A 55,528-nucleotide genomic window follows, 5' to 3' on the forward strand; every position below is an offset into this window, starting at 1 on the left:
CACAGTCTGAGACGGACCCTGGGGGCCTCCTTGCCGCCTGCTCTGCCCACCCCTCCCAGGGGTTCCAGTAAGAACCTGAGGGGCGGGATTCGGGGACAGCCCTGCCCCCGGACGGTGGGGAGAGCCCAGGGACACAGTTGGCGAGAAGAGACACCAGGACTAGGAAGTGTATGTGATGCTCGGCATTTATTTGCAAGACTGGGGCTGTGTGAGCGCAGAGGGTGCTGTGGGGGCCAACCCCTCCCTGGCCTGCCCTTTGGCCCTCGTAGCCTCAGATCAGGGTCCAGACACCGGCAGGCACCCAGCCTGCCTGCCTGATGCAGCTCCCTGGAGGCAGCTGGCCTTGCCTGGGCCGGCCTCAGTCTGCGGTTCGCTGCAGGAGGTAGCCAGTGGGGGTCTGTGCCCCAGGGGCTTCGAGGGGTACAGAGGCCACGGTGGGACCCCGAACACAGTGGGGGGTGTGCAGTTTTCTCCACAGAGTCCTTCTGACACCGGCTGGGGTCAACGCCTGGATGTGCTCGTGTTCCAGATGAGCGTCATCTGACCGTGATGGCCAAACAGGCGCGAGGGGCTCTGAGGGCAGGCTCCCGCCTGGGGTCCTCCTCAAGCCGACCCCCACTGCGCTGTCACCCTGCAGGGCCCAGCTTCATTGGGCAAGTGCAAAGAGGGCGGGGGCAGTGGTACCCATGGAAGGTGTGCGTGGGCGCCCGTGGTTTCCACTGTGGTGGGGGCGTCTGGGGGGGCCCAGAACGTCAGACAGTGGTGGACCCCAAGAGCGGGAAGGTGGATGCGCTATCCTCAAGAACCTGGGGCGAGGACGCGCAGGCCGGGACGCAGCTGCACTCGTCCACGTGGGTGTAGGTGTGCTGGAAGGCCGTCCCGTCGGGGCATTGCATGGTCACCACCTCCTGGTGGGTCCTGGTCTCCTGGCAGCAGGTGCAGCGGCACTGCCCGGCCTGCGCCTCCATGGAGTACCTGCAGACGCACGGCCCTCAGGACCTCCCCATCCACCCAGACTGCCCGCTCCTGGTCTCTCGGGGGTCCGGAGACAGTGGCCAGTTCCCTGAGTGCTCAGGGCTGCTCGCACTGGCCCGGACAGCGCTCTGGGCCGCTGAGAACCCCCGCCTTCCCCAGCCAGGCCCCTCTCTTTCCCAAACCAGCTCCTCAAACTTGCGGACCATGGCAGACCCCTCGTCTGGAAACCTGCCCTGGGCCATCCAGCCAGGTCCGGACCCTTCCTCCTGCCTTTTCTGCCTGGGCTCACAGCTGGCCGTGGCCTGGGTTTCTGTGGGGTGGACTCTGCCAGCAGCTCTGCCCTGACAGTCCGGCTGAGGGAAGGCGCTGCTTCTGCCCAGCCCCGAACGCGGGCAGACCTTCCAGTGGTCGCCCTGGTGCTCTGACCCCCGTGGCCCCCCAGCTGTCCCAGGCCTGGCTCTGGGGGACGGGGAGATTCAGGACTTGTGCAGGCCTGCTGGACGGCCCTTCCCTCTCCCCTGTCGCAAGCTGGGCCCTCCGGCCTCGGCCCCGGCGCAGGGTGTCCCTCCAAGCACAGGGTCACGTGGGGCACGGGGTGGTGACCGCGCGTCGGGGGCGGGGGTGGAGGGCACGGGCGGCTCACCGGGACACTTCCGGGCAGGAGCCCTCGCAGAAAGAGACCCTGACGGCGGCCTGGGTGGCGCAGCCCCGGTGCCGAAGGACCGTCATGTCGGCGTGGACCTGGCAGGTGTCTGCGCAGAGGAAGGGCAGTGGGGGCAGGGCTCCGAGGACCCACATAACCTCCCGCTCAGGGTGGGGTTCTAGCGGGGTCAGGCGACTTCGGGAGGAGTCAGTGGGCAGAGCTGAGGGCGCTGAGAGGCAGGAAGGTCAGCCTCGACTTACCCGTTTGCACACAAGAGTAGCAGCAGCCAATTTTCTTCAGGATGCCCTGTGGGGGGAGGGTGCAGAGGTGGGGCTGGAGTGGGCGGGGCTTCTTGGAGAGTGGGCGGGGCTCCTTGGAGAGTGGGTGGGGCTGGAGTGGGCGAGGCTCCTTGGAGAATGGGCGGGGATCCTTGGAGAGTGGGCGGGGCTCCTTGATGGGTGGGTGGGGCTCCTTGGTGGGTGGGTGGGGCTGGAGTGGGCGGGGCTCCTTGGAGGGTGGGCAGGGCTCCTTGGAGAATGGGCGGGGATCCTTGGAGAGTGGGCGGGGCTCCTTGGTGGGTGAGTGGGGTGTGAGTGGGCGGGGCTCAGTGGTGGGAGGTCGGGACCTTCTGGGAATGAACTCTGGTAATGGATGGGTGTGGGCTGTGGTGTGGGCGGGGCTTCTGTGCCAGGAGGCCAGCCTGGCTAGCCTGAGTCCAAGACACACACCTTGCAGGTGGACACGTCGGGGCAGACCACAGGCGTTGGGGTCAGCATAGGGGGTCCATCCCTGGCCTGGCAGTGGTACTCCGTGCAGTTGTCCACGAGGCTGTTGACCCAGGTCTCGTTGAGCTGGAATGAAAGCGGGAGAATGGGTGGGGGCCGGGCTGGGGATTACCTGGTGGGCAGAGAGGAGCTGGCCAGGAGGGTCTCTGCAAGGCAGGGGCTGAGACTGAGTGCCCCCTTACCTGGACTAGCTGGCCGTCCGGTGCGAGGCAGGCAGTCTGCACGCACTCCCCACAGCACTGCCCGGCCACCGTGGAGTACTCAAAGCCCTGGGGCAGAGGGGTGGTCACGTCCCACACCCAGCCCCCCTGCTCTCCGCCCACCCCGGGGCCCAGGGCTAGCCTCCTTGGCATCCCCTTTCCTCTGTGAAGCATGCCCCTGCCCAGCCGCAGGGTCCCCTCTTAGCCTTAGCCCTGCTCCCAGCACCTTCTCCAGTTCGGCCCTCCAGGAACGGATCCCAGCAGCCTACAGGTCCGCTCCCCACCCAAGGCCCCGTGCCCCACCCTCCTGCTTCACTCCCTCCTTTTGGGAAGAAAAAGCCTCTGCAAAGGCTGAGCTGGAGGCCCTCCCAGGGGGCCCAGGATCCGGTGACAGGGCTCCCCAGGGCCCCAGCCCAGCCTCACCTGGAGGCAGGTGGTGTTGCAGGCCTTCTCCTCACACCACACGGTCGGGTCCTCGCCATCCATGGACAGACAGGTGCACGTGTGGCACTGAGTGACCCCTTGGAAGGTCGCACCGACCTGCAGTGGACAGGGTGAGGGGAGGTGACCCTGAGGGGGCACCAGGGCCAGGCCACCTCCTTGTGCCCGTGAGACCCACAGAGTGGTCTCCTTCCTCTTCACACAGGATCACAGACGTGACCCTGGCTGAGCGCAGACTGGGGCATTGGGGACCCCGGGTGGGTGGGAGGGGCGGTCCTGCCCCAAAGCTCTTGGTGGGAGATCCTGAAGCTAAGCTCCTAGTGGCTCTCAAAAGCAGCTGCCTCCAAAAGGCTCAGGGCCTCGACCCACTCGCTGTCGTGGTGAGGGGCACAGGGGTCCTCGGAGGACGTGCCGAGCCCGGAGCCCACCCTCCGCCTGCCCCGAATGCCTGGCTGCGGAGCCCTTACCCCGTAGAACGTGCCGTTGAAGGTGCACAGCAGAGGGCCTGGAAGGAGAAGGGATGCTGAACGCCTGCCGGGCGGCCCAGCCCCAGCCCCACCCCCGCCCCCGCCCAGAGACTCACTGCAGCTGAAGGTGGGGCAGCAGTCATCCTTCACCTGGGCGCGGACCAGCTTCTCTCCCGGCCCACACGCAGGTGGGCTCTGGGGGCACGCGCTTGCGTTGCAGACTGCGGGAGAGTCAGGGGGCTGCCTGGGGTGTCCCTGCCCCCTCCTCCCACTCTGTGGTTCCCAGGGTAACATCCCCCCACGCTGGGCCAGAGAGGTCCTTTCCACAGGAGTTGATGGCTCTCTGTGGCCCTTCTGGGCCACACTTTGTCACCTCCCTGGTCTTCCCCAAGACCCTGCCTGGTACCAGGGACACCAGAGGCCACCAGCCTCATTTTTAGGTGGAAAAGTGCAGGACCGAGGGGCCCCCACCTGGGGATCCAGCCTCAGCCCAGCCCAGGACCCCGAGGCACTCCTGTCCTGCCGGCCGGGTGGCCTGTGCCAGGCACCGGGCCGCCCACCGCCCTCCGGGGTGCAGGTCTCACCGCACACAGTCTCCATGCAGCACGGTGTGCCCGCCAGAGGCCTGCTCACGGCCACGAAGCCGGCCCGGCCGCACTCCTGCGGCTGCGCTGGGGCCGGGCACTCCACGGGTGTGCACTGCACTGACACGGCGCCCTTGTCACACACGCATTCCTGGCAGTTGCTGACCCACCGCTCGCCAGGCTGCAACAGACCAGGTCAGGGTCCCCCAGGGCTCCCGGCTGCTGCCCTGGCCTCTGGGTCAGGTCCAGCAGCAGGTCGGGCCCCGGCCTCCCTGTCCCGGGAGCAGCCGTGAGGCTGACGCGGCTCACACCTGGGGGTGCCAAGCCGCACCCACCCTGCCGCCCGACCCCGGGCAGAGCCGGGGCCCTGGGAGGGGAACGCCCGCCCTCCTCCCGCTCAAGCGAGGAGTCGGGCCGCTGAGGGCAGAGCACTCACGAATTTGGGAAGCCCGTCCGGTCCCACACAGGCTGCGAGGCAAGAATGGGGAGAAAGGGGGTCAGTGGGGGCGGTGGGGCCCAGCCGGCCTGGCCACCCCTTCCCCAGTGAAGGCCTTGTCTCCCTGCTTGGGGAGAAGCCCCTGGAGAGCTCAAGGGGGGTCACTCGGGGGGGGTCAGGAAGGCTCCAGGCCACGCTGTGCCGCTGCAGGACTGCCCCCCGGGGTCCCTCCCGCTCTCCAGGGCTGGGCAGGCCCGGCGCGGGGTGCTTACGGCACTCGGACACGCAGATGTCCCTGTGGGAGTTGAAGAGGATGTGGCCGTCGGGACAGAAGCAGCCCTCTGCCAGCCCCACGCTCAGCGGGCTCTGGCTCCTGCAAGGCGACAAACGCAGGTTGAGGGGGAGGACAGTGGGCACGGTGCAGGCCTGAGTCAACCTCGGGTCCGGGGTGGGAGGTCGGGTGGGGGAAGGGCACCCCCAAGATCTGGAGCTGGGGTCCTGGAGCCTCGTGGGTCTCCTCCTGGCTCCCCACCAGGTCCTCCGGGCCGGCCTGGGAGGCCCGCTGTCCCCACTGCTCTCTCCCTGTCAGCTGGGCTCACCTGGAGTCGCAGGACTCCGGCTGCACGGAGCCACACGACTTGTACACCTTGGTGGGCGGGCAGGCGAGGTCTGGGGGCACACAGATAGGTGTCAAGCGGGCCGAGGAGGCCAGGGCCCCCGGCGGCCATGCCCAACTCACCGCACAGCCCGTGGGTGGCGTTGCGCCAGTCGGGGCAGACGCCCCGGGAGCGGCAGAGCTCTGCGTAGGCCTCCAGGCTCTGGCAGAGCACCGCACGGCCGCGGCCGGGCCAGCAGCTGTCACTGACACAGGCGTTGAAGTACGGGCCAGGTGGGATGAGGCTGTGGCACCCGGCAAACACCCTGCAGGCAGGGCCCATCAGAGGCTGGAGCAGAGGCCCCTCAGGGTGATGGCACCTCCCACCACCACCGCCCAGCCCAGGCGGAGGACTCACGGGCTCAGCAACAGCTCGCAGAGGGGCTCTGGGGGGCACGATGGCTGGATGGCAGGCGTGCTGGTTCCCGGCAAGAGGGGGCTGGTGGTTGCGGGCAGGCCGGTGGGCACCCCACAGCCCTCCCCGCTGCTCTCAGAGACCAGCCAGGACCGGGCCATGTCCTGGCAGGTGCGGGCCATGGTGCCGTCGGGCTGGCGACATTCGTCCCTGCGGTTGTTGGTGCAGGTGCCTGGGGAGGGTGGGGTTCGAGGAGGGGGACACACTGGACCATCCTCGCCTTCTCCCTTCATCCCGCAACCTTCCCAGCAACTGCTCAGCTATCAAATGGCTTCCCGCCGGGGCAGGTGCGGGGGCCGGGTGTGTGTGTGGGGGCCCCCCGGGAGCGGGCGGTGCACCCACAGCGGTGGTGCCAGCCCCTCGCCACCCCTGCAGGCGTCCTGCAGTTCCCGCTCACCGCACTGGCCCTCGGTGTTGTGATTGAAGCGGCTGTACGAGAGCCGGGCCTGGAAGACCCGCCCGTTGAAGGTGATGCTGACACCGACGGCGGGAATATCAACACGCATTCCGGTGGCCCCGGTCAGGGTCACGGTCACGCCGTTCTTGCTGAAGCTCTGCCTCACTCGCGTTTGGTTCAACAGGATCTGGGGGCATGACCGGGGGACCCGTGACGGAGGCCGCACCTGCCTTTGGGGCTTTCCTCCCAGTGCTGGGCCCCCCTCCTTGGTACCCACGCCCCGAAGAGCAGATGCCCGCCTCGGGCCGGAGTCAGGGTCGGTGTGTTTGAGTCCTGGGTGCTCTCGGCCTCAGGCACCCCTCATGCCCCTTCCCTGACCTCTCTGGAGTCACCACGCCCAGGACCCCAGGTCCCAGTGTGCCCTCTGCCTTCCCCGAGGCCACCAGGAGCTGCTCTCTGAGGGGAGGGGGACGTGATCTCTGTGCACCAGTGCCCCCCCAACCAGGTCAGGACCGGCCAGTGCCGCTCTGCCACCCGCGCTCACCAGGCTTTCCTCTTGCCCACCAGCGCCAGTGGCGGTGGAGAGGACGATGTCCATGGGCTGGTAGTGGATGCTCAGAGCGCGGGGGCAGTGGGCAGCAGCCTCACAGAAGCGGTTGTGCAGCAAGATGCGGAGGTTGCCGTAGCGCGGCTGGATCTCGCGCACGAGGACGTGGGTGCAGTTGTCCAGGAAGGAGTAGGAGGTGCCGTCAAAGGTCTCATAGTGGGTGCCCCCCCAGGCAGTGCAGACGCCTGTAGGCATGGATGGGCCTTACCCAGTGCCACCAGGAGCTACCACTTTGGGGGTCGCTCAACCCCAGGTGCCTCCATCCCTCCTTCAGGACACGAGTGGACCCGGTTGGATGGGGGAGGCCCCCCAGACGTGTCCACTCAGAGCCTGTGAGCGTGACCTCCTTTTGGGGGACGGAGGGTCTCTGCAGCTGTGATTAAGTGAAGGCTTGTGGGGGGAGTCATCCTGGATGACGGGGAAGCCCTCAATCCAATGACAAGGGTCCTTCTAAGAGACAGGGAAGAAGCTGCGTGGTGACTGGGTGGAGACGGGCCACAGCCCAGGTGCACCCGGGGCCCCGAGTCTGGAGGGCCAGGCAGCACCCCCACCTTTAAAGCTTTGTGGACAGCACGGTCCCTCTGACTCCTTGATCTCAGACTTCTGGCCTCCAGGACCACAAGAGAATCAACTCCTGCTGTTTTAAGATGCCTGGCTGGGGGGGTCATTTGTTTCGGCCACCCCAGGACCCTCAGGACTGTAAGACCACCCACCTCCTCCCGTGTGCCATTCTGCCATGAAAGCTGCTCAGGACCCTCAGGATGCGACCCCCTCAGAGCTCCTCACCTTCACCCCTACTCTCCCTGCTCTTAGAAACCCCTGGGTTCCCTTCAAACTGTCAAGCCTGATGGGGATGGGCCCAGGAGCCCCAGGCCTAGGGCATGGGGGGTGTGTGCATGTCTCAAATGCCACCAGCCTCCCCCCACCCGGAACCCAGGGCAGGCACTCACACTCGCACTCGTAGTGGTAGTCACAGGGGCGGCTCCGATTCTGCACCTTCACGGGCAGGTGCCCGTTCACACAGGTGATGCTCTTCATCGGCCGTGGTCCAAGCAGGATGATACGGTTGTCGCCTTCACAACGGGCCACTGTGCAGTCCTCCAGGAACCAGGACTCATTCACCTGCGGGACAGCGCAGCACCCACGGGGTGGGCTGGCAGGGCCCCTTCTCACTGCCCCCGCCTCAGCCTCGGGAACCCTCCCCTCTGGCCTGGGGCAGAGCAGCCGCTGCCTCCTGGCTGGACTCGGACCACATGCTTTCCTCCAGCCAGAGCAACCCGTGCAGCGGCCACTGAGGGCTGGGGGTGTGCCATCACCCTTGATGGGTGCCCCGGGCCCCGTGCACACAGAAAGGTCTGGCAGGTCACGGTGGAGGCGGGAGGCACACCTTTCGAGGAGGGATTGTGCGATCACAGCCAACAACTGGGGTGGTTGGGGGCACAGAGGCTGAGGTTCCCGGGGGTGAGGAGGTAGGGCAGGTGCCCTGGAAGCGGTCAAGGTCACAGTGCTGGTTGCAGATGGCTAAGAAGGGGCAGCCTGCCCCATCTGTCTTGTTGTAGACAATGTCCCCTACAAGGTCAGAGACCACAGGTCAGCCAATGTGGGGCCAAAGGGTATGATACAGTCAAGGTAACCAGACCAGGGAGGAGGTCTGCAGGAGGGGGTGCCACCTCACGTACCTGGTAGGAAGAACTTCCCAAAGGCGTGACAGAGGCAGGGTGTGGTTGGCCCAGACGAGGTTGGGGAGACAACGGAGGGCATCAGGCTGCCAGAGGTCTCTGAGGACCAGGAGGGGGTAGTGGGTGGAGACCCAGGAGTAGTCGATAAGGGGGAGGTCAACGGGTGTCCTGTGGGTGAGATACTGGACAAGCCTGGCTTGGTTGTCATGGGTGAGGACCTGGGAAAGGCAGAGGCACTAGAGATGGACAACCTCTCGGTGGTCCCCATGGAGGAAGGAGCTGTTACACTGGTGGGAGTAGAGACCCTTTCTGAGGTCACTGTGGAGGAGGGTCCTGTCACACTGGTGGGGGTGGAGGTCCTCTCAGTGATTCCTGTGAAGAAGGGAGCTGTCACACTGGTGGGGGTGGAGACCCTCTCAGTGGTCGCTGTGGAGGAGGGTCCTGTCACACTGGTGGGCGTGGAGACCCTCTTGGTGGTCGCTGTGGAGGGGGGTCCTGTCACACTGGTGGGGGTGGAGACCCTCTCAGTGGTCCCTGTGGAGGGGGGTCCTGTCACACTGGTGGGCGTGGAGACCTTCTCAGTGGTCGCTGTGGAGGAGGGTCCTGTCACACTGGTGGGCGTGGAGACCCTCTCAGTGGTCGCTGTGGAGGAGGGTCCTGTCACACTGGTGGGCGTGGAGACCCTCTTGGTGGTCGCTGTGGAGGAGGGTCCTGTCACACTGGTGGGCGTGGAGACCCTCTTGGTGGTCGCTGTGGAGGAGGGTCCTGTCACACTGGTGGGCGTGGAGACCCTCTCAGTGGTCGCTTTGGAAGAGGGTCCTGTCACACTGGTGGGGGTGGAGGTCCTCTCAGTGGTCACTGTGGAGGAAGGTCCTGTCACACTGGTGGGCGTGGAGACCCTCCTGCTGGTCGCTGTGGAGGAGAGTCCTGTCACACTGGTGGGCGTGGAGACCCTCTTGGTGGTCGCTGTGGAGGAGGGTCCTGTCACACTGGTGGGGGTGGAGGTTCTCTCAGTGATCCCAGTGAAGAAGGGAGCTGTCACACTGGAGGGGGTGGAGGTCCCCTCAGTGGTCCCTGTGGAGGGAGCTGTCACACTGGTGGGGGTGGAGACCCTCTCAGTGGTCGCTGTGGAGGAGGGTCCTGTCACAATGGTGGGGGTGGAGACCCTCTCTGTGGTCCCTGTGGAGGGAGCTGTCACACTAGTGGGGGTGGAGACCCTCTCAGTGGTCGCTGTGGAGGAGGGTCCTGTCACACTGGTGGGGGTGGAGGTCCTCTCTGTGACCCCCGTGAAGAAGGGAGCTGTCACACTGATGGGGGTGGAGGTCCTCTCAGTGGTCGCTCTGGAGGGGGGTCTTGTCACACTGGTGGGCGTGGAGACCCTCCTGCTGGTCGCTGTGGAGGAGGGTCCTGTCACACTGGTGGGCGTGGAGGTCCTCTCAGTGGTCGCTGTGGAGGAGGGTCCTGTCACACTGGTGGGCGTGGAGACCCTCTCTGAGGTCACTCTGGAGGAGGGTCCTGTCACACTGGTGGGGGTGGAGACCCTCTCAGTGGTCCCTGTGGAGGAGGGTCCTGTCACACTGGTGGGCGTGGAGACCCTCTCAGTGGTCGCTGTGGAGGAGGGTCCTGTCACACTGGTGGGGGTGGAGACCCTCTCAGTGGTTGCTCTGGAGGAGGGTCCTGTCACACTGGTGGGCGTGGAGACCCTCTTGGTGGTCGCTGTGGAGGAGGGTCCTGTCACACTGGTGGGGGTGGAAGTCCTCTCGGTGGTCGCTGTGGAGGAGGGTCCTGTCACACTGGTGGGGGTGGAGACGCTTTCTGAGGTCGCTGTGGAGGAGGGTCCTGTCACACTGGTGGGCCTGGAGGTCCTCTCGGTGGTCGCTGTGGAGGGGGGTCCTGTCACACTGGTGGGCATGGAGACCCTCCTGCTGGTCGCTGTGGAGGAGGGTCCTGTCACACTGGTGGGCGTGGAGACCCTCTCAGTGGTCGCTCTGGAGGAGGGTCCTGTCACACTGGTGGGGGTGGAGACCCTCCTGCTGGTCGCTGTGGAGGAGGGTCCTGTCACACTGGAGGGGGTGGAGGTCCTCTCGGTGGTCGCTCTGGAGGGAGGTCCTGTCACACTGGTGGGGGTGGAGACCCTCCTGCTGGTCGCTGTGGAGGAGGGTCCTGTCACACTGGTGGGGGTGGAAGTCCTCTCAGTGGTCCCTGTGGAGGAGGGTCCTGTCACACTGGTGGGGGTGGAGACCCTCTCAGTGGTTGCTCTGGAGGAGGGTCCTGTCACACTGGTGGGCGTGGAGACCCTCTTGGTGGTCGCTGTGGAGGGGGTTCCTGTCACACTGGTGGGCGTGGAGACCCTCTCTGAGGTCGCTGTGGAGGGGGGTCCTGTCACACTGGTGAGGGTGAAAGTCCTCTCGGTGGTTGCTGTGGAGGGGGTTCCTGTCACACTGGTGGGCGTGGAGGTCCTCTCTGTGGTCGCTCTCGAGGAGGGTCCTGTCACACTGGTGGGCGTGGAGACCCTCTTGGTGGTCGCTGTGGAGGAGGGTCCTGTCACACTGGTGGGCGTGGAGACGCTCTCAGTGGTCGCTGTGGAGGGGGGTCCTGTCACACTGGTGGGGGTGGAGACCCTCTCAGTGGTCGCTGTGGAGGGGGGTCCTGTCACACTGGTGGGGGTGGAAGTCCTCTCAGTGGTCCCTGTGGAGGAGGGTCCTGTCACACTGGTGGGAGTGGAGACCCTCTCTGAGGTCGCTGTGGAGGGGGTTCCTGTCACACTGGTGGACGTGGAGACCCTCTCTGTGGTCGCTCTCGAGGAGGGTCCTGTCACACTGGTGGGCGTGGAGACCCTCTTGGTGGTCGCTGTGGAGGGGGTTCCTGTCACACTGGTGGGCGTGGAGACCCTCTTGGTGGTCGCTGTGGAGGGGGGTCCTATCACACTGGTGGGCGTGGAGACCCTCTTGGTGGTCGCTGTGGAGGGGGTTCCTGTCACACTGGTGGGGGTGGAGACCCTCTCGGTGGTCGCTCTGGAGGAGGGTCCTGTCACACTGGTGGGCGTGGAGACCCTCTCTGAGGTCGCTGTGGAGGGGGTTCCTGTCACACTGGTGGGCGTGGAGACCCCCTCTGAGATCACAGTGGAGGGGGTTCCTGTCACACTGGTGGGGGTGGAGACCCTCTCTGAGGTCGCTGTGAAGGGGGTTCCTGTCACACTGGTGGGCGTGGAGACCCTCTCGATGGTCGCTGTGGAGGGGCGTCCTGTCACACTGGTGGGCGTGGAGACCCTCTCGGTGGTCGCTGTGGAGGGGGGTCCTGTCACACTGGTGGGGCTGGAGGTGGTGATGGCCGTGCTGGGGCAGCGGCTCTTGTCACAGCAGAGCAAGCGGATCTGGTAGTTGAAGCACATCTGTCCACTCTGGTCCTGGTTCCGGCACACCAGGCCCACCTCTAGCTGGCAGTCTACCACCTGGCCCAGGTCCTGCAGGGGGATGTCGGGCAGCTCCTCAGCCCGACACTCCAGCCTCAGAGGCTGCTCGCAGACAGTCCCACCGGCCGCCCGGATGTTGGCATAGGTCTCAAAGTCCCCGCCATCTGCTCCTGGCATTGGGTAGCTCTGGTCCATCCAGTCTGTCCAGGCACACCGACGCTCACAGGCTGTGGACTCAGTCCCTGGGGGTGTGGGGACCAAGGTGGTCCCAGAGGTGTGGGTCTTTGGGGAGGACAAAGTGGCCACAGAGCTGGCAGTGGTGGTGGTGGTGGGGCCCAGGGAGGTGCCCAGTGAGGAGGTGCGGGGCTCAGGCCCTGGAGGGGATAGGGAGGTTCTGGTGCCTGCCCCTGTGCTGGAAGTAGCCTGCCCTGTGCTGAGTGTGGTGACTGGGGGTCTGGTCGTGGTCTCAGAGGGCCTGATGGGAAGCTCTGTGACTTGTGTAGTGCCCTTGGAGGTTGTGGGTGGCAGGAAGTGAGTGTGGGTGGTGGCCTGAGTGGTGGGCATCACTGGACTGGGGGGCAGGTTGGTCACAGAGGTGGACTCAAGAATGTGGGAAGTCACCAGAGTGACTGTGGAGGGGGCACCAGTCAAAGTTGGCTTGGGGGTCGTGGGAAGGACCATGGAGGAAGAGATTTGGGGCCAGGTCGTCATGGAGGTCGAGGTCCATGGCCCCGTTGCTGTGGAGCTGCTAGGGGGCAGGGCAGTGGACTGGAGGCCTGGGGTGGCTGTGGTGGGGCAGTGTCGGACATCATCACAGCAGTAGACACGGATGTTGTAGTTGAAGCACATGGTGAATGGGCCCTTCTGGTCCTCATTCCTACACACCAACCCTGTCTCCAGGCTGCAGCTGAGCACCTGCCCAATCTGGTCGATGCTGACCTCAGGGTAGTTCTCTGCCCGACATTCAATCTTCTCTGGCTGCTGGCACATTTTGCCGCCCGCAGCCCGGATATTGTCATAGGTCTCTATGTCTCCACCCATGACCCCCGAGGTGGGGAAGTCCACATCAAACCACTCTGTCCACTGGCACTTGGGTTGACAGCTGGTCGTGCCCTGGCTGGTGGAGGCCCCAGTGGTGGTCGTAGTCGGGGCTGGGGTGCCGGTCTTGGGGAGCTGGGTGGGCAGCATGCTGGTGGGAGGGGTGCCTGTTGTGCTCAGGGATGTTTCTGTCGGCAGCCGAGCTGTGGAGGTTTGAGTCGTTGTCAACACCGAGGTGGGCTCCTGTGAGGGTTTTTGAGTCGGGAGGACCAACGTGGCTGTCCCCGGGGTGGTGGACCCTGTGGATCCTGGAGGAGATGTTGCGGGTGTGCCTGTGTGGCCTGGACTCAAGTATGTCACTCGGGTCGTGAGTCCCGTGGAAAGGGTAGGCACTGGTGTGGCACTGCTGGCAGGGGACCCGGTAACCCCTGTGCTGCCCGTCTGTGTTCTGGTCTGTGTGGTTGTTGGCACAGCAGTGGAGGTGGTGCTGGAGGCCGTAGAGGCAGTGGGAGCTGTGCCAGTGTAGATGGGGGCTATAGGGATGGTGGCTGTGGAGGTAGTCGCTGTGGGCACAGTTGCAGTGGTGGCCGTGGGCACTGTAGCGGTGGTGGCACTCACAGTGGTGGCCGAGGCAGCAGTGGCTGTGGAGGGGGAGCCCGTGGCCGTGGGCACAGTCGCAGTGGTGGATGTGGCTATGGACGGGGTGGCCGTGGGCACTGTTGCAGTGGTGGCAGTGACTATGGAGGTGCTGGCTGTGGGCACTGTAGCAGTGGTGGCCGTGGCAGCAGTGGCTGTGGAGGGGGAGCCCGTGGCCGTGGGGGACACGGTGGATGTGGTCACCCTGCAATGGCTGTACCTGCAGCACAGCACACGCATTCTGTAGTTGTAGCACATCTTGAACAGGCCCAGTTGCTCGTCGTTCCTGCAGACCAGGCCGAAGCGGACGTCGCAGTGCACTCGCTGGCCCACCTCCTCCGGTTTCTGGCCAGGGTAGTTCTCAGCCTCACACTCTATATCTTGGGGCTGCTCGCATACAGCCCCGCCCGCAGCCCTGATCTTCTCGTAGGTCTCGAAGTCGCCCCCAGCCTCCTCGTACTTCGGGTAGTCCACGTCGAACCACTCTGTCCACTGGCACCTGCGTTCACAGCTGGTCGTGCCCTGGCTGGTGGAGGCCCCCGTGGTGGCTGTAGTGGGGGCTGGGGTGCCGGTCTTGGGGAGCTGGGTGGGCAGCATGCTGGTGGGAGGGGTGCCTGTTGTGCTCAGGGATGTTTCTGTCGGCGGCCGAGTTGTGGAGGTTTGAGTCGTTGTCAACACCGAGGTGGGCTCCTGTGAGGGTTTTTGAGTCGGGAGGACCGATGTGGCTGTCCCCGGGATGTTGGACCCTGTGAATTCTGGAGGAGATGTTGCGGGTGTGCCTGTGTGGCCTGGACTCGAGTATGTCACTCGGGTCGTGAGTCCCGTGGAAAGGGTAGGCACTGGTGTGGCACTGCTGGCAGGGGACCCGGTAACCCCTGTGCTGCCCGTCTGTGTTCTGGTCTGTGTGGTTGTTGGCACAGCAGTGGAGGTGGTGCTGGAGGCCGTAGAGGCAGTGGGCACTGTAGTAGTGATGGCAGCGGCAGTGGAGGCTGTGGTTTTAGAGGTGCTGGCCATGGGCACTGTAGCTGTGATGGCAGTGGAGGTGACCACTGTAGAGATGGTGGCAGTCAAGGTGATGCCAGTGGCCATGGGCACTGTGGGAGTGGTGGGAGTCCCAGTGGTGGCCGTGGGCACTGTCGCAGTGGTGGCCGTGGCTCTGGATGGCGTGGCTGTCGGCACTGTAGCAGTGGTGGCCGTGGCTATGGAGGGGGTGGCTGTGGGCATAGTCGCAGTGGTGGCCGTGGCTCTGGATGGCGTGGCTGTCGGCACTGTAGCAGTGGTGGCCGTGGCTATGGAGGGGGTGGCTGTGGGCACAGTCGCAGTGGTGGCCGTGGCTCTGGATGGCGTGGCTGTCGGCACTGTAGCAGTGGTGGCCGTGGCTATGGAGGGGGTGGCCGTGGGCACTGTAGCAGTGGTGGCCGTGGCTATGGATGGGGTGGCCGTGGGCACTGTTGCAGTGGTGGCCGTGGCTCTGGATGGCGTGGCTGTGGGCACTGTAGCAGTGGTGGCCGTGGCTATGGATGGGGTGGCCGTGGGCACTGTCGCAGTGGTGGCCGTGGCTATGGATGGGGTGGCCGTGGGCACTGTCGCAGTGGTGGCCGTGGCTATGGAGGGGGTGGCCGTGGGCACAGTCGCAGTGGTGGCCGTGACTATGGAGGGGTTGGCCGTGGGCACAGTTGCAGTGATGGCCGTGGCTATGGATGGGGTGGCCGTGGGCACTGTTGCAGTGGTGGCCGTGGCTCTGGATGGCGTGGCTGTGGGCACTGTAGCAGTGGTGGCCGTGGCTATGGATGGGGTGGCCGTGGGCACTGTCGCAGTGGTGGCCGTGGCTATGGATGGGGTGGCCGTGGGCACTGTTGCAGTGGTGGCCGTGGCTATGGAGGGGGTGGCCGTGGGCACAGTCGCAGTGGTGGCCGTGGCTCTGGATGGTGTGGCTGTGGGCACAGTCGCAGTGGTGGCCGTGGCTATGGAGGGGGTGGCCGTGGGCACAGTTGCAGTGGTGGCCATGGCTATGGAGGGGGTGGCCGTGGGCACATTCTCAGTGGTGGCCGTGGCTCTGGATGGCGTGGCTGTGGGCACTGTAGCAGTGGTGGCCGTGGCTATGGAGGGGGTGGCCGTGGGCACAGTCGCAGTGGTGGCTGTGGCTCTGGATGGCGTGGCTGTGGGCACTGTAGCAGTGGTGGCCGTGGCTATGGATGGGGTGGCCGTAGGCACAGTCGCAGTGGTGGCCGTGGCTCTGGATGGCGTGGCTGTGGGCACTGTTGCAGTGGTGGCTGTGGGCACTGTTGCAGTGGTGGCACTCACAGTGGTGGCTGTGGGCACTGTTGCAGTGGTGGCTGTGACTATGGAGGGGGTGGCCGTGGGCATAGTCGCAGTGGTGGCACTCACAGTGGTGACTGTGGCAGCAGTGGCTGTGGAGGGGGAGCCTGTGGCCGTGGGCACAGTCGCAGTGGTGGATGTGGCTATGGAGGGGGTGGCCGTGGGCACAGTCGCAGTGGTGGATGTGGCTATGGACGGGGTGGCCGTGGGCACAGTCGCAGTGGTGGCCGTGGGCACAGTCACAGTGGTGGCACTCACAGTGGTGGCCGAGGCAGCAGTGGCTGTGGAGGGGGAGCCCGTGGCCGTGGGCACAGTCGCAGTGGTGGCCGTGGGCACAGTCACAGTGGTGGCCGTGGCTGTGGAGGGGGAGCCCGTGGCCGTGGGCACAGTCGCAGTGGTGGCCGTGGCTATGGACGGGGTGGCCGTGGGCACTGTTGCAGTGGTGGCAGTGACTATGGAGGTGCTGGCTGTGGGCACTGTAGCAGTGGTGGCCGTGGCAGCAGTGGCTGTGGAGGGGGAGCCCGTGGCCGTGGGGGACATGGTGGACGTGGTCACCCTGCAATGGCTGTACCTGCAGCACAGCACACGCATTCTGTAGTTGTAGCACATCTTGAACAGGCCCAGTTGCTCGTCGTTCCTGCAGACCAGGCCGAAGCGGACGTCGCAGTGCACTCGCTGGCCCACCTCCTCCGGTTTCTGGCCAGGGTAGTTCTCAGCCTCACACTCTATATCTTGGGGCTGCTCGCATACAGCCCCGCCCGCAGCCCTGATCTTCTCGTAGGTCTCGAAGTCGCCCCCAGCCTCCTCATACTTCGGGTAGTCCACGTCGAACCACTCTGTCCACTGGCACCTGCGTTCACAGCTGGTCGTGCCCTGGCTGGTGGAGGCCCCCGTGGTGGCCGTAGTGGGGGCTGGGGTGCCGGTCTTGGGGAGCTGGGTGGGCAGCATGCTGGTGGGAGGGGTGCCTGTTGTGCTCAGGGATGTTTCTGTCGGCGGCCGAGTTGTGGAGGTTTGAGTCGTTGTCAACACCGAGGTGGGCTCCTGTGAGGGTTTTTGAGTCGGGAGGACCGACGTGGCTGTCCCCGGGGTGGTGGACCCTGTGGATCCTGGAGGAGATGTTGCGGGTGTGCCTGTGTGGCCTGGACTCGAGTATGTCACTCGGGTCGTGAGTCCCGTGGAAAGGGTAGGCACTGGTGTGGCACTGCTGGCAGGGGACCCGGTAACCCCTGTGCTGCCCGTCTGTGTTCTGGTCTGTGTGGTTGTTGGCACAGCAGTGGAGGTGGTGCTGGAGGCCGTAGAGGCAGTGGGAGCTGTGCCAGTGTTGATGGCGGCAGTGGGCACTGTAGCAGTGATGGCAGCGGCACTGGAGGCTGTGGTTTTAGAGGTGCTGGCCGTGGGCACTGTACCTGTGATGGCAGTTGTGGTGGCCACTGTAGAGATGGTGGCTGTCGAGGTGATGCCAGTGGCTATGGGCAATGTAGCAGTGGTGGCAGTCCCAGTGGTGACCGTGGGCACTGTAGCAGTGGTGGTACTCACAGTGGTGGCCGTGGGCACAGTTGCAGTGGTGGCACTCACAGTGGTAGCCCTGGGCAGTGTAGGAGTGGTGGTGCTCTCAGTGGTGGCGCTCTCAGTGGTGGCCGTGGGCACTGTTGCAGTGGTGGCACTCACAGTGGTGGCCGTGGGCACTGTAGCAGTGGTGGCACTCACAGTGGTGGCCGTGGCAGCAGTGGCTGTGGAGGGGGAGCCCGTGGCCATGGGCACAGTCGCAGTGGTGGCCGTGGCTATGGACGGGGTGGCCGTGGGCACTGTAGCAGTGGTGGCAGTGACTATGGAGGTGCTGGCTGTGGGCACAGTCACAGTGGTGGCACTCACAGTGGTGGTCGTGGGCAGTGTAGCAGTGGTGGCACTCACAGTGGTGGCTGTGGGCACAGTCGCAGTGGTGGCACTCACAGTGGTGGCCGTGGGCACTGTAGCAGTGGTGGCACTCACAGTGGTGGCAGTGGCTATGGGCGTGGTGGCCGTGAGCACTGATGCAGTCACAGTGGTGGCCATGGGCACTGTCGCAGTGGTAGCAGTGACTATGGATGGGGTGGCTGTTGGCACTGTAGTAGTGGTGGCACTCACAGTGGTGGCCGTGGGCACAGTCGCAGTGGTGGCACTCACAGTGGTGGCCGTGGGCACAGTCGCAGTGGTGGCCGTGGCAGCAGTGGCTGTGGAGGGGGAGGCCGTGGGCACAGTCGCAGTGGTGGCACTCACAGTGGTGGCCGTGGGCACTGTAGGAGTGGTGGCAGTGACTATGGAGGTGCTGGCCGTGGGCACAGTCACAGTGGTGGCACTCACAGTGGTGGCAGTGGCTATGGGCGTGGTGGCCGTGGGCACTGATGCAGTCACAGTGGTGGCCGTGGGCACTGTCGCAGTGGTGGCACTCACAGTGGTGGCCGTGGGCACAGTCGCAGTGGTGGCACTCACAGTGGTGGCCGTGGGCACAGTCGCAGTGGTGGCCGTGGCAGCAGTGGCTGTGGAGGGGGAGGCCGTGAGCACAGTCGCATTGGTGGCACTCACAGTGGTGGCCGTGGGCACTGTAGGAGTGGTGGCAGTGACTATGGAGGTGCTGGCCGTGGGCACAGTCACAGTGGTGGCACTCACAGTGGTGGCAGTGGCTATGGGCGTGGTGGCCGTGGGCACTGATGCAGTCACAGTGGTGGCCGTGGGCACTGTCGCAGTGGTGGCACTCACAGTGGTGGCCGTGGGCACAGTCGCAGTGGTGGCACTCACAGTGGTGGCCGTGGGCACTGTAGGAGTGGTGGCACTCACAGTGGTGGCTGTGGTAGCAGTGACTGTGGAGGGGGTGCCCGTGGCTGTGGTCACAGTCGCAGTGGTGGCCGTGGGCACTGTTGCAGTGGTGGCAGTGACTATGGAGGTGCTGGCCGTGGGCACAGTCACAGTGGTGGCACTCACAGTGGTGGCAGTGGCTATGGGCGTGGTGGCCGTGGGCACTGATGCAGTCACAGTGGTGGCCGTGGGCACTGTCGCAGTGGTAGCAGGGACTATGGATGGGGTGGCTGTTGGCACTGTAGCAGTGGTGGCACTCACAGTGGTGGCCGTGGGCACAGTCGCAGTGGTGGCACTCACAGTGGTGGCCGTGGGCACTGTAGGAGTGGTGGTGCTCTCAGTGGTGGCCGTGGGCACAGTCGCAGTGGTGGCCGTGGCAGCAGTGGCTGTGGAGGGGGAGGCCGTGGGCACTGTTGCAGTGGTGGCCGTGACTATGGAGGGGGTGGCTGTTGGCACTGTAGCAGTGGTGGCACTCACAGTGGTGGCCGAGGCAGCAGTGGCTGTGGAGGGGGAGCCCGTGGCCGTGGGCACAGTCGCAGTGGTGGATGTGGCTATGGACGGGGTGGCTGTGGGCACTGTTGCAGTGGTGGCAGTGACTATGGAGGTGCTGGCTGTGGGCACTGTTGCAATGGTGACCGTGGCAGCAGTGGCTGTGGAGGGGGAGCCCGTGGCCGTGGGGGACATGGTGGACGTGGTCACCCTGCAATGGCTGTACCTGCAGCACAGCACACGCATTCTGTAGTTGTAGCACATCTTGAACAGGCCCAGTTGCTCGTCGTTCCTGCAGACCAGGCCGAAGCGGACGTCGCAGTGCACTCGCTGGCCCACCTCCTCCGGTTTCTGGCCAGGGTAGTTCTCAGCCTCACACTCTATATCTTGGGGCTGCTCGCACACAGCCCCGCCTGCAGCCCTGATCTTCTCGTAGGTCTCAAAGTCGCCCCCAGCCTCCTCGTACTTTGGGTAGTCTACGTCGAACCACTCTGTCCAGCGACAGTGAGGCTCACAGGTGATGGTGGCTGGGAACGCAGAGCTGCTGCCCTCTGGGGTCGTGGTTGTGGTAAGCTTGGTGGATGGGGTCTGCGAGGTGGGCACTGCCATGGTTGGGTGGGTGGTTCCTAGAGCGGACGTGGTCTGGGTGGAGGTGGCCAATGTCTGGGAGGATGGAGGCTGACTGGTGCCACAGGGCACATAGTCACAGCAGAGGACCCTCAGCTCGTAGTTGAGACAGAGTGGGGGGCTCTGCTCGCTGTTGAGGCAAGTCAACCCCTTGCCCCGGCTACACTCCACCTTCTGGCCCAGCTTCTCCAGGGGTATGCCTGGGAAGAGCTGCGCCTGGCACTCAATGTCTGCGGGGGCCAGGCAGACCTGGTAGCCCCTCTGCCTCAGGTTCTCGAATGTTTCAAAGTCTCCCCCACTCATGTCTGGCTCTGGATGGCCTCCATCATACCAGTCGGACCAGTGGCAGACCTTCCACACACACACAGTGGACAGGGTGGGGACCAAGCCTGTGGGCAGAGGGCAGGGGTCCCCGTCAGTCCCCTCTGCATCCTCGCCAGCCACACCCAGAGGAGGGGTGACTCGTGTCCCCTGCCCCAGGGTTGGCCCCGAACCATCCTTTGCACCCAGGACAGTTGCACCAGGCGCTTCCTGGGTCCTCCCTCAGCACCCAGACCACTGTCAGGGTCCAGGGCCCCGGGGGCAAGGCAGGACCAGAGGTGTGCCCGCCAGGCTCACCCGTGGTGGAGGGCGGAGCTGCCGTGCTGGTGAAGGTGAAGGGCGTTGTAGATGGGGTTCCGGGGCACTCCACGGCCCTCCGGACGATGGTTCCATTGTCTCTGCAGATGGCAATCAGGCAGGCGCCCAGCCCGTCCGTCGTGTTGTAGATGACGTCCCCGTAGCCGTAGGTCCTACCCTCGTAGGTGCACGTACAGGCTAAAGACGGACAAGTACAGGGCTCAGTCTGAGGCCCCTGCTCCTCGGCCCCAAGCCAACAGGGCCCCCCTTACCCTCGGGGCTGTGCGTGCACTGGAGGCCGCTGGAGGTGCAGTCACTGGGGGAGGGAGAGAGGAGAGCTAAGAGCCAGCAGGTCACAAGCCTCGTGAGCCCTCCGGCCCCACCCTGCCCCGCGCCCGCCCCGCCCCCGCCCCGCCCCCACCCAGGCCCCGCCCCGTGCCCGCCCTGGCTCACCAGCTCTGACAGTTCTCCGTGGTGGGAACCCTCTCGCCAACATCATAGTAGTTCCCGTCTTCGTCGTAGCAGCCGCTGCACTGGGCCACGCACTTCATCTGGTCCTCGTTGAAGAACGGCTTGCTGGACGGGCACTTCGGGTAGCAGCCTGGGGCGGGTGCAGGGCGGGGAGAAGACTCACGTCTCAGGCCCGGCGGTGTGAGCTGTCACTGCACCGCAGTCTCTGCCTCTCGTGTCCCAGGGGCGGACATGGGGCGGCAGGAACCCCTCACCCCCTTGCCTGTGCGCTGTCCCAGGGTGAGGAGGCGTGGCCTCCCCATAGAAGCCTGTCCTCACCTTCCAGGCCTGGCAGGTCCATCAGGCAAAGCCCACTGGGGTTCCGGCAGGTTTTCAGACAGGGGGCCCCGCAGGGCTGGTAATGCCACTCGCACTCCCCGTGCGGGTTGTAGTAGTCGCAGAAAAGAGCTGAGCGAGGGGGAGAGAGGCTGTGGGTGTCTGCCGGGCTCACCCCTCCCAGAACGGAGGGGTCTCAGGCTGCACCCCCTGAGTTCCAGTCTTATTTCTCAGCCCTGCCCTCAGAAGTGTCCCCCAGGGAGCCTTCCCGTTTGGGGGTGATGTGTCTGTCTGGTTTTTACACACAAGAGCATGTGCACACGCATGTAGTACACGCACGTCCTTGTGTGTGCACACACGCCCGCCAGGTCCCCGCACGGCTGCAGCTGCACCTCCTCCCACCACCAGGGACAGCCCAACTCACGGCAGACGTCCGGGGTCCGCCAGGACACGCACACACCCGCTTCGTGGCAGGCCTGGGCGTAGGCGGCCACAGCCGTGCAGAAGCACTCGCAGTCGCCCCCTGAGTCGCAGGCACAGGCATCGCTCACACAGGCTTCGTAGTACCTGGTGGAATCGACCTGGGGCGGGGCGGGGGCTGCTCAGCGCGAAGTGCCAACCTCCAGCCCCTGGACGGCCGGCTGCCCGTGTGCAAGCCCCCACCTGCCATCTGGGTGCCCACCTCGGGTCTCCTGTTGCCTCTCTGGCCTCACCCCGCCACACTTCCCTTGCCTCTGCTCGGCACCTCACTTAGCTGCAGGCCAGCCCTCCCTGTGACCCTGTGTGAGCTGTCCTGTCTCCTCAGGGCCAGGGGGTGCCCCCTCCCCATCCTCTCTCCCAGGCAGCAGAGCCCAGGGAGCCCAAGTCTTGCATTTGCCACCACGGGCAGTGCCATCTGAGTCACAGCCTGCTGTGCCAATTCACAAAGGAATTTCTGATCGAATGGGCAGAGCACTGGGGGCGGGGGGTGGAGGTGGGGGGCTGCGATCCAGGAGGACCTCGGGACCTCACACAGGCCAGCCGGCCTCAGGGCAGACCAGTCACACTGGCCGCCTGCTCATCACCGTGCACAGCCCAGGTCCTGAGATCCACGTCAGCAACTGTGCCCTGAGGTCCCTAAGCAGCAAGGGCCGTGGGGAAGGGCCTGAGGCCATCACGATTCTCTGCTCCCAAGGGGCCAGACCAGGGCTGGAGGTGCCCTGAAGTTTCTGTCTGTGCAGGGGGCTGGCAGCTCAGGGAATGTGCGGGAGGACAGGAGGTGACCCTCAGGGCCCATTTCCAGGGGGTGAGGCTGAGTGTGGTCGGGGAACGCGGGGTGGGACTGGGGATGCCGGCACCTGCCCGGGGGAAGGGCCAGACAGCGTGCCCTGTGCAATGGTCGGGGTCAAGGCCGTTCTCAGAGGGCCAGCTCGGGCCAGACGCAGGTCCCACCCCCACCCTGCCCACCTGAGACTGGCAGGCGCTGAAGGTTGCGCTATTGATGATGCTGCACTGTTTCTGGGCCCAGGACTTGCGGTACGGGTTGGCGGTACAGGGGTCCCTGGAGGCCAGAGCATCCGGGCAGGATGGGGAGAATTTCCAGCTGTTGCCAAACTCCAGCACATCGCCCACCACGGACTGGCTCCGCGTGGTGAAGTCGTTGAGAGCGTTGTCGTCAAAGTTCCCGCACAGCCCGCAGACCCTCCCCTGCAGGGACAGCACAGGGCACATGGGGCGGCGCCAGGGAGAGACACAGAGCCTGGGCCGGAGGCATGGCTGCAGGCCACCCCACTCCCTCAGGCAGCACCCTGCAAGCTTTCAGGAAGGCGGGCTGCACAAGGGGCCCTGCAGGGGGCAGGATGCCAGGTGGCCAGGTGCCTGCCTCCCCCACAGAGCCTTAGCCCAGTGGGCATGGAGCGGCTGAGCGCAGGGACCAGGGAGCCAAGAGCGCCTCACCCCCCGGGACTGACACGGCCCCTTGGGAACTGGGCGTGGGCCTGGCCTCCCCCAGCCCTCAGCAGTCCGTCAGCTGCCAGACCGCACTGCTGGGCCCGATCTAGGAGGGAGAGCTCTGCGCCCGCCCGGGGGTCCTGCAGCCTGCCGCCCCCACCTTGTATTCATGGCGCAGCCGGATGATCACGCTGGTCTTCCGGTCCCAGGACACGACCACACCGCTGTGGGTCTCCACGGTCAGGTAGATGCCCATGTAGCGGACCCTGTAGGGCAGGTCTCCGCCCGGCCCCCTCTGCAGCACCTTGTGGGTGCCCTCGTGCAGGATCAGCTCGTAGCTCTGCAGAGGGGCACGGGGAGGCGGCGCTTGCAGGGAGCTGAGGGGCTGGCTCTGGGGCAAAGCCCCCTCCCCAACGCCACCCAGGCGGGCACCAGAGTGCTTGGGGGCACGAGGCACGGGGCTGGCATTAGGAGTGAGCCAGCCTCCCAACACTATCCTCGAGCTTGAGGTGAGACGCTGGGGGCAGCAGAGGCTGAGGGGGAGCTTGGGGGCCATCGGTGGTGGTGGGGAGTGCAGAGCACGGAGGGCGGCAGGAGAGCACGCAGCCGCCTCTCAGCTCCCACAGCCCCCGCTTCCTCACACCCCTCCCCACCTCGGAGCAGGTGGGAGCCACCCCCAGCCAGCAGCTGCACTCCCTGTGCTGTGAACCCTGACCTCCTTCTGCTAGAAGGGGTCATCCCCAGGTGTGGTGGGCTGAATGGAAGCCCCCCAAAAGATGTATCCAGTTCTGAGCCCCAGAGTCCTCAAATGTGCCCTGGTTTGGGCAAAGGGTCTTCGATGTGATGAAGTGAAGGGTCTGGGGATGAGACCATCCTGGATTTAGGGAGGGCCCAGACCCAGGGTCAGGACGGGGGAAGGACGCAGAGGAGGGGCCGTGTGAGGGTGGGGCAGAGACTGGGGGGATGCGGGCACGAGCCAGGAGCCCCAGAAGCTGGACGAGGCAGGAAGGACCCACCCCTGGAGCCCCTGGAGGGAGGCCCAGAACCAGGAGAGAATGACTCTCTTGGCTTTCAGGACCCGGGGCTGTGGTCTGGAGGCCCAGGGCCCCTGCGGGGCTCTGACAGCACTGCAGAGGGAGGGGTGGCCCCAGGCTCGCTCACCCCCAGGAAGATCTTGACGGCCTTGGAGCAGGTGACGCCCGTGGTCCCGCAAGGCACGTTCTCGGTGACGACGCGGAAGGTCCCGTTGGCGGCGTCGCTGCCCGCACAGTAGTCCTGGGCGGGGAGGAGGGGGTCGTGGTCAGGGCCCCAGCGCCGGCGTCATGGCCGTGGGTGGGGAGGGGCGGCGTACCTGTGCCAGCGTGTACTCGCAGCTCCCCTCGAAGCCGTAGCGCTCGCCGTCGAAGGTGAGGAAGTGGCCGTCCCCGTAGGCCACGCAGGTGCCCAGGCAGGGCCGGTCACTGCACTCCCACCTGCGGCCCCTGCAGGTGCTGTGGGCAAGGGGGGGCGGTGCCGTGACAAGGACGCGGATCCGGCCCTTCTTCCATAAAGTGGGAGGTGGTGCTGCCCCCCCCAGGGCTCCCGGGGTTCACAGAGCAGGGAGCACGGGGCCCGGGGGTCCCACACCCCACACCCTGGGTCATGCTCTTGTCTCCTGCCCTCCACAACGCTCAGTGCCCGGGGTGCAGGCCGGCAGTCATGGGGGCGGCTTTAACCGGCCCTGCCATCTGCTGGGCAGAGGAGGCCAGGCCCTGGGCACTGTCCAGGGGAAGAGCAGACGCCCAGGGCCAGCTCGCCCCATGATGTCGGCCCACACCACCCACCCCGCGTGGCCCCTCCACACACCAGGTGTTACAGTCGACCTTGATGACCTCCCCGGGCTTGTAGGCGGCCTCGTTGTGCAGGCAAGGGCAGTCCTCCTTGGCCACGCAGCCTCCGTTCCCGTCGGACAGCAACCCCACGGGGCAGACGCAGCCCGACACGCAGTGGGTGCTGAACTGTGGACAAGCGGGTGCCCGTCAGCGGTTCCTCTGGCCACGGCTCAGGGACACCGAGAGGTGGGGACGCTGCCCACCCGGGCCCCGGGCAGCACAGCCCTGTCCTTCCGGCCGACTCACACAGTCCACGTCCAGGGTGTGGCAGCTTCGCACGCACTCGGCCCCCGGCGCGTCCGCGGAGGCGTTGCTGCAGTCCAGGAACACCATGGGGGCCACACACCCTGCAGGGACAGCCATGCTGGGAGGGTCTCCCGGCCAGCCGCGGCCCTCCCCTCGGTTGTGGGGGGAGCACGGGGCCCCAAGGGCAGAGGTCCAGGGGAGGCCGTACCTGTGCTCTGCTCCGTGGCCCCCAGACAGCTCAGCCTCCCGCTCACACACGAGCTACGAGAGATGAGGGGGGGCAGTCTGGGCCACTGCCCCCATCCCCCACCCTGCCTAGACCCCGGCCGGGCCCTGGGCCTTGTCGTGAGGGGTTGGGCGGGCACCTTCTGCGGGGCTGCGATGAGGACCCCCACCCCCCATCCGAAGGCACGGAGTGAATGAGCCGAGGTGCCAGGAAGGTCCCTGGACTCGGGTGATGGTAGGGTTGGGGTGCGGGAGGGGAGGTGGGGAGGCCGGGGCAGGGGTGCACCCAGGCCAGCCCTCCAGGGCACACACGGTGCCCTCCGTGGGCTCCAGACCCGCAGAACACCTCCCCAGGCCAGAGGAGCGGTCCCTCTCAGAAGGGCTGAGGGGCGGGCAGGGTGAAGGCCCTCTGCAGGGAGCCCCCTGTGTTTCCGTGTGAAGCAGGAGGGGAAGGGTGGCATCAGGGAGCAGCCCCTCACCACACCACGCCGTTGTCATGAACGACCTCCCCCGGCGCCACCACCGTGCCACGCAAGTAGCAGGGACAGGCTTCGGCAGGGACACAGTCACCCGCATCATCCAGGAAGGTGCCCGGCGGGCAGATGCAGCCATCCACAGGCACGAAGGCCACGTCACAGGAGATGTCAAGCTGGCTCAAGGAGCGGCAGGTGGGCTGGCAGCTGTCCACCACGTGGGCGTAGCTCTGGGTCTTCGGGCAGCTGCTCGCATACTTGGCTGGGGGTGGGCGGGTGACACGCAGGTTAGCGGCTGGGTGGCCTGTCCCCGCTCACCTTGGGCACGCCCAAACTGGGGCTGGAGTGGCCCAAGGCTTGGCTTCCCCTCTGGTTGGGGGGAGGAGGCCTGAGCTCTCGCTGAGGACACGAGGCAGGGGGTGCCCCAGGGTGCCCAGTCCCCCCCACGCCCGTCTAGCCGGCTGGCAGACACTCACTGCACACGCCGTCCCGCCAGCCGCTGAGCAGCACGCCCCGGGCAGCACAGGCCCGGACGTAGGAGGACAGGGCCGCACACATGCAGTCCTCACTCTTCTCACAGTTACAGGTGTCAAACATGCAGTTCTGGGGGGGCATGCACCAGGACGTCAGGGACCCCAGCCCACCAGAGACCCTGCTCTCCCTGTCCATCCTTCCTGGGACCCCCATCTGGGCCGGAGACACAGGGCAGCCCCGAGCTGGGCATAAGGCCACGGGGTTCGGGGGGAGTGGATGCGCTGCCCTGAGGGATGGGAGAGGCCGGGCTGCACAGGGGCTAGGTTGGCGGAGGTGCCTGTGTGGGGCCAGGACAGTGTCCGGCTGGGGCTCTGGATCTGTCACAGGTGAGCTGCCCATGAGGGGCGCGGTGGGGGGAGACTACAGGCAGAAGCCGGAGGTAGGGCGGGGGAGGGTGCTGGCAGGCCCACAGCACCCCCAAAGCGGGCCTGGGTCTTCCAGCCGTGGACACGCAGGCCCAGGGGTCAGAGCCATGTGCACATGAGGGCTTTTGCTTCCAAAAAGGTGGCCTGTGAGGCAACTGTCATGGGTGGAGCGGTGTCCCTGGGAAGAGTGTGTCCCAGTCAGGCCCCTGGGCCTGTGAACATGGCCCTGTTGGAAACCGGCTCCTTGCAGGTGTGTGGAAGCTCAGATGAGGTCATCAGGGTGGGTCTGAACCAACACGCCTGGTGTCCCCACGAGGAGAGCTTCAGGCACAGACACACAGGTCTGGGTCCTCATGGAGACGAGCAGAGGGTGGTGCCGCCTCGTGGCCCCCAGAGGTTGGAGAGGAAGGAAGGTCCTGGGGTCCTGCCAGCTCCGTGATCCAGGACTGGGGTGCGGGATAGAGGCCTCCAGCTGTCGCCCCCCACCCCAGCACCCAGTCTGCCGTCCTTTGTCACGGCCACCCCAGGCAACACACACACCAGCCATGGCCGTGTCCCTTGAGTGGGTCTGACCCATGGCCACAGAGATGTGGACCGTCCTGCTCCCGGCACCCCACCCCACCCCGGGTGCCAGCCGGGGGTCTCACCGAGTGGAAGGGCCCAGGGCTGAGGACCGAGTGGCAGGACGAGAAGGGCCCGGCAGGGCTGGTCAGCAGGGAGCACCAGTGCTGGGCGTAGTTCTCTGGGGGAACACGCGGTGGACGGTCATGAGCGTGGCTCAGTGCTCACCGGCCTTCCCCCAACACCGCCTCCCCTGCACCTGCCCACCCGCCCAGCCCCGCTCGGTGCCCCCAGGCCCTGTGGCCAGTGACTCCCCCAGGGACACTGAACTGGGATTACGGGCTTACTGGCTACGCTAAGTGGGCCCTGCATACAGGGCAGCAGGCGCCTTCCCGGGGATGGGCCCCCAGCCTGCAGGGGACCCTGCATCCCCCTGCCTGGTCACCCCCCAGCCCCAGCCTCACAGCTCCCAGGCCCAGACCCGGGGTGAGCCGAGGGCCCCGGGCTGGGGGTACCATTCTCCACGCTGAGGGAGCAGGGGTCCTCAAAGCTGTTCTTGACGTTGGGGCAGGAGGCCTGGGTCTTCCAGGTGTTGGCGAAGGCCGCGGCCGTGGCCTCCACCACACCGCCGACCGTCCGGAAGTCGTCAGCCTGGTTCTGGTTGAAGTTCCCACACAGGCCTGGGGGTGGCGATGGGAGTGTGGGAATCAGGGGGCCGCCCAGTCTGGCCCAGGCTCTCCACACCTGCAGGGACCACCACAAGGTGACCGCACCCAACCAGAATCCTGAGAGGTAGGTTCCAGCACTATCTGCAGATGACCTCTGGTGGAGGGGGGAGGTCAGCCCCCACACGAAGCCTGCCATGAGGTCAATGTGCCACTGTCCTGGGCCAGGGTCCTCGCCATCCCGGGAACAGCTGCCTCCCAGGCCGCGTCCCTGCCCTGACGGCCCATCCGCTTCCAGCCCTCCCACCAGCCTCACCGCACATCTGGCCGCGGTAGGTGGGGTCCAGCCAGAGGAACACCTGCATGAGGGGCACCAGCTGCACCTGCAGCTGCAGCCAGCGGCCCTTCTGCACCAGGATGAAGAAGGACGACGGCCTGAAGACCGTGACGTCAGCTGCAGGGGTGGGGGGCGATCAGAGGCGGTCAGAGGTCAGGGGTGGTGCTGACCAGCCTGAGTCTTGGGTCCCAGGGCCGCCAGGCAGGAGCTCGCGTGTGCATGTGACCGTGACCGCTGACCTTCCCGCGGGGCCAGGCACTGAGAGGGTGCTACGTGGGTCCCCACAGAGCCGCCATGCAGCGCCTCCCCCCATGCAGGCGAGAACCGCAAAGACCTGGGAGGGGCCAGGCGGCTCTGTGCCGCCACTTGGAGGCCCTGCTAGGCCTCACAGGGCTCCCCCAGGGCCACGTACCCACAGACACGGGCAGCTGGGTGTAGATGGAGTTCACGAACACCCCGCCGTTGGCCTGGATCTGGACGGTCTGGCCAGAGGAAGCGGGGCTGTGGTCAGCGAGGGGAGGAGCCAGCCTGGCGCCCCCAGGGGCCCTGCCTGCCCCAACTCCTCCCAGCCTGCTGCCGGGGCCTCACCGTGTCCCCTCCGTTCAAGCTCAGCGTCACCGCTTTCAGGCAGTTCTCGTTGTCCGTCAGGCCGCACTTCCGCAGCTCGGCCAGGACGGCGAGCGCACTGTCCGCACATACCTGACGGGGCAGAACACCCCATGTGCTGAGTGGTCAGCCCCCCACCAGGCAGGGAGCCCTGTGCCCGGGAGGCCCCTGCGGGGGTGGGGACCTCGCACGCGGTCACCTCGGGACCACTTGTGTCCGGGCCCCACGAGCGTGAGCTTCTTCTAGGAATGGAACCCCGGGGGCTTCACCGCTCTGACGGCCATCAGGGGACCCTCCCCGGGGCAGCGGGGGGCCGAGGGTCCCGGGAGGCCCGGCAGGCGGGGCTCACCTTGGTGAGGACGTAACTGCAGTCCCCGTGTACGTCGTAGAGTTTCTCGTCGTAGGTGGAGATGTGAGACCCGCCCTGGACGGAGCAGGTGCCCGGGCACGGGAGGTCCTGGCACTGCCAAAGTCCCCCGGAGCAGGTGCTGGGGGAAGGGGTAGCAGAGTGGGTGTGGGGAGGGGTGGTGAGCCCCATCCCTGCGGGGCCTTGGCGGGGCGGGGCCGGGCTGGCCGTGGGGCGGGGCCTGGGGCGGGCCTGGGGCCGGGTGGGGCGGGGCCTGGGCGGGGCCGGGCCGGGGCGGGGCCGGGCTGGCCGTGGGGCGGGGCCGGGCCAGGCCTGGGCGGGGCCGGGGCGGGGCCGGGCTGGCCGTGGGGCGGGGCCGGGGCGGGCCTTGGGCGGGGCCTAGGGCGGGGCCTTGGTGGGGCGGGGCCGGGGCTGGCTATGGGGCCGGGCCTGGGCGGGGCCGGGGCGGGGCCGGGCCTGGGCGGGGCCGGGGCGGGGCCGGGGCGGGCCGGGGCGGGGCTGGCCGTGGGGCGGGGCCGGGGCGGGGCCTGGGCGGGGCCAGGACCTACCAGGAGCTGCAGCTGGTGTTGAAGGAGGCCCCAGGGTCGTAGATGCGGCCGCCGTGGGTGCAAGGGCACTGTCGCAGGGGCAGGCAGCCAGTGTGGGTGACGTCGTCCAGCACCGTGCCTAGGGGGCAGCAGGGGTGGGGCACGAGCGCTCAGCGGGGGCTGGGGGCGGGTGTGAGACGCTGATGGGAGGCAGACACGGGTCGGGGGCAGGGGCCGTCGGGGGCCATCCCCGGGGGCCCGGAGCACCTGCCTGGGGGGCAGAAGCAGCCGTCCACGCAGTGGTCCTCGCACAGCTGCGAGCGCTCGGAGTTGGAGCAGGTGTCCACGCAGGGCGAGCCGCACTCCTGGTGCTGGGTGTTCAGGGGGCATGTCTGGGCTGCAGGGGGAGGCAGCGCTTGGCCCAGGAAGCCACCCCTGCCCCCGCCCGCCATGTGCCACCAAGGGTCCAGGAAATGAGGGCTTCTTTCCCGTCTAGCTGTCTTCTGGGTGAGGCGGGAGGGGAGGGGAGCGTGGGGCCCATGCCCCTAGGGACAGCCTCCAGCCCCCACCTGGGTTCAGGGGGAGCCCTGCTCAATGTGCCAGACCCTCCCTGTGGGACCCCGGATGCACGGGCCTTGTACCACCCCCTGCTCTCCTGCCATCCTCTCGCTGTGGGCCCCCAAGGGCCTCTGCCTGCACGGGGTCCCCAGGCAGGGGCCAGGCATCCTGCCCGGGATCACCTCCCCCCACCCTCCCTGGGGACTCATGGCAGAGGTCGGGGCCCCTCCTGCCCAGGGTCCGCAGCCAGGGGCCAGGCGTCCTGCCCGGGATCACCTCACCCCCACCCTCCCCGGGGCACTCACGGCAGAGGTCGGGGCCCCTCCAGTTCTGCGGCTGCCCGCCCGCGTGGGCGCACTGGCGGGAGTACTCAGCAAAGGTGGCACAGGGGCAGGAGGGGCAGCGGCACAGGTCCTGGGTGCAGGCGGCCACGTACACCTCGGCGTCCACCAGCCCGTGGCAGGGAGCGAAGGCGGGGCCCAGCAGGGTGCGGCGGCAGACGCCCTCCTGGGAGGCAGGACGGAGGCTGTGTCTTCCCTGCGGGCTCGTGCGGGGACCCCAGCCCTGCAGCCTCTCCCAGGCCAGGGCGCCCCCTCCCCCGAGGCCCTTTCAATCAGCCAGCCACCTGTCATCCCTCACTGTCCATCCTCTCATCCGTCCCTCCACCCACCTCTCCTTCCACTGCCCTGTCTGTCCATCCAGGCCTTCATCCAGTCGGCCAGCTGCCCACCTAGCCCCCATCCTTCTCAACCCCTGACAGCTTGCCATACTTGGGGTGGAGTCAGCTTGGGGACCCACGACCCTGGACCCCCCACTCCCACCGGGCTGCAGGACACACCTGCCCAGGAGGGGTGCAGACCCCACCCTGCAGAGAAGGGGTGGCAGAGGGGCCCACCCCCCCGCCCCCTTGGCAGCCCCAGCGGGGTCAGCGCCGACCTGCTGATAACCACCCTCCTTCAGCCCCCACCCCTGGCCGGTTCCAGGGCCTCATTTACGGCTGCTGGGTTCCACTGGTTTCGGGGATCCTGGAGCCTCTAGGCCACTTCCGGAGGTGGGATCCGCCTGGCTCATTGGAAGGGCTTTTGCCTGGCTCCCTGAGTGCCCCTCTCGGTGGGTCTGTGTCTGGGGGGGGGCCGCAGGCAGGCCCTCACCTCGTCTGTGCAGTTGTCAGCAGTGGGGGAGGGCAGGGGGTCCTGGCACTGCTCTGTGGGCCCATCCAGCTTCTGCAGGTTCCCAAACTGTAGCGGGCTTAGCCTGGCATCTGCAGAGAGCAGGCCCTCCTTGCAGACCCTGAGGGGCTCTGGGGGCAGAGCTCCCTTCCATGCTCAGGACCTCCGCCCGCCCGAAACCTCCCTCTGGGGCATCAGTGGAACTGTTGACACCACTGACTTGACCCCAGCCCAGTGCCCCAGTGAGACCCACCCCTGCACCCCCAGCTTCCCGGGGACCGTGCTGGGGTCAGCCCCCGCTGCGCCTGGACCCGGGGCACTCACTGTGGGCGTAGAACTCACTGACGGCCCGGAGCCCGTTGAAGTCGCCACACAGGCCGCAGGTCTGGTTGGCATACTTGGGGTCCAGCTCCAGCTGGGGGCAGGGGAGGGGCAGCTCCAGTCTCCGCCAGCCCCACCCACCCAGCCCCTGGGGGCGCCCCCGGCGGGAGGGCGTGGGGCACCCTCACCAGGGCGCTGTCCTCTCCGTTCCACATGAAGGTCAGCATCAGCCGGACGTTGATCTTGACGTAGGCGCTGCTCCGCTCCACCAGGAGGCCGGCGCGGCTGTAGGGCAGCTCCTCCCTGGGCGAGAGTCCGGTGCTCCCACGCGTCCAGCCCCCTCCCCGCCAGCCCCGACCCCTGTCCACCTTGGAGCCCGGCCCCTCTGCGCCCCAGCCGCGCTCACCGCCACCCGTTGATGAGGACCGAGCCATTGGAGACCTCCAGCACGAGCCCCTGCGATCTGAGGACAATGTGGGTGATGGTGGGTCTGGAGTCCCGCAGGCCACGGCGGAGCTGCAGGTTGAAGTCCTCGTAGGCGGAGCCGCAGTGCGCGGAGAAGACGTAGTTGCACAGCCCGGGGAAGCGGAAGACGTCGCCGTCGAAGGTCTTGTAGTGGAAGTCGCCCCACGTGCTGCACACCCGCCCGCCGTGGGCCGCGTTCAGGGCTGCGGGGAGCGCGCGGTGTGGGGGGCGGCCTTCCCTGGGGCCAGGCACCCGTGTGGGGTGGGGACCCGCTGCCCCCTTCCTCGCTCCCTTCTGCCCCGGATTCTCGCCCCTGCCCAGCCCCGGGGGCCTTGCCCAAGGGCGGTCCCCAGGAGAACCGCGCCCAGGGCAGGCTCCCAAGGCCATCTAGCAGCCCAGCTGCCCGCATGGGCCCAGCTTTATCCCCAGGTCTGTGACCACCCCAGGGGCTGGCAAACACCCCCACCCCTGTGGGCCATGGGCGGCGTCCACTTACGGTTCATGGTGGGGAAGACTGTGACGGGCGGGATGAAGGTCAGGTGCCGGGCTGTGGAGGGAGCCAGGTCACACCGGGAATGTGGCCGGGCGGGGAGCAGCCGCTGTACCCCCTCCCAGGGCCCTTGCCCTCCTCACTGGCCACCGTGGGGCAGCAGGGGGCCGCAGGCCAGCCTCGCCCAGCCCAGGGAGCCCAGGACGCACGCTGATCCTCTAGGATGCTCCCCATCTGCCAACGACACGCTCCTGTCTGGGTCTGTGTGTCCCTGTGTGTGTGTGTGTGTGTGTGTGTGTGTGTGTGTGAGCATGTGAGAGCATGGGTGGGCAAACGCACACACACGCATGTGTGTGAGCGTGTCTGAGCCTCTCTGCTCAGCGTCTGTTTCCTCAGGCCCCTCCGCTGCCCCCTCTTGTGGGCAAACGGGTCGGGGGGGGGGGGTCTCTGTGGCACGAAGCCAATGTGGAAAGGGGACCCCCTGCTGGCCCCGTGCGCACCCTCCCTGCCGCGCCCACCCTCTGACCAGTCATCTCAGGCCGCTGACTCGTCCCGCTCTGCTGCCCGCCGTCCTGGGTCTCTGCAGGGAAGGGGAGCGGGAGTCCATGAGAAGCTGGCCGCCAGGACCCTGCCCCGGGGCGGCGGGGTCTCCGAGGCTGCAGGCTGGCAGCCACGGGAGGCGCGCTCCGTGCCCGGAGCTGACCACCGCCCCCCCATCTACACACCTCACTGTGCTGGGGTAGGAGGAGTCAGGAAAGGGTGTTGGCTCGCTGACTCCAGGCCACCCCCAGGGAGCGCATCTGGCCCCCTCCACACACCCCTCGGAGAAGGACAAAGCCTGGCTTTGTGGGGAGAAGGACACACAGGTTGGAGAGGCTCCCGGGCGTGACTTAGCAGAAACCCAAGACTACAGCCAGCTCCGCCTTCGAGCCCCCAGCCCTGGGCAGGCGGGAGGCCACCGCAGCGGGCAAGACTGAGCCCCCTCTAGGCCCCTCTCTCTGAGGCTTGGCCGGGGGCATGCCGCACACATGGCCTCGGAATTCCTTCCTCGCGTCGGTAGGGCTCCCCGCCTCTGCCCAGCCTGCCCCGCGTGGGCAGACGGTGAGGTCTGGTGGGCCGCGTGTCCCTGGAGGGGTGCTGCCCGGCTCCGCAGCCACCACGCCAGGCTCGGCTCCCCATGCAACCTTCCAGCCGGGATGCTGACCCGGAGGCCGTGGGCACTGGCCTGGCATTTCTCTCTCCTCCTCAGGGCCCTGTTGACCATACTTCTCTCTGCCCACCCTGACCCCTGGCCCTGACCCCAGACCTGTGGCCTCTCCCACATGTGCCCGTTGTTTTACCCAGCCCCTGGTCGAGAAACCAGGGCGTTCACACGGACAGGCCCCCACGGCACCCCTTCCGGGGCCAGGTGACCACTGTGACCCTGGCTGGTCCAGGGCTCGGCCAGGGAGATGCCCACCACCAACCACCCCATCTACTGCCGTCCGGGCACACATCCCCCAACGGGAAGCCCCTCCACTCAGGGTCAGCCTCACCCCCCACCCCGCGGGGGCTCAGCCCAGGGAACACCAGTGCGAGGCGATGGATACACGGGATCCAGGCTGACGTTTCTGTCAGCCTCCTGTCTGCATTGGAGATGGATTAACACCAGGAACAGGCTTTGTGTCCTGAGGACACTGTGAAACAGTCATCGCAGCGACAGAGGGGCCAAGCCCCGTCTGATTGAAAGATCAGGGGTCACATATTTCCCACCCTTGGGGCAAGCATGACACCTGCACACATGCAGAAAGGCTCCTTGAGGGTGAAAGAGGAGGGGCGCCCCCCACCAGAGGGGCACCCCCATCAGAGGGGCGCCCCCCACCAGGGGTGATGCCACTCTCTCCCTAGGCCTTGACTCAAATCTGTCTTGGAGGAAAGTTGTGCATGCGTGTCGGGAAGGGTCCTGGGGCAGTTAAGGGTGTGGAGAAAGAAATCGGATAAGTGGCCAAAGGTGAAGAAAGGCCTGGAAGATCTGCCCTCCGTAAATGACCTAATTGCCTCTTTCCCTTGTAGCTCAGATGGTAAAGAACCTGCCTGTAATGCAGGAGACCCGGGTTTGATCCCTGGGTTGGGAAGATCCCCTGGAGAAGGGAGTGGCAACCGGTTCCAGCTTTCTTGCCTGGAGAATCCCACGGACGGAGGGGAGCCTGGCGGGCTGCAGTCCATGGGGTCGCAAAGGGTGGGACACGTGGCTGAGACGCGCGCCTCACTGCGGGGCCGCCCACCCCCTTCCCAGGTGGGTCGTGGGGAGCCTCTGCCTGGTCTCTCTCTTGACTAAACGAACCATTTCTCTGTCCTCTCTCCCCCTGTGCTGTCTCTACAATAAACTCTACTTTCATTTACAGTTTTCGCCTCCTCGAGAAATGCATTTTTCACAGGAGGCAAGGGCTGAGGGGATTTTGCGTCCAGCCTTGAGGCCCTGGTGGACGCGTGGCCAGGATTCCTGCTTCTCATCCAGGCCACCCAGATCCAGGTCCTCAGGGAACTAAGATCTCCCTGCAGCCTCTCCCACATCACAGCCACCACAGTGAGCGCCTCCTTCTGGCAGGAAGGAGCCCCATTCGAGGGACTTGCCCCCAGTAAGAGAAGGGGAGTGGGCTCACAGCAGGCCTGCTGCCCCGGGGATGAGCAGGGCCACAGCTGGCCAGACTGGCCGGCCAGGCACCCGAACCGCACAGCAGATGCTGGGCAGCATCTGGTACCCTCACCAGGAGTCGCCGTGGTTCAGCCCCCAGCCCAGGCCTGCCCACCCTCCAAGAAAGGTGGCCTGGGGAAGAAGCTCTACCAGACTATCTCCCCACCCCTTCACCACCTCCTTTCCATCAGTGGAGAGGGCCTCGGGCGGTGCCCACCTGCCCAGGGCCGACAGGAGTGACCGTGGGGCCCAGGCCAGCCCCGCTGGACGTTGCCTCCACCCAGGGCAGCACCCGTCATGTGGACAGTGAGTGTTAGGGCTCTTGGTGCTTCCCCAGCTCCAGGGCTGGACGGGCGGCTGTAGGTGAGGAGGGCGAGAAAGGCCGCAGGGCGGGTGTGGCTCCGGGAACAGCTGAGGGTCTGGTGGGGCTGCTTGGAGGCCACTGCCTGGGCCAGCCCCAAGGGCGGAGTGGGAAATGAAACCCCCCATGGGCACCTGTGCCGACTCTGCCCGCTCAGCTCTGCCGCAGTGGTGGGGGGCCTCACAGGGACCAGAGGGACCCCCGGCCCAGGCCCCTCACCCAGCGCCAGCCCATCCAATCCCCGAAGCCGAAACCTCGGTTCCCCCTGAGGTCCTAACTTCTCCCAGCTCAGGCTGCCCAGGAGTCCATGACACGCAGGGCCCGCGGCAGACTTGCTGTCCACTACGGGCCTGCGGAGGCCGCCCCTGCTGTGCGGGGTGCGTGAGGGGCTGCGCCCTTACCTGCCGTGCCTGCCGAGAGCAGGGCCACGAGGGCCCACAGCAGCGCTGGGCACCCGCTCGGGGCACCCATCCTGGGGCTGGCGCAGCAGTGGGAAGGCGGCCAGAGGGAGTGGGGCGCGATGCTCGCTCCCCTGGGGGCCCTGGGGCTTATGTAGCAGGAGGCCTTGGCCCCGAGCCCGGCTCCCAGGCCACGCAGGACACCGTCATCCCCGACAGCAGCCGCATGTGTTTGCTCTTGGGGAGGGCTGTGGCACGCACAAGCCCGGAGGAGGAAGGATTTGTGGTTCTGGGCCCCAGAGACGCAGGACCCCCCCACTTTCCCCCGCCCTACCCCCCAGCAGCATCTGAGAGTCAGAAGGAAGGGGGCGGGGCTGGTGGAGCCCCCCCCCCCCCGAAGCAGGGTCGCTCTGACCACCCAGGCCCGCTGCTGCCGAGCCCGCTCTCGATAGGGTGGCGGGCAGGGTGAGGGCAGACCCTGGGCCCCGGGCAGCGCCCCCATGGAGAGGAGGAGGAGGCCGTGGGGGCGCTGCTCCTGCGGGGTGGCGGGGGGGGGCACTGCAAGGCCGTTGCTCGGCCCGGGAAGGGGCCAGACGTCTGCTCCCCTCAGGAGTGCGGAGGCTGTGGAGGGGGGGGTGCCAGCCCCAGGCTCGCAGGGGTCCCAGAGGCCCCAGCCATGCCAGCAGGACCCGTCCAGGTCTCTGGGCTCCTCTCCATCACCAAGTTCAAATTCAAGGGGAAACTGGCCTTGGGAGTGAGGTGAGGGTCAAAGAGAATGCAGGCCAGGAGCCCCCAGCCCTGCCTTGGCCCAGTGCCAATCCCCAGGTGCTGGCCAGGTGTCCATCCTCGGGGCCTTGCAGCCCCGTGCCCAGGAGGAGCAGGGCGCCAGCAACAGGCTGAGCAGAGACTCACGTCCCCAGGGACGTACGCTTGGCCCCCAGCAGGGCTGACAGGGCACAGTGGGGCCCAGGGCCCCCCAGATGAGAACCCGAAGGCCCAGCTCCCTGGGCCGGCGTGGCTGGTGCTGGTGGGGGGTTCGATGGTGACCCCCGCCCTGCAGCGACTCGCCCCGCAGCGCCCTTCTTCCAGCCCAGCCACGGCCCTCTCCCCGGGTCTCCTCCTCTGGCTCTTCCCGCCGCTGGGCTCCCCCCACCTGAGGTGTCTGAGCGCAGAAGGCCTGGGGTGCCTGACCTGCCTGCTGGCGGGGGGGTGGTTTCCTGGTTTGCGTGGTGAACACTCAGCACCTGGGACCCACTCCCCTCAGCCACCCCACCTTCGTCTTCCCGATGAGTCCGAAGACGTGGAATTTCTGGGGCAAAGGGAAACCCCCTTAAAGCTCTGGGCGCCTTTGGACAACGTCACCCCGCCACCCCCAGCTTGGCCGAGGGCCCCGCAGGCCCTGCTTCTCCTTTTGGCTCCTCGTGTCTCCGGATCGTCTCCGTCACGAGCAAGAGTTGGGGGGCCCTCCTGCTGACCTGGGCCTTGGGTCTCAGCGGGAGCTCAGGCTGCCCTCCCACCACCCCTTCCCCATGCTCACTGTCTGGGGCTGTGACTGGGGCTGCCTGGTCTCCAAAGTGCTCCCTCAGGGACCCAGGGGCCCCGGCAGCAGAGAGCATAGCTGGAGGGACTTCTGGGGGAGGGGCTTCTGGGGGAGGGCCGGGCGGGGGCCCCACAGGACCAGCCTGGGGGTGCGCTGGGGCCCCCACCACCCCTGTGGCCTCAGGCTGCAGCTGTGTTCCGCCTCCCTGCAAACACGGGTCTCTGCGCCTGGTCCCTTGTGTGTGGGGGGGGCACGCTGCGGACCCCTGGAAGGAAGGAAGGAAGGAAGGAAGGAAGCGGGAATCTGGCCTCAGGCCTGAGCCTGCGTGCCCAGCCTTCTCCCGCCTCCCGGAAGGCCTGGCTCTCGGTCTGTGCCCCCAAGCCTGAGCTGGGCACCGTCAGAGCTAGCACACCCCTCCAACCGTCCTGCGTGGCCAGAATCCTGCAGCCATTCGGGGCAGCCCCTGGCTCCCACCCCCACCACGTGGGAGCAGCTGAGCGCCTGGGTGCTCGGGGGCATTCACTTTAAGCTTCGAGCTTATCCTCTGCAGCCCCCACCTCGCCCCACCCCAGAAGGAGTGTTCCACGTAGCTGGGCCCTGGCCCATCGGCTCACGTCTGGCACGCAGTAGGCACTCGATAAAGGCACCGGAAGAGTGAGCCCGACCTGCCCCGTGCCCCCCCCCCGCGTCATCAGCATCCTTGGGCAGGGTCGCCGTGGGCGGGGTCGCGGGATTGAGACATCCCGGATGCAGGCCACAGAGCCCAGCCTGTTTGCTCAGCGAGTTTGCCCCTTCACAGTTGAGAGAGCTGAGAACAGAAGAACAAGGAAGCGGGGTGAGCCCTGCCAGGAAGGGGGCCGGGGCCAGGCCTCCCGGGGCTCGGGGAGGCCGCGGGACGTGCCAGAGACCTGGCCTGCCCCGGGCACGCCCTGCCCCGCGCTCAGCCCGCGGGCCTCAGGCGGCCCCGATCCCACCCGCAGAGGAGACCCCCACAGACAGAGCCCGGAGCCGGCTGCCCTGGCCAGTCCCCTGGCCTTGTCAGAAGCCCCGGGAAGGGGTCATCACCAAGGCCGGGGCCCTTCTCCGCTCAGCCCTCCCTGCCCACCTGCCCTCCACCACAGCAGCGCGAGGTCAGGGCCGCGGGCGCCGGGAGGCATCAGGCCTCAGGCATGCGCTGAGTGCTGGCGCTCTGCCCTGCTCTGCACCACACTCCGAGGTGGGCCACAGCCTGGGGGCTCGAAGGCCTGGCTGACTCTAGGCCTGCTCAGGGCCTGGCCGGCTGTCTGGGGCGGCGGACTTCTGCTCCCCAGAGCACCAGGAGTCTGCGGAATGGAAAGCCCCGCTTCTCAGACCAGACGGGGTCTGGAAGGCCTAGGTCTATGCTGGAGGAGGCGGGGGAGGGGCAGATTGGGGCCCCCTGGGAGACCCTGTCCCCAGAGCGGCCCCCCCGAGGGCTGTGCCCGCCCCCTTACCCTGCCCAGGGCTGCAGGAGACAGGACACCCCTCCCATCTTCACACAAACCCCTCTTCTTGCCTGATGCCTCTCCCCTCCCACCCTCCTTCTGGCCTTCCTGTGTGCCTGCTAGCAAATTCTGATGCACCCTGAGGCATACCTCCCTGGGCCCTGGGGGTCTGACGCCGCCAAGGAAGAGAGAGGTCCCCTTGGAGCTCACAGCACACGGGCCACGTAGGGGAGCAGCACAGCGCTCTGTGTGGGGTGGGGCAGCGTGCTTTGAGATGAAGGACGTGGAAGGGGCAGCCTTCCGCTCAGGGGGCAGCAGATGCAAAGGCCCTGTGGCCGGCGTGACCATGGCCCTTGAAAGGTCTGGAGGCGCCTGGTATGGCTGGGGCACCTGCAAGAGGTGGCGGGACGCGGTGGGCAAGGTCGGGTGAGGGGAGGAGTCAGGGCTTCCTGTGAATGTGGCGAACAAGTTGCTGGAGCATTTAAGGCATGGAAACCATAGGGGATCTCGTTTTTTTTTCCATCCATCTATGACATGTTGTTGTTTGTTGTTGCTCAGTCACTAAGTCACGTCTGCCTGCTTGCAACTTCTTGCCCTGCGACATGCCAGGGTTCCCTGTCCTTCACTGTCTCCTGGAGTTTACGCAAACTCATACATAATATAAAATTTGCCATTTTAAGTGTACATTAATTGGCATTAACTACATTCATGGTGTTGTGTGGCCAACACCACCATCATCTCTAGAACAGTCTTATCATCCCACAGAAGCTCTGTACCCATTAAACGACTCCCCTCCCCTCCCCCAGGCCCTGGCCTCATCCTACTTCTTGTCTCTGTGGATTTAACTCTTCTAGGTCCTCTTGGTACTGGATTATTTGCTCTGCACAATGTAAGTTTCATCCACGGGGTAGCTTGTGTCAGAATTTCCCCTTTTAAGGCTGAATAGTACTCTACTGTATGAATATGTAACACTTTACACATTCATCTCTTGATGGACATTTGGGTTGTTTTCACCTTTTGGCTGTTGTGAATGAGGCAACTATCAACAGGCGGGTGTAAATATAGGAGCCCCTGTCTTCAATTCCTCTGGGTGTGTACCTAGGAATAATAAATCATATTGTCTATGTTTAACCTTCTGAGGAATCACCAAACACAGACGCATTCTACATTCCCAGCAACAGTGCCCAAAGGTTCCAACTTTTCCACATCCTTGCCAACACTTGCTATTTTTCCTCTTCTTTATTTTTTAAGTATTTATTTGGCTGCACCAGGTCTTTGTTGCAGCATTCTAGATCTTTTTAGCTGCAGCATGCAGACTCAGTTGCAGCATGTGGGATCTGTTTCCCTGGCCAGGGATCAAACCCGGGCCCCCTGCATTGGGAGCATAGAGTCTTAGCCCTGGGACCACCAGGGAAGTCCCTACTCCCTCTTTTTTAATAAACAAGATATACTCACTCACTCAGTCATGTCTGACTCTTTGTAGCCCTATGGACTATAGTCCACAAGGCTCCTCTGTCAAGGGAATTTCCAGGCAAGAATACTGGAGTGGGTTGCCATTTCCTCCTCCAGGGGATCTTCCTGACCCAGGGATTGAACTGAGTCTCCTGTGTCTCCTAGGTTGTCAGGCAGATTTTTTGCCACCAGTACCACCTGGGAAGTCCTCTTTTTGACAATAGCCAGTCCAACATGTATGAAGTGGCCTCTCACCGAGGTCTTGATGTGTGTTTCTTTAACGGCTGTTGAAGTTGAGCATCTCTTCATGTGCTAATTAGCTATTTGGATATCTTCTTTGGAGAAATGTCTATTCAAGTCCCTGGCTCAGGTTTTGTTTGTTTTTTTTTTCAGTTGGGTTGTTTTGTTATTGTTGTTATTGAGTTTTAGGAGTTGTTAACATTCTGATTCTCCAGTGGGCCACGTTTTGTCAGAACTCAGATATACAAATGATACCACTCTAATGGCAGAATGTGAAGAGGAACTAAAGAGCCTCTTGATGTGGTTGAAAGAGGAGGGTGAAAAGGCTGACTTGAAACTCAGTATTAAAAAATTAAGATCATGGCATCCAGCCCCATCACTTCATGTCAAATAGAAGGGGAAAATGTAGAAGCGAGTGACAGATTTTCTCTTCTTGGATTCTAAAATCACTGCAGATGGGGACTGCAGTCATGACATTAGAAGACAGTTGCTTCTTGGAAGGAAAGCTATGACAAACCTAGACAGTGTATTAAAAAGCAAGGACATCACTTTGCCGACAAAGGTCTGCATAGTCAAAGCTATGGTCTTTCCACTAGACATGTACAGATGTGAGAGTTGGACCACAAAGAAGGCAGAGTGCAGAAGAATTGATGCTTTCAAACTCTGATGCTGGAGAAGACTCTTGAAAGTCGCTTCGACAGCAAGGAGATCAAACCAGTCAATCCTAAAGGAAATCAATCCTAAATACTCATTGGGAGGACTGATATTGAAGTTGAAGTTCCAATACTTTGGCCACCTGATGCAAACAGCCATCTCATTGGAAAAGACCCTGATGCGGGGAAAGATTGAAGGCAGAAGAAGAGGGCAACAGAGGATAAGATGATTGGGTGGCATCACTGATTCAGTGAACATGAACTAGGGCAAACTCCAGGAGATAGTGTGGGACAGGGAGGCCTGCCATGCTGCAGTTCAGGGTGTCACAAAGAGTCAGACACGACTTAGCAACTGAACAGCAATATTCTGAATATTAATCCCTAATCAGATATATGATTTGCAAATATCTTATCCATTTTGCTTGTCTTGTCCTTTGATACAAAGAGGTTTTAATTTTGATGTAGTCCAATTTATCAATTTTCTTTTGCCACCTGTGCTTTTGGTATCATATCCAAAAATCATTGACAAAAAGAACATCACAAGAATTTCCCCCTAATTTTCTTCTAAGAGTTTCATTGGTTTAGGTCTTACATTTAAGCCTTTGATCCAATTTTCATATATGGTGTCGGATAAGAGTCTAACTTCACTCTTTTGCTTGTGGATATCAATTTTTTTCCCAGAACCGTTTGTTGAGAAGACCGTTCTTTCCCTCACAGAATGGTCTTGGCATACTGATCAAAAACCAATCAACACCAACTGACTGTGTGTGCCAGGGCTTACTTCCACTCTGGCTGTGCTATTCCATCCGTCTACGTGTCTGTCTGTATGGAAGTACCACAGTGTTTTGAGTACTGTAGCTTTGTAATAAGTTTTGAAAGCAGGAGTCAGGAAGAATTAGTCCTTCAACTTTGTTCTTCTTTTTCAAGAGTATTTTGTCTACTCCCTTGAGATTCCGTATGAATTTCTGGATGGATTTTTGTATTTCTGCAGAAGCACCACTGGGATTTTGATAGGGATTATGTAAAATCTGTAGATCTCTTTGGGTAATATTGTTATCTTATCAGTATTCAGTCTTCAAATCCATGGATATGAGATGTTCTACTATTTATGTGTTCTTGAATTTCCTTTAGCAAAGTTTCGTAATTTTCATTGTGCGAGTCTTTTGCCTCCTTGCTTAACTTAATCCTAAGGTTTTTTTTTGGTGGTATTGTGAATGGAATTATTCTCTTAATTTGTTCTTTGGGTTGTTCCTTGCTAGTGTATAGCAGCTCGATGAATTCCTTTATTAGATCTGTTTTAGTCCATTTCAGCTGCTATAAAAAATTACCACAGACTGGGTTACATACAAATGGCAGAAGTTTATTTCTCACGGTGCTGGAGACTGGAATTCAGCCATTATGACTGGGTTCTGGTGAAAGTCCTCTTCCTGATTTCAGCCTATCCACTTCTTGCAAAGTCAGTAGGAGCTATGGATCTCTCTGGAACTGCTTTTATAATGCACAGTCCCATTCAGGAGGCTTCCACTCTTGTGACTTAAGCACTTGCAAATACCATCACTGTTGAGGGTTAGAATATCAACATATGGATTTTGGAGGGAAACATTCACATCATAGCAAGTTTGAATAATTTTTGGAATTTTTAGAAATTTATACACATAATTTCATGCCATTTGTGACCAGGGATAGTTTCTTTATTTTCCAACGTGGGTACCTTTACTTTTCTTTCTTGTCTAATTGCTTTGGCTAGAACCTCTAATACTGTATTGAATAGAAGTGGTGAATGTATGTATCATTGTCTTGTTAATGATTTTAAAGGAAAAGATTTTATCTTTCAGCATTGAGTATGCTTTAGCTGTGAGGTTTTCATATATGGCCTTTGTTACATTGAGTTTCTTTCTATTCTTAGTTTGTTGAGATTTTTTTTTTAATCATGAAAAGGTATTGAATTTTGGCAAATTCTTTCTCTGTATTTAGATGTGGGGTTTTCCCCTTTTCATTCTATTAAGGTATTGATTGGTTGATTTTGTATGTTGGACATCTTGCATTCCAGTAATAAAACTCACTTGGTCATGGTGTAGAAAACTTTTAATACACTTCTGAATTTTTTTGCTAGTATTTTGTTGAATATTTTTGCATAAATACTCATAAGAGATATTTGCCCATAATTTTCTTTGCTTGTACCAAAGTTTTCTTTGTTGAAAGGTTTTTGATTACTAATTTGATCTCCTTACTATTTAATTAATATCAACCTCAGATATGCAGGTGATACCACTTTAATGGCAGAAAGTGAAGTGGAACTAAAGAGTCTCTTGATGAAGGTGAAAGAGGAGAGTGAAAAAGCTGGTTTAAAATTCAACATTCAAAAAACTAAGATCATGGCATCTCGTGCCATCACTTCATGGCAAGTAGATGGGGGAAATATGGAAACAGTGTCAGGTTTCATTTTCTTGGGCTCCAAAAATCAATGCAGATGTTGACTGCAGCCATGAAATTAGAAGACACTTGCTCCTTGGAAGAATAGCTCTGACAAATATAGACAGTGTATTAAAAAGCAAAGACATCACTTTGTCCTCCCACCGACCAAAGTCTGTAGAGTCAAAGCTATGCTTTGAGTCATGAGAGTTGGACCACAAAGAAGGCTGAACACCAAAGAATTGATGCTTTCAAACTGTAGTGCCGGAGAAGACTCTTGAGAGTACTTTGGACAGCAAGGAGATCAAACCAGTCAATCCTAAAGGAAATCAACTCTTTCAAATCAACCCAATGAATACTCATTGGAAGGACTGATGCTGAGGCTGAAGTTCCAATACTTTGGCCACCTGATGTGAAGAGCTGACTCATTGGAAAAGACTGATGCTGGGGAAAATTGAGGGCAGGAGGAGAAGGGGGCCACAGAGGATGAGATGATTGGTTGGCATCTCTGACTCAATGGACATGAGTTTAAGCAAACTCAGGGAGATAGTGATGGACAGAGAATTCTGGCATGCTGCAGTTCATGGGTTCGCAAAGAATCAGACATGACTTTAGTGACTGAACAACAACAACAACAACTATTTAAAGGTCTATGCAATTTGTGTATTTCTTCATGAGTAAGTTTTGTTAAACTCTATGTTTCTCATAATTTGACCATTTCTTCTAGGTTATCAAACTTGTTGGCTTGTAATTGTTCATAGTATTCCCTTTAATCACATTTAGGCACGCTAAATTGCATGCAAAACTCTAATCTCATATAATCCGTCCTCTCTCTATGTTACTGTTGCAACAAATTAAATCTTTATTGATTGTGTCCTAATAACAGACATAATTATTTTTATCTTTTTTAAAAAATTCAACCACACTTCTTGGCTTGCAGAATCTTAGTTCCTTGACCAGAGATTGAACCTGGTCCCCAGCAGTGAAAGTGCCACGTCCTAACCACTGGACAGCCAGGGAATTCCCATATTTATCTTTTTTTTTTTTTTTTTTTTTTTGGACCTCAGTTTCGATGAGGAGACGGTAGTGAGTTCTCACTCATTTTGTTCAGATTTTCCAAGGAATGCATGGGAGGGTGTCATCATCGATCCGAGCACGTGCTGGCTCGCTCCCCACCTCCACAGGGCAGGCAGCGCCACTCCCAGGAGAAGCCAGTGACCTGGGCGTCCTCCAGCAGCTGGGGGAACTCAGAGCCCCCAGCCTTCTCAGCAAGAGGAATGGTCGCTCCATACGTACTGCCACTCAGGCAGTCCCAGAAAACCAGACTCCCCTGCACCTCGAGTCACTGTCTCACGGGCAGGGCTTCGTCTCCTGGGTGATGGACAGTCATATCGGGCAACTTCACCACCACTGGACAAGCCGGATGCCTCTTCTGCTCCTCACTGCCCTTCATCATGGACCTCGCATTCCAAGAGCTGCTCGACACCTGCACACGGCCCACCCTCAGACGGGAGCCTCACAAATGGTGGTCACCTGGTTCCCCCATGCATGTGTCTGACACAGTCGGAGATGCCCTCACTGCTAACTAGTCCCACCCTTAAACACAAGGCAGGCAATGTGCTGGACCCATATTTATCTTTTAAACCATGGAAAATAAAAGCTGGAGTTACAAGCAAGATTACAATAATACCGATTTTCATATTTGGCCACATATTTAGCTTTATTGGAGATCTTTACTTTCTTACAGGGCTTTGATTTACTGTCTAGTGTCTTTTCATTTCAACTTGAAGGGTTTCCTTTAGCATTTCTTACAGGTTACCTGGAGTCTCAGCTGGTAAAGAATCTGCCTGCAATGTGATAGAGCTGGGCTCTATCCCTGGGTTGGAAAGATCCCCTGGAGAAGGGAACAGCTGCCCACCCCAGTATTCTAGTATTCTGGCTTGGAGAATTTCATGGACTGTGTAGTCCGTGGGGTCGCAGAGTCAGACATGACTAAGCAACCTTCACTTACTTATAGAACAGGTTTAGTGGTAATGAATTCTCAGTTTTTGTTTATCTGGAAATGTCTTAATTTCTCTCTCACTACCGAGGGACAACTTGGCCAGATAGAGGATTCTTGGTTGAGTTGACTGTTTTTTCTTTCACCATTTAAATGTATCATTCAGTGCCTTAGTGGCTTCCAAGTTTTCTGGTAATAAATTAGCTGATAATCTTACTAAGAATGACTTGCATGCCTCTTTTCTCTTGATGTTTCTGAGATTTTTTTCTTTGGTTTTCAGCAGTTTGGTTATAATGTATGTCAATGTGGAGCTCTTTGAGCTTATCCTATCTGGAGCTGGCTAAGCATATTAGAGTTTTCATCCATTATTTCTTCACATAATACTTTTGTCCCTTTTGCTTCTCTGCAGGGACTCTCATTATGCTTGTGTTGATGATAACCCATGAGTCCCCTAAGCTCTATTCATTTCTCTTCATTCTTTATTTCCTGCTCCTCGGTTTGATCATTTCAGTTGTTCTGTCTTCAAGTTCACTGAACCTTTCTTCTGCTATTGAGCCCCTGTGGTGAATCTTCCATCTCAGTCACTGTGCTTTTCAGCTCCAGAATTTCTGCTTGGTTTTTTTTTTTTTTTAACATCTATCTTCTTGTTAATATTCTCATTTTGTACACATATCATTTTCCTGATTTCCTTTATTTCTGCCCATGTTTTATTTTTGCTTTTTGAGCATAGCTAACGCAGTGGTTTTAAAGTCTTTGTCTAGTAAGACTGGTACCGTCACCTCCTCGTGGATGATTTCTGTAAATTTGTTTTGCTCCTTTGAATAGGCCATATTCTCTTGTTTCTTTGTAAGCCTTGTATTCTTTTGTTGAAAATTGGAGAATTGACCATATGGTAGCTCTGGAAGTCAAATTCTTCCCTTTCCCAGTGTTTGACATTCTTTTTCTTTCCTTTCTTTGTTTTTTGTCATTTTGAAGACTGTACTGGTCCATTTGTTTTGAAATTTTTCCCAACAATTGTTGTAAAGACTCTTGCTTGTTGCGTGTGACCACTGACTCTCTGTTCCGTTACCTTGTGTTCAGCTGGTGTTTGGACAGGGATTCCTTGAGTAACAGGAGCTTTCCCAGTTTTCACAGCCTGGGTCTGTCCTTCAACACTTAGGTATACTTGCTCTGAGCCTGGGGACAAGCCCAAGATGAAATCTCGCCGGGCATGAATGTGTCTTTCTAAATTCCTGCGTGTGCATGGCTGCTTTCAAACGTCCTAATTTCTCAAAGAGTCATGTTTCAACTCCCTCAGTCCTGAGATGGTCCATTATATTTCTCCAACTATAGTTTCCTGCCACAGGAGTCTGTGGGTCTATAGTCACCTCACAGATTTTATGAACTGTGCATGCCATTTTTGCTACTTGGGTTTCAGATTAAGCAAAACAGAAATGGGTGCCTTGCATCATTCATTCATGTAGTCACCAGATGTTCACAGCCATTTGCAAATATGGTTTTCCCTGCTCCTTCTGACTTGGGGTGGGGAGGGAAATGGAACTGGGTTGGCAATGTAAGCCCAAAATTGCCCCTGCTCTGGAGACAGGCAAGGGTGAGAAAAATGCCAGTAAACTTCCCTGCTGTTCCGAAGATGACTTTTTCTGGGTTGGACATTAGCTTGGTTTTTGTAAACCACTGCCTGTCTTCTAGAGTTCTGACAAAGTTAGTCCTGACACTGTCCCATCTTTTTCAGTCTTTCTGTGGAGAACAAGATCTCAGAGATTCCAAGCCCATCACAGAGCATTCTGAAAATACAGAGTGTGAGACTAAACTGATATGAATGAGTAAATGAGAAATAGATGAATGGGGGAGTAGAGGAAGGTCTTCCTACTTCAGGATGCAGCCAAGAGTGGGAGCAGTTAGAAGAGCATCACGGGTGCTGACACCTTACATGGTCCCCAGGCATCTCCCTCAAGACCCTGTTCACTCCAAGGGTGGGGAGGAATTGGTTTCCAGTGGAAAATCTGACAGCCTCACCTGAGCCGAAGTGAACTCCCAGCGCTGGGTCCAACTGACACCATGATACGGTGGCACCGTATCACGTGATCTGTCATCTGACATGTCATCATGTCATCTGGGATGTCACCCGGATGCGGGGCACCGAGATGGACACAGCTCCACTCATCTGAGTGTGAGCGCCAACCTGAGCACAAAGAAAGCTGCAGGCAGACCCAGACGCGGGGGCGCTTCATCATGTCACCAGCCCACACTCCCCAGGAAGGGTGCGGCCAAGGAGCCCAGAGAAAGGCTGGGGGCAGATTTCAGGCTAGAGGTGACCAAGGAGGCCGTGCTAGTGTGACATGCGGCCCTCGGTCAGACCCCAGGCCAGGAGGAAGGGACGAGAGCAGGATGAGAGTCGGGTGCAGCAGCCTACAGACCATGGGGAGACAGCAGTGCTGCGTCACGGCGGGCCCCACCTTATTTCTGGGAGACACACGCCTGTCTCTTCAGGATGAAAGAGCAAGGCTTCTCAAACCCCAGTGTTGCAGGAACAAATGTGTAGACACAGAGAGAGGAGAGGGCAGGCCCAGCACAGCCCAGAAGCAGACAGTTCACCAAAGGGGGCCAAACACAAGCACTGGAGAACCTGGGCTCACGACAGCCAGGAGCTCTTCACGCTGTTTCTGCAGCTCATCCACAAACTGGAAATCGTACCCCAGAGTGCTCCAGAAAGCTCCATGCTGGCTCTGGCTTGGAGAATGGACTGGGGGCGCCACTGCAGCTGGACATGGCGGTGACATGAGGTGGGAGAGGACCAAGGGGAGAGGGGGAAGCGGGGGGCAGAAGTGGGGGAGAGCGGGAGAAGCCCCTGGACAGAGCCGGCCTGCGCAGGGGCCCCGTGACGCGGGAGGCCCCAGGCAAGTGCAGGAGGGGCCTCCCCACTCCCCTCTTTCCCACTTCTCCCCAGCCCTGCTAAATCTCCTGGAGAATCAGCACCCCATACAGGGCCAGGGTCTTGGGGAGGGTCGTGGGGTCCCCTGAAGGGGCAGAGGCCAGGCAAGGGAGCAGGTGTGGCCCAGCATGGGAGGCAGATGTGGACAGCGGAAAAGGTCAGGCCCCTGGGCCCACGTTTGCTCAGGATTAAGACAGTGTGAGGGAGAATAAACAGTGGCAGGCGGGATGTCCTGGATGCCAGCAGAGATGACCAGGTGTCAGTGGGCAGCGTGCCTCCTGCCTCCAGGAAGCCCAGTGTTGACCCAGCACCGCAGGCTGGCAGAGGAGCCCCAGCGCAGCCCCACCAGCGCTGCCAGGGTGCCTGGCCTTCCCTGAGGCCGCATAGGCCAGCCATCCACAACCAAGCCCTCCTGCTGCCCTCTCCCCCGGGCAGGGCCCAGAGGTGCCCAGTGACTGGAGAGGGTGGCTGGGAGGCATACCACTGTCCTGGGTCTGGGCTCAGCCCTGGGTGGAGGAAGCCGGGCTGCCGGGCCCGGCCCTCCTGGGGGTCACAGGCCCAGACCTCATCCGTGACCCCCCGGAGCCCCCCCGACTTCATTCCACCGAGCTTTCTTGGGGAGGCTGAAGGGTTCCCTCCCACTCGGATGCGGTGTTCGTGTTCTGTCAGGACCCCAGCCTCCCCCACTGGCGATGTGGTCAATGCAGTAAGTGGGGAGACACCCCAGAGACTGGTGAACTTGAACTCTGTCCTGTAACAGGAGGGCGGCTCACAGCAGGGGTCCTGTGTCCAGGAAAAGCGCTGAAGGGTGAGCTGGACTAGCAGGGGGTCAGATGGAGGCCTCTCAGACACCCCAGCTGGACCCCGCTGGACCACCTCCCCACATCCACCCCCAGGCCTGCCCAGCAGATCTGCTGAGCAGTGCCAGGCCCCCTCGAGCTCAGGGCGGCTCAGGATGGACCTCCCTGGCTGGCAGGACCGTGGGGCCAGCAGGGGGCAGCAGGGGGCAGAGCCCCTCCCCCACAGCCCCTGCCGGGACCCCTTCCCTGGGGAGGCTGCCTGGCCTCTGGATGAAGGTCTGCTGCCAAGCGGCGCAGCCCTTGCCCGGGGCTCCCAGGGCTCTGGGGTCCCCCCCTCCACCCCCTGGGCCTGTCGTCCACGTCTGCACATCAGGCCAGAGACTGTGTGAGTGACACGCACGCCCAGGTGCACCATGAGCAGAGACACAGGCGCCAGACCTACAGCTGTGGCTGGAAACACAGTCTTCCCTATGCCCAGAGCCGTCCCAAGACAGCTGTCTGCAGGGGCCCTGGGGGGGGGGCGGGGGCGGTGGTAAGAGCCCTGGCAGGAGGGGGACAGGTGGGGGCTCCTGGGGCTCCTGGGCCGGGCACAGCCCCGTGGAGCGTGGAGTCTCCCGGGGCAGCAGTCCCGTGCCCGCCGCTCTCAGCAGGAGTGGGTCCCTGCTGGCTTCACTGAACAGCCCCCTCCTGGAGCCACGGAGGCTCGGCGGTTGGCGGAGAACACGGCGTGCACACAGCCAGCAGGAAGCAGAGACCCCACCCCAGGCGGGGAGCCCAGGCCCCACTTCCTGGTCCTGGAGGCTAAGGGCCGGGAGGGGGTCCAGGAAAGAGCAGGTCTGGTGACAGGCGGGAAGTCCCTCCACCGAGGGCTCAGCGTGGAGTCTGTGAGGCTGAGGCTGAGCCCACGAGGCCCACGCCACCCCTCTCACCTGGAGGACAGTCTCCAGACACCCAGGCTGCTGGGGCCGCCGGCTCCGTGGACACGGTGCCCCTGAGGTTGCTTCCCTGGAGGAAGCCGGGCAGGAGGGGCCAGGGTGGGGCGTGGGAGGGGCTGCCTCAGGCCCCCGGGGGCTTCTGGCCCCTCATGGCCTCCAGTGGCCCAGTCCCCGTGCAGAAGGGTCTCCTGAAGCGGGCGGCGCCTGCTGACGGCCGTGCCCCCGAGGGTGCCCCATCTGCTCCTTCTCCGCGTGGGGTGGGGGCTGTAGCACTCACAGGACGGGGTGGCCCTGAGCCTGCCGTGGGTGCTGCGTGCCCTCAGGGCCTGTCAGCTGGGGAGTGGGGCACCGAGTCCCCGGGCCCTGCAGGGCGTGGGGGCAACACCCAGGCTACTGCAGCCCACGTCCAGCCGCGTCAGCTCTGACCTGCCCTGGGCGCTCTCCTGCCCGCGCTGCCTGGGCAGACCCCTGCTGGACAGCGGGGGCCCTGGGGTGGGCGCTGGGGGGGCGGCCCTGGATCCCAGGCTGACCACACAGAGCCCCCGGGCTCCGAGTCAGAACACTCCAGTCATTCATGCCATCGTCGCGGTTCTGGCCTGCTTTGTCGGCAGATCAGCTGTCTCGCATGTCCCTCTGTCCATCCTCACTTGGCTCTGGGAACCACGCTCTTTGAAACCTTAGTCGTGGACACGCTTTCCTCCAGACGCCAGGACACAGGGGCTTTACAGTGGTAACATGCTGACGCTCTGTTTTCATTCTATTCTGTAAAAAAAAAAAAACCCTGGCAGGCACCTTGAGGGAAATTCCATGAGCCGTGAGACAGCCGCCAAGGCAGATAGCGATCCCAGGTCGGTCACCCTGTCCACCCTGAAGGGAGTTAATGTCGTCAGAGCCCAGGAGCGTTGCCAATGTCTGGTGTGTATCTGGTGTTTGACATCTCATGGAAGACTCGCTCCCCACCTCCCGTCTCCCCGTGGCCTCGGGGGCCTCACCTGTGTGATGCGGAGGCTTCTGGAGTCCAGAGTGAAGGGCATCTCCTCCTGCCCTCCCCCTCCCATCTTTCATTCAGTCGCTCAGTCATGTTCGACTCTTTGCGACCCGATGGATTGCAGCACGCCAGACCTCCCTGTCCATCACCAACTCCCGGAGTCCACCCAAACCCATGTCCATTGAGTCAGTGATGCCATCCAACCATCTCATCCTCTCTCGACCCCTTCTCCTCCTCCCCTCAGTCTTTCCCAGCATCAGGGTCTTTGTCAATGAATCACTTTTTCATGTCAGGTGGCCAAGCTTCAGCATCAGTCCTTCCAATGAACACCCAGGACTGATCTCCTTTGGGATGGACTGGTTGGAACTCCTTGCAGTCCAAGGGACTCTCAAGAGTCTTCTCCAACACCACAGTTCAAAAGTATCTATTCTTTGGCGCTCAGCTTTCTTTATAGTCCAACTCTCACATCCATACAAGTCTACTGGAAAAACCATAGCTTTGACTAGACGGACCTTTGTTGGCAAAGTAATGTCTCTGCTTTTTAATATGCTGTCTAGGCTGGTCATAGCTTTTCTTCCAAGGAACAAGCATCTTTTAATTTCTTGGCTGCAGTCACCATCTGCAGTTATTTTGGAGCCCAGAAAAATAAAGTCTGTCACTGTTTCCATTGTTTCCCCATCTATTTGCCATGAAGTGATGGGATCAGATTCGATGATCTTAGTTTTCTGAATGTTGAGTTTTAAGCCAACTTTTTCACTCCTTCTTTCACTTTCATCAAGAGGCTCTTTAGTTCTTCTTTGCTTTCTGTCATAAGGGTGGTGTTATCTGCATATCTGAGGTTATTGATATTTCTCCCAGCAATCTTGATTCCAGCTTGGGCTTCCTCCAGCCCAGCGTTTCTCATGATGTACTCTGCATATAAGTTAAATAAGCAGGGTGACAATATACAGCCTTGATGTACTCCTTTTCCTATTTGGAACCAGTCTGTTGCTCCATGTCCAGTTCTAACTATTGCTTTCTGGCCTGTGTAAAGGTTTCTCAAGAGATAGGTCAGGTGTCTGGTATTCCCATCTCTTTAAGAATTTTCCGGTTTTTTGAGATCCACAAAGTCAAATGCCTTGGCATAGTCAATAAAGCAGAAGTGGTTGTTTTTCTGATATTCTTTTGCTTTTTCAATGATCCAATGGATGTTGGCAATTTGATCTCTGGTTCCTCTGTCTTTTCTAAAGACAGAGAACTCTTGAGAGTTCCTTGGACTGCAAGGAGATCCAATCAGTCCATCCTAAAGGAAATCAGTCCTGACTATTCATTGGAAGGACTGATGCTGAAGCTGAAACTCCAATACTTTGGCCACCTGGTGCAAAGAATGGACTCACTTGAAAAGACCCCGATGCTGGGAAAGGTTGAAGGTGGGAGGAGAAGGGGACAACAGAGGATGAGATGGCTGGATGGTATCACTGACTCAATGGATTTGAGTTTGAGTAAACTGCGGGAGTTGGTGACGGACTGGGAGGCCTGGCGCGCTGCAGTTCATAGGGTCACAAAGAGTCGGACACGACTGAGTGACTGAACTGAACTGAACTGATTTTGATATTGACCATTTGGTGACATCCATGTGTAAAGTCATCTCTTGTGTTGTTGGAAGAGGGTGTTTGCTATGACCAGTGCGTTCTCTTGGCAAAACTCTATTAGCCTTTGCCCTGCTTCATTCTGTACTCCAAGGCCAAATTTGCCTGTTACTCCAGGTATCTCTTGACTTCCTATTTTTGCAGTCCAGTCCCCTATGATGAAAAGGACTTCTTTTTTGGGTGTTAGTTCTAGAAGGTCTTGTAGCTCTTCATAGAACTGTTCAACTTCAGCTTCTTCAGCATTATTGGTTGGGGCATAGACTTGGATTACTGTGATGTTGAATGGTTTTCCTTGGAAACGAATAGAGATCATTCTGTAATTTTTGAGATTTCTTCCAAGTACTGCATTTCGAACTCTTTTGTTGCCAACGAGGGCTACTCCATTTCTTCTAAGGGATTCTTGCCCACAGTAGTAGATATAATGATCATCTGAGTTAAATTCACCCATTCCAGCCCATTTTAGTTCACTGATTTGTAAAATATCAATGTTCACTCTTTCCATCTCTTGTTTGACCACTTCCAATTTGCCTTGATTCATGGACATAAAGAAATTGAGACAGTTACACATAACGCTAACAATAATGCAAAAAGAAAGGAGCAACATGAGTCAAATTGGGGAAAACCCCAATTTCAGTCTTCAACTGACCCAGGCCTCCTCAGGAGACACTCAGACACAGTGCTGGCTCAGTCTCTGTGGGGTCTCTGGGTCCTGGTGCACACAAGAATTTTCCACAGTTTGTTGTGATCCTCCCATCTTTACTGTCCATCAAAGGCAGGCTCCTGCCCTGGCCCCTGACCCTCATGTCCAGCTGCCTGCCTGACCTCTCCATCGGGCATCTAGTAAGTCAAACACAGTGCGACCCAACCAGGCTCCCACACACCCCAATCCCCCTCCTCAGCCACCCCATCCTCCTCCCACATGGAGGGGTCCGGTCCATTCCATTCACCCACACTCCACACCTGGCCCAGTGGACCTTCACCTCTGACCCACCGCCCGTCCCCCAGCTGGCTTCTTCCTCAGCCCATGTGTCCACCCTCACCCAGCGGGGGGTCTGGGGGACCAGGCAGGGCCCCCTGCCCGCCCCGCGTGCCCCTCACCCAGCACGGAGGCCTGGTTCTGGGTGACCCTGAGGCCCACTCCGCCTGGCCCGGCCGCCCTCCAGACCCCTCCACCACCCACGTCAGGCTCTCCTGTGTCCTTGCAGCTCTGACCTCTGACCCTGCCAAATCCCGCGGGGGCACCCCTGCCCTCCCTCCCTCCTGTGCTGGTCTCTTAGCGGGATGCCACCCAACCTCCCAGCAGACAGGGGTTTCTGCTTTGCTTCTGTGGCATCAACATGCGGCCTCATTCTGGGTGACCTGGGTGATCTGTCCACTCTGCCCGCGTCGCCAGGCTCACACTGGGCGTGGCTCCCCGAGAGGCCAGGGCCCTGAGCCCGGCTCGCCTTGGGTGGATCCTGGCCGCTGCGCAGCACAGCTCCGGGGGCGGCTCTGGCTCCAGGTCACCGGGGGCCTTCCTGTGCCGGTGGACAGCACCTCTTGCTCTCTGTCGTCGCTGACCCCGGAGACCCAAGGACTCTGACGTCCACGCAGATCCTGCAGCCAGTTTGCTCACTTCCTCTAAAGATCCGACCATGCAGCTGTCTGAGCTGCACTCACAGAGACACGTGCGGGATGTCCCGGGCCCCACATGTCCCTGCGGGGCCAGCTGTGAAGCACCAACCTCTGCCCAGGGCTCAGGTCAGAAGAGGACAGCTGTGGCCCACGAGTCCCCAGGACCAAGCCGGCCGCTGGCACCCCACCTGTGGCCTCAGACCAAGCAGCCCTCTCCTGAAGGTTGGGGCCAGGATGGGAGTCCAGGTGTCCCTGGGTAAGGTGGGTGTGCTAGGGGCAGAGGTCTGGAGGGGGCTGCCAGCATCTTGTGTCCGTATTCACCTCCTTCCCCATCTCCAAGACCCCTCAGCCCTTCATCTGGGCAGAAGCTGCACCCAGCCTGACCCCCTGCGTGAGCGGGGACACCCCTCCCCCATCTGACTGGGGCAGAACCCAGAACCACTCATCGTCCAGCCCCTGAAACGACAGCCCTGCCAAGGCTGGACTCCAAGGGGGACCCCGGGAGGTGGGGTGGTGGGCGGCCCCAAGCAGTGCCGGCCCCAGAGCCTCTTGGGCTGAGCGCCCCACTCCCAGCACCCCAGGGGGTGGGGGGCCCAGCACTGCCTGGAGGAGGCGGAGCTGCGGGGGGCCGCGCCCAGCCCCGGGGCGCCTCCTCACAGCCCGGCTGGGGCCCGGGGTGGGGCTGGGCC

General features: G+C 61.9%; 1 protein-coding gene and 1 non-coding gene across 2 annotated transcripts; both read right to left on the reverse strand.

Annotated features, from left to right (window-relative positions):
* Positions 1-752: 752 nt before the first annotated feature.
* Positions 753-36,256, reverse strand: MUC5B (mucin 5B, oligomeric mucus/gel-forming). The gene is made up of 50 exons (XM_065937100.1): positions 36,187-36,256; positions 33,277-33,330; positions 32,757-32,807; positions 32,202-32,463; positions 31,984-32,098; positions 31,799-31,889; positions 31,457-31,566; positions 30,611-30,812; positions 30,019-30,144; positions 29,769-29,886; positions 29,203-29,341; positions 28,836-28,946; positions 28,660-28,729; positions 28,227-28,364; positions 27,761-27,925; positions 27,332-27,426; positions 26,262-26,388; positions 25,792-26,047; positions 25,296-25,348; positions 25,088-25,188; positions 24,816-24,967; positions 24,322-24,460; positions 24,132-24,245; positions 23,131-23,310; positions 22,488-22,727; positions 21,466-21,622; positions 21,045-21,173; positions 20,709-20,856; positions 20,528-20,571; positions 20,256-20,453; positions 17,479-20,026; positions 8,285-17,391; positions 7,993-8,174; positions 7,556-7,727; positions 6,543-6,790; positions 5,999-6,185; positions 5,545-5,773; positions 5,271-5,452; positions 5,131-5,200; positions 4,804-4,904; positions 4,532-4,563; positions 4,096-4,276; positions 3,628-3,732; positions 3,512-3,549; positions 3,027-3,143; positions 2,586-2,672; positions 2,347-2,469; positions 1,879-1,924; positions 1,619-1,727; positions 753-975 (listed from the first exon to the last, which is right to left on the reverse strand). The coding sequence occupies exons 1-50, from the start codon at positions 36,254-36,256 to the stop codon at positions 753-755; spliced, it is 18,042 nt and encodes a 6,013-aa protein (XP_065793172.1).
* An 8,745-nt stretch (positions 36,257-45,001) lies between these two features.
* LOC136170105 (small nucleolar RNA SNORD116) lies at positions 45,002-45,094 on the reverse strand. Its single transcript, XR_010663550.1, has one exon. It is a non-coding gene; the product is annotated as a small nucleolar RNA SNORD116 (small nucleolar RNA).
* Between the last annotated feature and the right edge of the window lie 10,434 nt (positions 45,095-55,528).

The sequence above is a fragment of the Muntiacus reevesi genome, chromosome 5, assembly GCF_963930625.1.
Source record: "Muntiacus reevesi chromosome 5, mMunRee1.1, whole genome shotgun sequence".
NCBI lineage: Eukaryota > Metazoa > Chordata > Mammalia > Artiodactyla > Cervidae > Muntiacus > Muntiacus reevesi.

Coding starts and splice junctions, on each gene's coding strand:
- MUC5B (XM_065937100.1), bottom strand. CDS start 36,256: ATGGGTGCCCCGAGCGGGTGCCCAGCGCTGCTGTGGGCCCTCGTGGCC. Junction 4,905..5,130: donor CCGGAGTCCTGCGACTCCAG/GTGAGCCCAGCT, acceptor GTCGCCTTGCAG/GAGCCAGAGCCCGCTGAGCG. Junction 3,550..3,627: donor CTGCCCCACCTTCAGCTGCA/GTGAGTCTCTGG, acceptor TTCTCCTTCCAG/GCCCTCTGCTGTGCACCTTC.